At 41.6% G+C, this 70,718-nt stretch overlaps 1 protein-coding gene across 2 annotated transcripts; it reads right to left on the minus strand.

The window, feature by feature from the left end:
* Window positions 1-23,963: 23,963 nt before the first annotated feature.
* Window positions 23,964-31,715, minus strand: LOC119775316 (gastrula zinc finger protein XlCGF26.1-like). 2 transcript variants are annotated; one of them, XM_038273251.1, is made up of 3 exons: window positions 31,562-31,715; window positions 30,931-30,996; window positions 23,964-25,894 (listed from the first exon to the last, which is right to left on the minus strand). In XM_038273251.1, the coding sequence occupies exons 1-3, from the start codon at window positions 31,632-31,634 to the stop codon at window positions 24,402-24,404; spliced, it is 1,632 nt and encodes a 543-aa protein (XP_038129179.1). In that variant the 5' UTR covers window positions 31,635-31,715; the 3' UTR covers window positions 23,964-24,401. The 2 variants fall into 2 exon arrangements, with proteins under 2 accessions (XP_038129179.1, XP_038129180.1); XM_038273252.1 differs by lacking the exon at window positions 30,931-30,996 and having other exon boundaries at window positions 31,619-31,675.
* Between the last annotated feature and the right edge of the window lie 39,003 nt (window positions 31,716-70,718).

Genomic DNA, 70,718 nt, shown 5'->3' on the forward strand with positions numbered 1-70,718 from the left:
TAAATTACATTGATTCCCCCCTACAAAACAAACAGTAAACGAACTAAACTATAATCTTTTAAAGGTTAATAATGTTTTACCTGAGAATATAAATGAATTAAAATCCTCTCCGTTTTATCTCTCCTCTGTTCCTCTGATCTCTATTTATTCACTGGATGCTAATAGGCCGTTGGTAAGACACCAGCCGCCATATTGGTACTCCCTAGTCAGACCGGTCAGAATGTAAATATTGGTTTTATTTATTTATTTAATTTTTTTTATTGAAGATTATTAACAATTGTTCAATATCAAATGGCATGTACATACACAATGAAATCAAGCCTTATCCTGCGTTCACACCGGGGGCAGCAAAAGCAGCAAAATCGCGTCTGCTGCTTCATTTTTGCTGCTTGTACCAGTGAATTCTGACGCGCGTCTGAAGCAGCTTTGCTGCTCTCGCTGCGCGGTCCAAAAGTGTGTCTGACGCGCGTTGGTCGGAGCTTCACTATCCTTTCTCTGCCTTGCAGCTATATTTGCTGTGATCAGTGGGAATAAAGTAGTTTTAATATGTTTTTAAGTGAGAAAATACACCTGAAAACTTCATCTGTGCAGTCAGTTCATCCAGATTACAATCCTGCCTCCCATTGTTATTTCTGTCGGAGCCGCTCAGACCCCCACATACCGGCGGTGCGCCGACAGAAGGAATCCATTCATCGGCAGCCTCTGGCCGGGTCGCCTCCTCGCGGTTTACCGCGGTGGCTGGTAGGTGTTTTTCATCTAAATAATCCGATCTGCAGGCACCAGAATAATAAAAGCCAACATATTCTGCCGGCAGATGTATATATTTTAAGTTAATTATGCTTTAATAAACTGTTTAAGAGAAGTGATCAGAGCGGTCTGTTTCATCAGCGCTGTGTCTCTCTCCCAGCCAGCTCCCAGATCAGCTTCTCTGATTGGTTGATGCGGCGCGTCGAGCAGCAAAAATTCAATTTTTCCATCTCGAGCAGCAGCGCGTTTGCGGCGCGTCACGCACGTCAGATGCCAAAGTGCGCCCGACGCGCTGCTTCAGCTGCTCAGACGCGCTGCGCTTGCTGCTCGAAACGCGCCGCGGGACCTTTTGCTGCGCCTTGACGCGCGTCAACCATTGACTTTGCATGTAAACTCGCTGCTTCTGTCGCGCCAGCTGCCCCCGGTGTGAACCCAGCATTAGAGTCTTAAAGCTACAGTGTGTAACTTTTAGCGACATCTGACGTCCAGACTGCAGCAACATGAACATCTCCCCCCCACCACTTCTCCCCCCCAACAGTACGGCGAGCGTTACGGGACAAAATGTCTTCCACGACGTCCGCATCACCTACCTTCTCAAGTGATGAGGTTTGTTTACATAGATAATTTTACAGATAGTATTTCATTAGTCTGTGTAGGGTATAGATTTCATGTAGACTTAAGATAATAAATATACCCGTTATTTTTTCTACATTGTTGTGACGTTTTGGCAATCTCGCAATCGCTAGTTTGTTGGCTCTGCGCTGCCGTAGCGCAAAGATGTCTGCCTCCATGGCTGCGAGACCCGCTCCTATGTAATTATAAATAACGAATTCTAAGGCAACGCAAATATTAAGGTTAAGAGGCTGAGCTCGTAGATGATGATAAAATAACATAGTTATGTATAATATATAACATTTCTGACTGTATATCCCTGTAATTATTACACACTGTAGCTTTAAAGCTGAAGTCTGTAAGTTTTTAAAAATCACTTTTTTGTCATATTGGCTAAAACTGTCCCTATGCCCAGACAGCAGTGCATGTGATAAGTAACCTGTGAAAAAAACTGCTTCAATTGGTCCCGCCTACTGCCTGTATTGCAATCTGGAAAGAATATTTCGGGACGAGTCAAAACAACCAATCACAGCCAGAGGAGCGTCTGATGGAGTGTCAATCACAGCTCACACACGCTGAATCCCGCCCCCTCCCTCTCACCGCTGAACCTGCCGCTGCCGCCCAGCATCTTATATCTAGCTACTTGGAGGTGAGTGTTATCGTTCTTACCGGTTCACACTCCATGCCGCGTACGCTGCTTGCTTCTGGTCGCATGCGGTAGCAGCGCAGATGCTGTGAGAAGGGTGGAGCTTGGAGGTGGGGCATGAGTGAAGCAGAGAGGGTAGGGGAGTGGCGTGAAACCTGTTTTTCTTCAAATTTTCAGTCGAAGTCTGCTTTCTTCTCAATGTAACAGACTGCAGCTTTAAGGAACACATATAATTATAAGAAAGCAATTAAAAAAGTTAAATAAAAATATTTAAAAAAATGGTCAGACATCAAACAGAGGGATAGCAGAACTACAAAAACAAACAGAAAAAGATAAAGGAGCATAGGTTCTGAAAATATTTCAGATCGTTAAAAGCATCTAAGACAGGGGTCTGCAACCTTTCATATCCAAAGAGCCGTTTTGCCCAGAGTACGACCAAATAAAAGTTGTTTAGAGCCGCAAATAATACCATGACTTTTTCTAGAAAACCTTTTTTTTAAAAGCTTGTATAGGAAATTAGTTGTTAGCATCTCAAACAATAAAATCATATATTTTTAATGTTAAAACATATAATTCTCCAGCTAATTCATAGAGAAATGTCTCTGAAAATATATTTCTGGTTCTTTTAAACTCATTCTCTTCCATCTTATAAAAAACGCTAAAGCTATTGATACCGGTATATATTATAGTAAATTATTTAGCTCTTTCTATACATTTTAGCCAGTATTAAGAGCCGGTGGAGAGGGTCCAAAGAGCCATATGTGGCTCCGGAGCCGCAGGTTGCAGACCCCTGATCTAAGAGCTGTAATCCCTGCTGCTCCTTTATCTTTTTCTGTTTGTTTTTGTAGTTCTGCTATCCCTCTGTTTGATATCAGACCATTTTTTTTTTATATTTGCTCCGCATATCCATCTGGAAACCTTCTGTTGAAGTAATTTTGGTGAAGGGGCGAAAATACCGGTTAGCTGACTGGCCTATGTTGGTGATAGACGGGCCAAATAAACCAATCAGATCAACGAAGCATATGACGTAACAGAGCGGACGACGAAGAAGAGCCAATTGATAGATCAAACTCTTGCCGAAATCAGCCGGGAGAAGAGCAAAAAGGAAAAATCTTTTCCTCTGAGAAAAGCCTCCAGAGCAGTGTTTTGCTCTTCTTTCAGTGAAGAAATACTCTGCAATTCCGATAAAACTTGCTCGATAGCCACACTAACGCTAGTTTCATCGGCTGAAGCCGCCATGTTCTTTAGACTGAACTGTCGAGCTTCTCGTTGCATCACACCTCAACCCGCCTCAAAGCCAACGCTGATTGGACGTTCGTTTGGTCAACGTGTTACACATCTCAACTGGGTTGAAACAATTACAACAAATTATCTTTTGTTGACGTCTTCACTTCTCCTTGTCTCAGAGTGCAAAGCCTGTGAACATAGATAGCTTCAGTGAATGAAGGAACGACCGCTGTGTTCTTCCCTGTTAAATGAGGAGGATTTGTCCCCTTTGGTTCTGACAAAGGCTGTAGCGCCCCGGGGGCCTCCTCACCGGTTCTTTTCCTGGGAGCAAGTTATTTACTACTCTTAGCTCAAACTGGGTAAAACCATATAAAAAGGACTATAAAACAGGAGTAAAGAAGGAACAGAGTTTATTCCAGATCAGGTCGTTACAGGACAGAGAAAAATGCTTAGAGCTATGCACAGCTGTGGTCTCAAAAATCACGTCTGCAAGCGTCCGGCAAAGTTTGAGCCTCGAACGTCGTCATGTCCTGCTTCTTATACCTTCTGAGTCGATGTTGCATCATGTGGATGCTTAGCTGTCCGTATCAGAAACTGACAAGCCATCCATGTCTTGAACTTCATGCAGCTTGCTTCTATGCTTCAGGGTTACAGATAGCTCTCCTCTATCAGACCGGCTCCAAGATGTGCCCATATCCTGTGTATTCTTAAAGACACGAAGGCTGTCTCCATTAGATGACCTCCGTACACACCGTGACAGCCACAATGTGAAGGAAGGCCTTCTACTCTGTCTAATCTGACTAACAAAATAACAATGCACATGATGTATAAAAGAATAATCCTAACATCCCCAAGCTCTGTATGTTTTATTACAAATTCACGAAATCATGAAATTTTACAATGACATTCTTTTATCTTTTCTTCTACAATCATGTCCAAGTGTTTTTTTTTTTTTCATTGCTCTAAGACAACCAAATACCATTGACTTCCAAAAACAACATCCGCTCCCACCAACTGTGGTTTCATAAGCGAGTCAAATGAAAACAGTTCAATCATAAATCCAAACCTCACAGATTCAGATAAAAACACCAATTCGAACGTAATCATGTTATTAGTTATAAGTTCTAATATAGTCATCTTTAAATTACCCAATCCACTGTAAGCTCTCATAAGCGCTGAATTGCTACATGACTGTATAGTAGAATTACACAGGAGGGGAAAAAAACACAATGTTCACCATGAATATTCTAAACTCTATTGATAACAAACTTCTACTAACTAGGAAATAAACCTTAGCACTTTATCTCAAACACTTCTTTCTTACAGATTGTTGGGAGCTGGAGAAAATCCCATCTTTCTCCAGCAGAGTCCGCCGTGGATCCTCTGAGGGAGCCTTCTGCACAGCTGCAACTCATCAAGATCATCAGAGGATCCACTATATAAGCTGTCTTCAGACCTTGCCTCAACGCCGCAGTGTTGTTCCAGTTGGTCAGCGCTAAAGCCTTGATCTCAGTGATTTTCTATGACTCTAATTCCTAGTTGGATTCTAACCTCTGTTTCTGTGCCTCTAGGAAACTCGTGCTTCCTCCGTGAAAGCTCTGGAAGAGCTAACCTGCCGAGCCGACCCTCAGAGCCAAACCCTGAAGATTCTCAGACAACCTCCAAGCAGCTCTGGGCTAGAGCTGGGAAACCAAGGCCAAGGTCTGCTCAAGCTAGACGTGAGACGCTGAAGCAGCTAACGGACTCTGCTACTAAATCCTTCTCCAGAACCAACAGTGACTCTCCCAAAGAGAACCTCAAGAACCCTCAAGGTACTATCTGTGCACCATTGGAAACCAAACTCCGTCAACAGTCCTTAACGTTGCTGTCTCTCACGCAGACTCCGGTGAAACCAGAATCCAGGCCCGAACCAGCCATCTGCATACTCAGTGTGATTGTGCAAATAAACTTGTTAAACTTTTCATCCTGTGTCCGTCAGTGGTGTTCTGCATCTTTGGGTCTCCATTAGAGAACCGATCATGACAGAACACTGCGGCCAAACTCAAGGCCCAGCAGATCACCTCACCCGTCGTTTGGACGAGCAGGAAGCTCTTCTCCAAGGACAAACCCAAACACTTCGTGAGTTATATCATCTTGTAGGATCTCATAATCAAATGCTACAGAGTTGCTCTAATTTTCTGAATGGAGCTAATGCTACATCCGCACAGCAACCATTTCCGGGTCCAGTTCCTCCCCCGAGGTCACAACCTGTGACGTCATCAGAGTTCCGTCCTAGTCTCCCAGAAAAATTCTCTGGTAACATGAAAGACTGTAAGGGATTTCTATTCCAGTGCCGGCTGATTTTTCAGAACTCTCCTGGTTGTTTTTCCACAGATCACAAGAAGATAACGTTCATTCTATCTCAGTTAACAGGAAGAGCCTTGGAATGGGCTCAGGCAAGATTTGCCATTTACGACAGTTTAAATTGCCGTTTTTCTGACTTCATTGCTGAATATTCCCAGGTCTTTAACCAGGAGACAGACCAAACGATTGATTCCAGAGCTCTCTTCAACCTTAAACAAGGTAATTCTTCGGTGGCAGAATTCTCAATTAACTTCCGGGTTAAAGCGGCAGCTTCCGGATGGAACCAGAGCGCTTTGAAAGGAGCATTTTTCATGGCTTTAAATGATCAAATCAAAGATGAACTTGCTACCCTCGATGAACCAGCCTCCCTCGAAGATTTAATTCGTCTCTCCATCAGATTAGATAACAGAATTCGAGCCAGAAACAGCTCAAAGACGCAAAGTAATTCTTCTTCTGCCTCTCATAACGTGACTGTTCTCCCTTCCTCTACAGAGCAGATGCCCACACAGAGATCTAAGCCTCAGTCTCTATCTTTGCCTGTTCAGGCCTCTCATTCAGGCGAAAGGGATTATGAGCCTATGCAGGTGGGACACACTAGGCTCTCTCCTGAGGAGAGACAGAGGCGTTTCTTAGGAAAACTTTGTATCTACTGTGGTGAGAGTGGTCACTTTATCGCCTCCTGCCCGGCAAAATCAAAAGCCGGGGCCCGCCAGAGGATATGAGGAGTCTGGCGGGCCATATAAATTCAATTAAATCTCCTCGACTGTTGCTGCCAGCCACCCTTTTCTGTAATAACCAGAGTCTTTCTTTCTCCGCTTTCATCGACTCAGGCTGTGAGCGTAATCTTATCGACTCAGACCTCGTCCAGCAGCTCCAGATTAAAACTGTTCCCCTCTCTCAGGCTCTCAGTGTGTCCGCCATTGACGGAAAAAGACTCCATCGTGTTACCCACCAAACCCAGCCCCTCGAGCTACTTTTGTCAGGTAACCACCGAGAAACTATAACCTTCTTTGTGTTTCCCTCTGCATGTTCCCCCCTGGTCCTGGGATTCGAGTGGTTGGAGAAGCATAACCCTCACATTAATTGGACCAAACGTCTCCTGGAATCATGGTCTACTACGTGCCACGAAACATGCCTTCGTTCTGCTGTCCCTATGGTGGGGCCTCCTAGAGGTGGGGGGGAGATGGACTCTCCTGACCTTTCTTCAGTTCCCTCTGAGTACCACGACTTAGCTCCCGTCTTCAGTAAGGTCAGTGCGACGTCCCTACCTCCACATAGACCATACGATTGTGCCATAGAACTGTTACCTGGTGCTCCTCTTCCAAGCAGCAGATTGTATAACATTTCCAAACCAGAAAGGGAGACTATGGAGAAATACATCAACGAATCATTGGCTGCTGGAATAATCCGTCCTTCATCCTCTCCCCTGGGCGCCGGTTTCTTCTTCGTGGGCAAGAAGGATGGTTCCCTGAGGCCATGCATTGATTATCGAGGTTTGAACCAGATTACAATTAAAAACAAATACCCACTGCCTCTTCTCGCCTCAGCCTTTGAACCAGTGCAGGGTGCAACTGTGTTTACCAAGCTGGATTTAAGAAACGCTTATCACCTCCTTAGAATACGAGAGGGTGATGAATGGAAGACTGCCTTTAAGACACCCTTGGGCCAATTTGAATACCTGGTGATGCCTTTTGGTCTGACTAACGCTCCAGCCTGTTTCCAAGCCCTTGTTAATGATGTTCTCAGAGATTTCCTCAACGTGTTTGTGTTTGTTTACATTGATGACATTCTCATTTATTCCAAGGATCTCCATGAACACAAGAAACATGTCCGTCTTGTCCTTCAGAGACTACTGGAGAATAAGCTGTTCGTGAAAGCCGAGAAATGCGAATTTCATCAGTCTTCAGTCACCTTTCTGGGGTTTGTGCTCGAGGGCGGCCAGGTAAAACCTTCTGAGGACAAGATCAAGGCAGTCCTAGACTGGCCAGTTCCAGAAATCGAAAGCAACTACAGAGGTTTTAAGGTTTCGCTAACTTCTATCGTCGGTTCATAAGGAACTATAGCCAAACCGCCCTTCCATTAACCTCACTAACTTCCTCTAAACGAACTTTTCAGTGGACCCCCGAGGCCCAAGCTGCATTCGAGAAACTAAAATCCATGTTTTCCAGAGCACCGGTGCTTATTCAACCTGATCCTACAAAACAATTTATCCTTGAGGTGGACGCTTCTGATTCCGGTGTTGGAGCTGTTCTCTCCCAGAAACTTGATTCAGATCAAAGAATACACCCTTGTGCCTTTTTCTCCCGTAGGCTCTCCTCAGCAGAACAGAACTACGATGTGGGTGACCGTGAGCTCCTGGCAATCAAACTGGCGTTGGAAGAATGGAGGCATTGGCTGGAGGGTGCTGAGCATCCGGTCCTTGTGTGGACTGACCACAAAAATCTGGCTTATATCCAGTCTACCAAACAGGCTAACCCTCGCCAATCCAGGTGGTCAATCTTTTTCTCTCGTTTCAATCTTATCATCACCTACAGACCCGGATCCAAGAACGTGAAGCCCGATTCTCTCTCTCGTCTCTACTCCGTCGATCATCCAGAGACACCTGAACCTGTTCTCCCAGCCTCATGCACCGTAGGAGTGGTCAACTGGGAAATAACGGACCTAATCAACTCAGCCCTAGCCACCGAACCAGATCCAGGTACCGGTCCGTCTAATCGCTCATATGTCCCTTCTTCTGTCAGGTCCCGCCTGATCCAGTGGATGCATGCCGCCAAATTCTCCGCTCATCCAGGAGTAAGTAGGACAGTCGCTCTCATCTCCAGGCGCTTCTGGTGGCCCTCACTCCACAGGGACGTAAAGGAGTATGTGTTGGCTTGTCCCACATGTGCTCGTAACAAAGCCTCACATCAACCTCCTTCTGGTCTTCTTCAACCACTTCCTGTTCCTTCGCGTCCATGGTCCCACATAGCCATTGATTTTGTCACCGGTCTCCCTGTCTCTCGAGGTATGTCCACCATACTAACCATTGTCGACTGTTTCTCAAAATCCTGCCATCTAGTTCCCCTGAGAAAACTTCCCACGGCCTTCCAGAAAGCCCAGCTTCTTATTAAACATGTTTTCCGACTCATGGCATCCCCCAGGAGATCCTCTCGGACAGAGGTCCCCAATTCATATCCCAGGTATGGAAGGCTTTTTGTTCTGCTCTCGGCTGTAAACCATCTCTCACCTCAGGTTACCACCCTCAATCGAATGGCCAGACCGAGCGCATGAACCAGCATCTGGAATCCACCCTCCGCTGTCTAACTTCTAATAACCCTGTGGATTGGAGCCAATACCTCCCGTGGATAGAATATGCCCACAACTCTCTCCGTTCCGCATCCACTGGACAGTCTCCATTTCAGGTCAGTCTCGGATATCAACTACCTCTTTTCCCCGCAGATGAGAGAGAGATATCGGTGCTGTCCGTGAACCAACACATCCGCCGCTGTCGGAGGATTTGGAGGGAGACCATCGCCACACTCAACCAGTCATCTGTGTCAGTCAAGCGTTTCGCTGACGCCAAGAGACGCCCCGCCCCTGAGTATTCTGTGGGCCAGGAGGTGTGGCTTTCCACTCGAGACATCCCCCTCAAGGGGATGTCTCGAGTGGAAAGTCTCGAAAACTTTCCCCGAGATTCATAGGCACTTACAAGATCTCTCGTGTAATCAACCCATCAGCTGTCCGTCTCCAACTTCCCCAGTCCCTCCGAATCCACCCGACCTTCCACGTCTCCCAGATCAAGCCTGTTTCCTCGAGCCCTCTGTGCCCACCGTCCAACTCCCCACCACCCGCCCTGGAAGTCGATGGCCATCCGGCTTTCACAGTGCGCCGCATAGTAGACTCCCGTCGACGAGGTCGCGGATGGCAGTACCTCGTCGACTGGGAGGGCTACGGACCGGAGGATCGTCAGTGGGTCCCTGGCTCGTACATCCTCGACCCTGCTCTCATCGAGGAGTACGAGCGTTCCTGCCCTTCCACTTCTTCCGGACCGCCAAGGGGCGGTCGTTGAGGGGGGGGTACTGTTGGGAGCTGGAGAAAATCCCATCTTTCTCCGGCAGAGTCCGCCGTGGATCCTCTGAGGGAGCCTTCTGCACAGCTGCAACTCATCAAGATCAACAGAGGATCCACTATATAAGCTGTCTTCAGACCTTGCCTCAACGCCGCAGTGTTGTTCCAGTTGGTCAGCGCTAAAGCCTTGATCTCAGTGATTTTCTATGACTCTAATTCCTAGTTGGATTCTAACCTCTGTTTCTGTGCCTCTAGGAAACTCGTGCTTCCTCCGTGAAAGCTCTGGAAGAGCTAACCTGCCGAGCCGACCCTCAGAGCCAAACCCTGAAGATTCTCAGACAACCTCCAAGCAGCTCTGGGCTAGAGCTGGGAAACCAAGGCCAAGGTCTGCTCAAGTTAGACGTGAGACGCTGAAGCAGCTAACGGACTCTGCTACTAAACCCTTCTCCAGAACCAACAGTGACTCTCCCAAAGAGAACCTCAAGAACCCTCAAGGTACTATCTGTGCACCATTGGAAACCAAACTCCGTCAACAGTCCTTAACGTTGCTGTCTCTCACGCAGACTCCGGTGAAACCAGAATCCAGGCCCGAACCAGCCATCTGCATACTCAGTGTGATTGTGCAAATAAACTTGTTAAACTTTTCATCCTGTGTCCGTCAGTGGTGTTCTGCATCTTTGGGTCTCCATTAGAGAACCGATCATGACACAGATAACAGCAGAAAACATGTCAGGATTCCATCATAACCTGAAAAAGGTTAGGTTGTGGGGTAGAACCAAGCTCCTACATCCATGTAGCTTCTAAAATGGCTGCCCTCTGACTGTTGTAGCTAAATCTTGTTAGCTGCAAATATGATCCAAATTCACTCCTTTTCCGTGAGAGTCTAAGCATTTTATTGCAACATCAGTACCAAATTAACTTGTTATTTTAATTTTTAAGGAAGACAGGTTTCACCAGCTTCACACTACTAACCTGTGAACATAGATAGCTTCAGGGAATGTATGGGGGGGGGGGGGGGGGGGGGGGGGGGGGGGGCAGTGGTGAAATGCTGTCTACATTTTGGTTCTTCTTTTTTCTTTGACAGTGTTTCGGTCAAATTTCAGTTTACATCACATTGCCATTCACGTAGTTTAAATGGTGTCTTATACTCTTAGGCTAAACAGATTTCCTCAACTCTTTATAAAAAAAAAAGAAAAGTGATGGTTAGAATTTCCCACTTTATGGTGTATCACAAACGGCTCCAAATGTTCTTCAACTGAGAGTCTCCAGACTGATTAGCGAGTTCTGAAGTGGTCTTCCATTAGAAGGTCTTTAAAAGCTGAAAAGTAGTGATGGTGAGATGAAGCCTCATAAGGCATTGAACCGTTTGCCCAAATTGCTTCAACGATCCCCACAGTTCATGAGGCTTCATGTGAACATGTCACCACCTACTGGTGTACAGCAGAACTACAGTTTGTAATAAAATCTGTGATTTTTTATTTTTTTTTGCAACTGTTTTTTTTTCCCCTTTTAGGTTCCTTTGAAATTGTTAATGGTTGGTGTGTATAATAAAATCTTTTGTAAGTTTTTTTTAAGTGTAAAATTTCTTAGAACAATCATTTAAGGTGTACAGCTTTTCTGCCATTTTACTAAAATAAACTCAAGCAGGCAGTGAAAGTGTTTGTGCAAATTGGGCAATGATGAGCAAAATGAAAGGTGTTAGTCATTTTTATTCAAACATGATAGTTTTTTCAAGTTTTTTGGTTTTAATCAGGTTGGAAGATGTGTTGAACAAAACTTTTGGCTAAACCGACCTAATTTACCCAATCTCAGTGGCGGGTGGTGAAAAATATTTTTGGTGGGGCTGATATAGCCTAGTGTATGTCTCCAACTAATTCGGAATAAAAATTCAAATAAACAATTGGAAATGAAATACAATTTAACAGTAATGATTTAATTTACTATATAATAACAGTAACAGTGATGATTTGGGTCACTGTGACGGGGTTCTTTGGCCTCCAAGAATCCAGGCTCAGTCGGGTTACCGGTGTTGGTGATTTATTGTGCTCAAAAACTCAAAACAGGGTGCAAAAGAAACTAAACATATACAAGATACTCTGGGCCTCAGCCTCCCTCCAGTTACCAGCAATGTAACAAAGAAACAGAAAACAAAAATGGCCGCTCTTCTTCCCACAGCACTCATTAAATAGTTTAAGCCCCTCACCTCAGGCTCTCTTATTTCTGATTTCTTCTCATTAATCAGTTTTGTCCATATATTACCTCCACAAACAATTGATGTACAAAAACAAATAATTTTTACAACTTAATTATTTTACACAGATTCATTGACTTATTCAATTACACCAAACTGGGTTTGAACCCAGCAAAGACGCAGCCAGACTGAAGATGACAAGTCCCCGTAGCATGAACACGTACACCCCCCCCCCCCCCCCCCCCCCCCCACACACACACACACACACACGGCTAACCCCACTGAAATATTAAGTGTGCACCCTCAATACGCCAGCAGGTAACCAGGAACAGCTTGTGTGTTTTAAGTTAATGGAATACTGGGCTCAGCGCGAGTTTATTGGTCCTCACAAACACAGTATAGCAGGAATGCGTGTGTGGCACGCAAAGTTTTAAGTGACGAGGTGGATTCGTCGCAGTCACAATAACCATGGCATGAAATTTTCCTACCCTACAACAGGGATGTTCTTCTGGTAAACGGGTAGATAAATAAGGATCTCACCGAATTTGGTGGAAGCTGCATCTCGTTCGTTACGTTCGCCATCGTCCCTCTAATTGTCTGCACCTGCGCTTGGGTTCAGAAGCCTGTTAAAGCGCAATATTTTCAGCGCCCCAAGACCATAAAGTTCTGAGACGCTGATTGGCCATTAAATTCATCTAGCAATAGTACATGATTGACAGATTCTCTGCAAATGTGGTGCAGTCTGATCAGAGCCCCCAGAACAGAGACGGTAGGAGTCTGTCTGTGGAAATCCACAAATTAATGACAGTAGATAGGGAAATGTAGTTTATATAATTTGTTTTGCTTATAGGTACACACTCTAGAGAGTAAAACTGACATTTATGATTTAATTTCTAAAAATATATTTTACGTTTCTCTCTTGTTATCAGGGAGGGCGGTGCCCCAGCGCCCCCTATGGGCCGGCCGCCACTGCCCAATCTATATTTTTACTCAGGCAAAACAATGCAACTTAGTCTCATCAGCCAAAATAATTAAGTTTAATCGCAACTTTCAAAAGTCAAAGACAGACCTTGATCCATTAACCTCTGGAGAGAGAGCCTGTCTCCTACAGCTGACGCCACCTATATAGATAACCGTATGAGGGAGGAAAATACTAATTAATAGTGACTTGTTAACACTGACATTTTCCAGTGGCTTCCTCAGATTTTAATCATTACATTGTTTATTCTGACCAAATTAGCTTTAACCAACTAGATTGGTTGGAAAAACAACCAATCTATTCGTAGAATCTATCCAAACTTTATCCAGCTGACAGCAGCTCTCCTCCAAACTCCCACATCTTGACTGAACACTGAGGCTGTTTAGATGCCTGTCAAAATTCTTGCGCTTCCCGAACCACTTCCCAAAGCAGACGCATCCGTTTGTTAGAATTACTTTGGTCCAAAAGGTTAACTCCATCCAGTTGAAGAGCGGGTAACTGAAGGTTAGCTGATTGTTTATATTTTGAACCAGATGTTTGACTGCAGTGGAGACAGAATTCATTACTGCTTTAAACTGATTGTGTGAGCAATCCAGATTATATAATAAGATAAATTCACCATAAGACAAGGGCGTAGGTTTGATTTCAACTTTGGTAGGGACACTTGGTCTTCAGTTTCATTGGCCTAATGTCATTGTTTCTACGCAAAAATATTCATGCTCTTTTTTTATGCTTAATCTGAGCAGCAGGGCACATTTTGTTTAAAGAGAACAGCAGCATTTCTGCTACATTAATACAGATCTTATAAGCACTAAACACACTAGATGCTGTTTATCAATGTTTAAAGCATCACTGGCTCTGACCAATGTAGAATTAGGACTTTTTTACACTTTGAAAAGGTTTGCATTTAAACTTACCAGCGACTAAGACAGAAGGTAAATATTTAACCAAATATAGTCTAAATATGTCTGTTATATGTGGATTTATCCTGTGTTTTCTTTTGGAGATAGAGAATTGTGCAGAGGTAAACAGAGGTAAAACACACTCTTTTTTAATTTAATCTGCTGTCCCCGTTTCATACAAAATAATACATTCAAGGGACGGTAAATAAAAGTATTGTATTTACATGTGCACTGGAACTATAAGAGGAACTGACACTGAGCATTTAAAATATTAACTTCACTATACAAGTTGTATATCTGGGATGTAGTTACTCTGTTTCGCCCATTTCATGTATTTTATCTAGGGCTGAACCAATTAATCATATTAATTGATTATTTAAATAATCCTTAACTAATTTAGTAATTGATTAATTATTAATTGGAGTATATGGCCACTAAAATATGCCTTTAGCTGACAGAGCGACCCACTTAGAGCAGGAATAATACCAAGATTGTAAAAATATGTAAACATTTTGCATTTAAGATGAAAACATGTTTTTGTCTGTCAATATTCTCCATCCAGAACTCCTCAAGAGGACATGTTTCTGTTTCAGCTGGTTAAATCTAGTAAAAAAATCTTCTTATAAAATATCTGATTAATAGAAAAAATAATCTACAGATTCATCAATTTGCAGATTGATTCAAGTATTATTTACCAGAAATTAATGTATGCACTAATTTACTTATGGACTGTGTGGAAATCTAGAAAAATAGAATCTATTTAAATAGAATTCCTCTGTTTGTCTTTATCCTATTTCTAGGATAAATAGAATAAATTAAATAGAACTATTTTTATGTGGAAAACAAAAAATAGCAGATCTTTAGCATCTTTCTTGTGTTATTAATGTTCTACAAAATAAATAAAACCTGTTATTTATACCTGAACTGCCTCAAAAATGAAAACAGTCAAAGCAAAAAAAATATTGGTGAAAGGGAATCAGAAATATTGATAGTTTACAGTCTTTGTTCATTTTAACAGCAGTTTTCAGAACTGCTGTTGCTGGCTCCGCATCTGTGCTGTTCTTCCTCAGGTGTTTCCAGTTGACTGGTGGGCGGGGCATGCACACCTGGGTTGGTTCAGCAGCACCTCGCCATGCTATACGTATGGCGTGCGGACAGCAGGAGGACGCTAGAGTGTTACCAGTAGTGGTATGGCTGCAGGCCACTGTCTCCTCCTTGAGAGTAGTTATCTCCGGCTAACCGTTTCTGTGTCTCCCAGGTTGTCTTCTGGGTGCTCACACTACCTTCTTGAAGGTTCTTACCAAGCAACCTCCAGACTGAGTCAACCCCTCGAGCTCTCCGTTCACCCCGAGTCTGTCTGGTTCCTCCCGCTGCCCTGGATCTCAGGATCGGCAGAGTTGCTGCCGATCCTGAGTTCCTTGCCTTCTCCGAGCGTCCCTGTTTAAATAAACTGTTGAATCTGATCCTTGCTGCCTAGTGTGTTTCTGCATGTGGGCCAAACATATTAAGCCAAACATCCATCCATCCATCTGTCGTGGGAAAAAAGTATTCAACTATTCAACCTAGTTTAATAAACGGAGATCGATGGATTTCACTCAGTCGATACATTTAATTATATCTTTGCAAAGAGAGAACAGTTCATCATACAGCCCTAATGGCACAGCATTCTGGTCTGCTCTGATCTGGGCAGCGTTCGTCCCCCTTACTTACAACAATGGAAAGCAGTCAGAGTCAAAACAAATTAGACAATTTGGTTAAACAGTAACATGTTATGAATAAACCTTGAGAAAGAATCTGATTTGTTATGGGAAGAAGCTATGTCTGGTCCACAAACACCACCCTGCAGAGAATGGTGTGGCCTTGAAAGTGAAACAGACTGAGTGAAAACTTTTATAGTGAGTAAATATGATAATTAATATATAATAGAAGATAAAAAATTTCCGACAACAGTCCACCCTTTCTATTATAAAAGGACATTATCCTTGTGTATCGATATTATAAAAAAAGAAAATTTATGAATATAAAAAACTAAGAAACTAAAATTGTGAATATATGTAAAGAAAGCTAAAAACTACAAAACTAAAATAAAAAATTTTAAAAATATATTAAAAAAAATCCACAACTACATTCAAGTCAGTGGACAATGTTAAATGATTAAAATAGATGGAAAAATTCTGGAAAGGATTATGATAGCTAAAATATGTTGCCAATAAATAGAGCCCTAGAATCACACCTTAGTTGGCAAAAATATTTACTGTTTTTCCCCATTATGATACTTTTATGGTAAAATATCTATTTTCTGAAAATTTTCATCTTTAGTTTTTATCATTATCAGTTACCCTTTTTGTTTCCCTGGAAAGAGAAAAGTTCAAATCAGTCAAAACAATAGACCCCTTCATGTCTACAAAGTGTAAGTCAAATTATTAATCTGAATTTAATTAAAAGTAAAAAAAAGATCAATCTCTATGCAAAATGTTCAAATCATAACACAAAGATGTTTCACGCAGATGACGAGTTCAGCTGTTCAGAATCAGGGTCAGTCAAAGCACACATTGAAAAGTTGGAGGATTTAATCTCAGCGCTCCTCTTTTCCAATGGTAGCTGAGATGACCCGATCATCAGAGTTCATTCTCTAATCCAGAAATCTCTGCCAATACTTTCCATCAGCCATCAGGTGCTCATCTAACACTTGGACTTTATTTTTATTATCAAGAAAAGTAATATCAAACACTTAGACACTAAAAATGTTAATCTTTGATTAAAATACAACACATCACAACACATTTCCCTTCTCATTCATATCGTATAATTAAAAAATCAAAAAGCCAAAGCTGATGTCAGACATCTTCAGGTGGGCGTCTTCATCTTTCTGTTGATGTTGGTCCCTTATACAGGCGACATTTTGTACGTGGTTCAATGGGTGGTCTGCAGAGCAGCTGGTCCTCAACACATCAGGTGGACGACTGATGTGTTAATTAACCAATCAGAGGGGATTATTCTGCCCCTTTATTCTGATTTGTTTTGTTGAAGCTTTTCCTGGTTCCTTCCAGATGAGCTCTGATCACTTTTTTTATTGACTCTCAGCCACACCTCCTCCTGCTGAAGGATGGAAGGATGGCTGAGATGGTCCTCCATCAGGGTCTCCAGGCACCTTGGTCCCTCTGTAACGCCTTCTCTGACTAAGGGGAAAAAAAGGTCTTGTAGGTCATTTTAATGTGTCACCTGTCAGTCCCAGTCTGGCCAGAGGTCAGAGGTCAGGCCCGTTCTGTGGTCCAGAAAAGGGTCGACCCGTCATGAGCTCATGGGGAGGAAAACTGTGAGTCAAAGTTACCAACATGCTGAATTAAAGGAGCTGAGGGAAGGAAAGATCAGATGTTATCTTACCCTTTCACAAACAATAGGAGATCAAAATAAGTTCATGTAGCTTAAAGAACTTTAGATTAAAATTTGAACTCTGAACTTTGTCACAAATCATTGAATTATTCCATAATTTCAAACTTACCCAGTAAATGTACTTCCTTATATTCGGTACTCTTATCACTTCTGCACCTGCAGAAATCCAAACAAACTTCTCCTCAGCAGAGGAGGGAGGGGGACAGTGTGTGTGTCAGTGGGCTGCAGCAATGTAAACAAGCACAGCCTTCTCTGCTGCTTCAACCAGACATGATGTGTGTGGAAGAAAAAAATGGGCTTTCCATCCGATTTCAAGAACGATGTTTCCAAGGCGAAGCAAAATCAAAGAACCAGAAACAAGAGTTTCATGAGGTGAAGAAACACCAAACCAGGGGTGCAAGAAGCTGAACCATCAACAAACATCAACAAAGCTGGTTTTTCCCAAACGCACATCAATACCTCAATAGATCATTTTCCTTTATAAGGCCATTTGATTCCTCTATTTATTTACTTTACTGGTTTAGTCATAATTTAGTATTTTATTTAGGTTGTTTATTTATTCTGCTCTCAATTATCAACCCAAATTCCACATGGACTGTTCCAGATGGAAAAATAAACAGCATCTATATGGATCCTTATTAGCTTAGCTTTGCTGTTTTTCTCTTGGTTTATCTTCTTTACACCCTTTTCTTCATCAGAACAAATAAAATATGTTCTGTTGAAGAAAACCCATAAAGTTTCAGTCAATTTAACCTCCAGACATATCTGAGCTATGGATTTAAACAGCTGTACATTAAGTTTAACATCTTTATCTCCTGCTTTGTTTTGAAAACAGGTTAGGGGGAAGAATGAGCCATAGAAACTAGAAACTGTCCCTATTTTACAGTTTAACCTTAATTATTCCCTCATTTCTATTTTCCCAAGACAAAAATAACAAAATTATCATTTCACAAATGGACAACATACAATAGGTAGAGTGGATCCATAGACACTACAGACAAGATATAAGACAAACAAAACACAAACAAATGGCCATAATATAAATGATTGATTTTTTAAATTATTGCATGCATATGTTTTAATGATATACATGTGTATTAATATTTTTCGAGGAAAGGGAAACCAATTCTCTTAGTTTTTCATTTAGTGAAATCTAATTCAGATTAAAATCACACATAACTTTAGATTTTATCCTAATGGATTATATTATTCATCCCTTTTCCTCTATAAGGTGCTATTTTGTTTACTTTTCATAAGTCAGAGCAACCATCAGCTTTTCTCTGTCTTAGTCAGAACCTCAGACATTCATGGCACAGGGACAAAGCAACATACCACAAAATCATGAAGAGATGAAGCTAATCTCTCCGAGTGGCTGCTGTGGAAATAGAGAATTTGGTTTGTGACTAAAACCTGTGCGCATTTTACAACTACTGTGTCAGCCCATGTTTGGACCCTTTTCTCTCTCTGGATTTGCCTAAGTTTTCATCTCCAGGTCCGTCCATAACATTATGGAACATGGTGACAGCAGGAAATGAACAAAACGAGACCTGTCCTGTTTTTAAACAACCACAGGCCTGATAAGAAACGTTTTGTTTTCCAGTCCTGAAGCCGACATAGGAAAAGACAGTTGCTGCTGAGTTTTTCTCTTTTAAAAGATAATTTTTGGTTTAGATATTTAAGGTTGGTTCTAATTTGATCAGGAATGATTATACTGACTCTAAAACAATCATGGTTTAGTGAAAGCCAACCAGGCTGTACATCATCACCCTCATTAGACATTTCCCATAGATAAAGTCATGTCAAGAAAGTCAGTCAGTCAGAAAGCATTTTCTTCGTTGGAAGATGCAGAAAAGAATCTAATAAGAGAAAGTTATCAAGCTTTTCTTGCATAGTTGGAACTCTATAGAAATGGAAAATAAAATAAAATATATGGTTGATCACTTTACCCTTTACTGACTGCTGCCAACAGGCGGTTTCAGTCCTGGAGCTCCCCCACCTCAGTCCAAAAAGTTCAGCTACTTCTCAAAGAAAAACAAATAATTCAATAATTAAAAAATAACTTAGCACCGGAGAGAACACTCCTTCAGGTCTGAATTCCACAAGGAGCGGCTCCATTCAGGGAGTCCATGTTTAAAGGGCAGGGAGTAAAAAAAACAATGGTTAGTTTAAGGAAGAGTTTAAATTTTTCAAATTAATAATAATAGTAATAATAATAAAAAAATATAAAATAAAGTTTTTCATCTTTACCATATAAAAGAAGAAGCCTTTTTCAGGAAGGAAATGTTGTCTCGTCAGTCGCCCCAATTCATCCTTCAGTCACTTTAAGTCACCTTTCCCTCTCGTCACATACTTTTCTCATCTAATTTTCTTATATTTTCTTTTCTCGTCAACCTTACTTTTCTCTAATTAATGTTGTTGTTTTTTTTGTAATTTACTTTTAGGTTAATTCCTCCATTTTACAAGTTTTTTCGGTTTTTAAACTTTTAATTTCACCTTATTTTATGCCCTACTTACTTTTTTTTCAGTAATAATTTAATAGTTTTTTTTAGCTATGAGTTATTAATTTCCTGTAAAAAGTTTAGAGTTTTGTTTCTTTGAAAGCACCATTGAAATTAAAATTCATTATTATAACATAGTTTACTGTAAGTTTAATATATAACACAGTGTAAAGATGTTTAGTATCAGGTTGAAACACTGCCTTTTTGAATTCTTATTTTAACCCATTTCTCTCTGGAGCTGAGAGTTTCTTTGAACTCCCCTCTCATCCATCCATCATTTTCAATGTTATTTTTTTGCTTTTTTTTATGTTTTCAATTTTTTTTTTCAAAATCTGTAAATCTTATTACCTTACCTTCTTTTTAGCCTCTGACTTCTCATCATATTTGTTTATCTTATCTTCAACATTTTCTATTGCAGCATTAAATAAAAAATTTCTCCTTGGGCAGTTGACAATTCCCTGGAACCTTGCCTTTGTTCTACTGCCCTAGAACTGTAAAATCTGTCCCATTATCTACAGGTAATTTACCGGTTTCCAATATGCACACCAATCCTCTGGTGCCGACCTGGATAACTGGGGGGGATCCCACTCTAGATTACCGACGTCTCAGTAAAATTAAATGCCTTCTGGTGGCACCTACAACCTTCCTCTCAGTCTTAGAGAGAGCCTCACGTTCCTATGCGAGGTCTTTTGGTTCACAGGTGGAAAAAAAAACATATTGCCTTTCGTGTCCCCAAATGAAAATCTTTTATTTTATATGTATATTCTTTAGTATTATACTAATTTTAGTGCATTAAAATGATTAACCTATTAATCTTTAATTTAGTTAGTTTATTTATTTTAGCTAGATTACATTTATTTATTTGGTTATTTTAATGGAGAAGAAGAGGACTTTGAGCAAATTTTCTAGTATTTGATTTCTAGTAATCTTTAAATCTGTTAACAATCTGTTGTTTTGTAATTTGGTTTTTGAAATTCAATTTAAACTGTGCCGACAAAAAGATTCATCTCACCGTCTCAAGAAAGGAATGGTTGGTTTTGATCCTCCTGCTGACCTCCAGGGACCTCGATGTCAGAAGTCCTCACTCCCTTAACCTTCTAACGGGGTATTGAGGCTGGAAGACTGCTTCCTCCAGGTGGTACCTGACACTTCTGACAATCACTGTCCTCAGAAAAAAATCAGTCAAGGAGAATCCTGCCGACAATGCCAAATTGTTGTGGAAAAAAGGGTTCAACTATTCATCCTGGTTAAATAAACGGAGGTCAATGGATTTCACTCAGTCGGCACATTTATGTGTGTATGACATCATCCACGACGGACTGGAGTTGTGACAGGCAGCCTGGGCCACAGGCGGCTACGATCTACCCCTTCTATTTATTCAGCTAGCTAATCTGAATCGTTCAATTCCATTTCCAGAGAGAGATCATCTGTGGTAGTAGCACTAGACATCTTCCAGGTATGTGAGTAAAACTAGCAGCAGTTCAGAGGACAGGATGAAGGAATGGTAGCCAGCGCACACGGATGACGTCATACACGCGCCACTTTGTTTGTCTAATTTGAATAAAGTGGGGGGGCTGACCTTTGATGACCTCTAGAAACATCTCTGTATATCATTAAGATGATAGCGGCACAAACGAAAATTTTTGCTTCACAAACGTAGCACAAACCTTTGACTCTAATTTTGTCTTATTTGAAGAAGGTGGGGGGGCTGGTTGACGTTTTGACCTTTACATTTTCATTAATATCTTCAAAGCCAAAGCAGCACAAACAACAATTTTTGCTGAACAAACCAACACAAACGGAGCTGAGTTAATTGACACCCATGTGTCTGATTTGAAGAAGGTGGGGGGGCTGGCTGACCTTTGACGACCTTTAGAAATATTTCTTTATATCTTTAAAATGATAGCAGCACAAACGACAATTTTTGCTGCACAAACCAACACAAACGGAGCTGAGTTAATTGACACCCATTTGTCTGATTTGAAGAAGGTGGGGGGGCTGGTTGACCTTTGACGACCTTTAGAAATATTTCTTTATATCATTAAAATGATAGCGGCACAAACTAAAATTTTTGCTGCACAAACTTGCACAAACGTTTGACACCAATTTTGTCTAATGTGGAGAAAGTGGGGCAGATGGTTGACCTTTGACGACCTTTAGAAATATTTCTTTATATCTTTAAAATGATAGCGGCACAAACGAAAATATTTGCTGCAAAAACCAGCACAAACGTTTGAAACTAATTTTGTGTGATTTGAAGAAGGTGGTGGTGGTGGGGGGGGCAACTTCACTCAGGTATTGCAACTTCATGTTAGAGCTGAGCTCTCAAAAGCCAAACAAGCCCTCAGAACAAACGATTGCTGAAGGCAAACCGTAAATAGTATCTAAAAAATTCCTTCAGTCTAAGCGACAGCTATCTCTTGTCTCCGATTGGGATAACTTTCATGTCCATAGCTCTTTTACAATCCCAATGGAAAGAAAAACAAAATGGTTTGTCCCACCTGCTCGTCTCATTGGATTTTATGCAGCTCCTCAGCTTCACTGAGCTTTCAGGTGCTGAAAAACCCTTCCGAACAAACGAGTGGTGAGCCAAAACCATATAAGGTATTCAAAAAATTCTTTCATTGTGGGCGTCAGCCATCCATCAGCTTCAACTGTGCCAGCTTTCATGTTTCTACTAAAAATCATTTGGCCACTGTGACTATGTAATATGTTTTTTTTGAGTCTGAGGATTTTTCTTAGAATCAATGTTTTCCTATGCCCTAACAAGTCAGCTAAACAGCTAAACCATAAATGATATCGAAAAAAGTCCTTCAATGTGAGCGCTAGAAGCATCTTGAGATGGTGTATACCAAGTTTCATGTTAGTACATCAAATTGTTAAGTAATGGGAGCGATACGAAAATATGTGTCGTTTTGGATTTTCGCCTGATATTTTTGGAAAGTCTCTCATCGGATTTCTATTGGGGAAGTGTGGACTTCTTCGTTGTCTGGGCCAAACTGTAGGAAAACTGTAAATCCCACACAAAAGAGGGTTACATTTCCTGAATCCTGACAAAAATACCTTTGTTTTGATATAAAATTTATTTCAATTGAGTGAAAAATTAGGGATTGAGAATCATTTGTTTGGAAAAACCAGAACAGCTCACAAACTAGAGCACGCACTGTGACAGTTGAAGAATTATAAAATTGAAAACCTGAAAATTTTTAATAAAATTTTAATCACAATTTTACAAAAAACTGTAATAGATATAAAAAAGCTGACTTAAACAGTAATTGTTGAGTGTTTTGAGAACATTTTAAAAGTTGAATGGTGTTTCTAGCTGAAAGTATGATGAAGTAGATAAAGGTCAAAGATGGTGAAGTTTTGGCTGAATTTTGCTGAAATCTGAGAATTCTACATGCATTTAAATGGGATAAAAAAAACGCAGAAAAAGCTGAATATCGCGAAAACTACATTAATTTCTTTACCAAAAGACAGAATTCTTCTGAACAAGCTGAACGTTTTGATACCAAAGTTGTTGAAATCGGTTGAAAACTGTGGGACTAGTTAAAGTCCGAAAAATAAAAAGAGCAAAACAATAAGTGCTTAAGTATTCCCACTTGATTAGCTTGTACCTGACTAACTCTGAGACTGACACACATTTATATATGTCCCAAATCTTCATCTGAGACTACTCTATAGATGATCTACTTCGTCCTAATATCTACTGACCATAGCTCTAACACTGTGCCAAAAACAGTTGGAGTTTTGGTGGGCCTGGTTTCAACAACACACGTAGCAGGGCTGATTGATGCATTGCTAATGAAAGCCAACAAGACACTGAATTAGAAAAACTCTGATCATTTGCAGCTGATCTCTTATAAAATCCTCCAAAAACATCAGCAAAACAGAGCAAATCACATTAAATCTGTCCTAGCTTTGCTTTTATTTTTATCCGAGGATATTTTCATCTGAATAAAAGACTGTTTTTGAATATATCTAACTAATAGCAATCATGCAGCTAAACTTTTCTTAGTCCTAAAAATAAAACTTGTGATTTTATTTACATTCATTCAGAAAAACTGTGAATTTAAACTTTTATACTTTTTTTTTTTGTATTAAGGTGACATTCTTTTTTTGGCCATTTAAATCTAATTTAATCAAGCCCAAAATTATTACCTTTCAGATTTTCACATCCACATATTCAACCAGGACCTGAATATTTACCAGGTTTACAATATACCATACCAACTTTATTTATGAAGCACTTTATGCACCGGACAGGACCAAAGTGCTGTACACAATCATAAAATACAATAAAATTATAAAATAGAGAAAAAACAAGTGTAAAATACATATTAGTATACAAAAAGAATAAAACAAAGTAAACCCTTAAAATTGTGCTAAAAGCCAAGGAAAAAAGATAAGTCTTAAGAAGGGACTTAAAAACAGCAAGAGAAGAGGCCTGTCTTATGCTCAGAGGCAGATCATTCCACAGCTTAGGAGCTGCCACAGAAAAAGCATATAACACCTTATCTGTTCTAGTTTCTATATAAACAGAGCTGTTAATTTATGGCTTTCACAAAAAAAACCATCAACCCGTGAGTGTCTCATGTAATGAGGTGAAGGAGGTTGTAGAGACATTTTATCAACAGTCAAACATGGAAAACGCCTCTACTGCTAATTCCTGTGGCGTCTAACTGCTGTAACTTATTTGAAACAAATGTTTTTTTTGTTTTTTTTAATTCAAAAATAAAAATCATTACAGATCATGCATGAATAAATGTCATCTGATAACCGAAATTACCTTATCATTTGAAACCTTTGTCACAAATCATTCAGGACAACGGCTTCTCCCCTTGTGTCTATCAATACTAAACTTAGAGGTGAAGCTTTTTTTACAAGAGAGACATTCAAAAAGCTTCTCACCAGTGTGAATTCTCATGTGACGAGTCAATTTACCTTTTTCGGTAAAGTTTTTATTACAAATTGTACAGGAGAAAGGCTTCTCACCTGTGTGAATTCTCATATGACGAGTCAATTTACCCTTTGCAGTAAACTTCTTGTTACAAATGGTACAGGAGAAAGGCCTCTCACCTGTGTGAATTCTCAGGTGAGAAGTCAAATTGTTCTTTTCAGTAAAGCTCTTGTTACAAATGGTACAAGAGAAAGGCCTCTCACCTGTGTGAATTCTCAGGTGAGAAGTCAAATTACTCTTTTCAGTAAAGCTCTTGTTACAAATGGTACAGGAGAAAAGTTTCTCACCTGTGTGAATTTTCATGTGACGAGCCAATCTACCCTTTGAAGTAAACTTCTTGTTACAAAACGTACAGGGGAAAGGCGTCTCACCTGTGTGAATTCTAATGTGTATAGCCAGTAAACTCCTTTTAGTAAACTTCTTGTTACAACTGGTACAGGGGAAAGGCGTCTCACCTGTGTGAATTCTAATGTGTATAGCCAGGAAACTCCTTTTAGTAAACTTCTTGTTACAACTGGTACAGGGGAAAGGCGTCTCACCTGTGTGAATTCTAATGTGTATAGCCAGGAAACTCCTTTTAGTAAACTTCTTGTTACAACTGGTACAGGGGAAAGGCGTCTCACCTGTGTGAATTCTAATGTGTATAGCCAGGAAACTCCTTTTAGTAAACTTCTTGTTACAACTGGTACAGGGGAAAGGCGTCTCACCTGTGTGAATTCTAATGTGTATAGCCAGGAAACTCCTTTTAGTAAACTTCTTGTTACAACTGGTACAGGGGAAAGGCGTCTCACCTGTGTGAATTCTAATGTGTATAGCCAGTAAACTCCTTTTAGTAAACTTCTTGTTACAACTGGTACAGGGGAAAGGCTTCTCACCTGTGTGAATTTTGATGTGAGAAGTGAGATAACTCCTTTTAGTAAACTTCTTGTTACAAATCATACAGGAGAAAGGTTTCTCACCTTGATGAATTCTGATGTATGTATCAAGATTAGATTTCTCATTGAACATTTTTACACAGGACAGAGATTCAAAAGGCTTCTCACCTGTGTGAATTATCATGTGATCCATTAAATTTTCTTTTTTTATGAAGTTTTTTCCCCATGTTAAGCATGGGAAAGGTTTATCTCCTGTATCTTCAGTCTCCTGCATTAGAACAAGCTGCTCTCCCTGCTTACTAATGGGGAGCTCCATGGTTTCCTCTTTAGTCCAGGGATGTTCTGGTTCTTTCTGCTCTTCTTTTATCTGCAGAGCTTCTGGTTCCTCTTGGTCCAAACTGGAATTCTTCTCCTGTTCACAGAGCTGCTGGTCAGAGAAATCCTCCTCTTTTCCAACATCATCCTGAAGGAAGTCTAGAAAGACAAACAGCAGAAAGAGTTTCTATTGTAGGTTAAAGACAGGACGCTTCATTTTAATCAACCTTGCATTGATCTAACTACATATAAACAGACTGGAATTACATAACCCAGACTGCACTTCAGCTCTGACACCACAACATAAGGTTATAACAGACTGATTGATTATCCATTATCTGGTGAGGTTTGGACCTCCACTTTTATCATCACAGCTTTAAAATCCGATTCCCTGCAGAATCCTAACCACTAAAGAAATGTTTAAACTATTTTTTTGATTATTTTTTTTTTGCTCAACTGTCGAGGATTATTATCTTTTTTTTTCCTTTTATTGATCTCATACTGGAGAACTACCTCTACATTTAACCCATCCCCTTGGGGAGCGGTCAGCTGTGCAATCGGCGGTTAAGGGTCTTACTCAGAGACCCAGAGTGGAGGCTGTGGGGATGGAACTGAATATTTGCAATATTTTCACAGCAGTGGAGTCACCAGCTCCACTGTGACCCTATGGATAAGCCCCTAACGAGGATATGCACACACATTTATCACAGAAGGCCAAAATAAAAGGGAGGTGCACTTCAAAAAGCCAAAGCTCCATTCGATTCTGGTCTGATCCAGCTTTTTATCTAGCATTCTGTCTTTGCTGACCGCAGTGCAGAGCTAGACTGCAAACAGACATAATGCACCTCTTCTTAAAGGGAAATGCAGTTGTTTTTTTGTTTTTTTTAATTGGGCCCTTGGTTTTACGTTATTACATCATGTTCTACTCACCCATATTAGTTTTGTGTCATTTGGAGCCGTTCTGAAGATATTCAGTTTTGTAATATCCAAGTGATTGGCCTACATGTTATGAATGCTGGCGTACCATAAAGAATAAATTATTAAAAGTTTAGTTTGTGCCTTCAACTCATTGCCCATAGGAAGACGTTACTTGGATATAACCTAACAGAATATCTTCAGAACGGCTCCAAATGACACAAAACTCATATGGGTGAGTAGAACATGATGTAATCACATAAAATCAAGGGCCCAATGTAAAAAACAAAAAACAAAAACGTGTTCCCCTTTAAGACACAATATTGCTAATGCAAAACATCTGAAGAAAAACAGGGTTAAGTTAACATAGATAACAATTTTTCCATTCTGTAGAAGAAATGTTGACTTCAATCACAAAACACAAGCTCAGTCTTTTCAGCTCCGCAGTTTATTTCTACTTTACTCTGAAGCTTACGTAGAGTAAAAACTAATCCACTCTACATTCCTGTGACAAACCTTTTGTTATTCTCATCAAAACAATTCTTGCATTTCAAGCTCCACCTATTAGATGACTCAGTCAATGTTTAAAAGACTGTGCATCACTGTGATAAACCTGAGATCTAAAGCATTAAAATAACATACAGGATGACAATAGAATAATGATGAAGTCAAATTTTCCTTTTGAACAATTTGAAATGCAGAGACGTGTATGACGACATCATCTCAACTAGAGGCAGAAGGCTGAAGCTAAACAAATTAGGGCTGCAACAACGAATCGATAAAATCGATAAAAATCGACTTTTAAAAGCGTTGGCAACGAATTTCATCATAGATTAGTTGTGTCGCGCGATTAATGCGTCATCCGCCGCCGTCATCATCACTGCTGCTTGACTGAAATGGGGGAAAAAATACGGCAGAGCGAGTCAGCGTCGCAGGTGCGCAGTGTTGCCAACTCCGCGACTTTGTCACTATATTTAGTGACTTTTCAGACCCCTCCAGTGACTATTTTTCAAAAAAGCGACAAGCGACAAATCTGGCGACTTTTTACGGTGTCACTGGCGGCTTTTGGAGACTCTTACGTAAAAGCATGTATCGTTCCTAAACTTGTCCTCCAGCGGCAGCTGCTGCCGTGGGGCGCCTCCCCCATCCCAACCCCGTTCTCCCTCTCCCACAGGAGTCCCTCTCAGCGCTGCAGTCAGAGCCGCAGGATGTTCACCCTCAGCGTCCAGACTGCAAATGAAGCGCGCATGCGCCGGGATTGACGGCGCAAATTGATCACAATAATTAAAATAGCCTGCGCTTTGTACAGTGAAAAAAGTCGTAACAACTTTTGTAAAAACAAATGAACATGGCACGGAAGCACCGCTGTTATGATGCAGCACCTGAAAAGAAAACACGTTGGAGCCTTCGATGGCAGTGAAGAGAGCTCATCAGCAGGATGAGCGACCATGTTTGTTTGGTTTTAAAGTGGGGAAACGTAACGTTAGTTTCTCAGGTAGCTCATCTGATGCTTTCCTTACCGTGTTAGTAGGTTACAGACAGTGATAAGGTTGGCTACTTATTTTACTTTTACTTTCATTTGAATTAGCTTAAGAACCGTTTATATTTTCTTTATAAATAAATTAACTTGCAAATTATGAGGGCAAGGCTTTTAAAGTTTAAATCTTCTGGCAAAGATAAAGTAAATTTATGCAGTTTATGGAAGTAAAGCAGAATAAAATCCAGCAAGATCTATGGTTCAGTATTTTCTCAAGCAGCAACTTTAACTGCTATACTTTCCTGTTTTAAAAGGCAGAACTCTTCTAGTCTAAAAAAAACTAATTTGTTGAAATGGGGGGACGTATTGTTTGAACCCCTTAGGGCAGGGATGTCAAACCGGTTCCACAAAGGGCCATGTGGCTGCAGGTTTTCTTTCCTACCAAGCAATAGCACACCAGACTCCAGTCATCTCATCAAGTCATCATGTTCAGATTGGACTCACTTGATGAGATGACTGGAGTCTGGTGTGCTATTGCTTGGTAGGAAAGAAAACCTGCAGCCACATGGCCCTTTGTGGAACCGGTTTGACACCCCTGCCTTAGGGGCTTTTAAAAACAAAAATCCCCGTCTTTTTTTGCGCTTTATGAAACAAAGTACCCTATATTTTGTGGATGTACAGCTACATTCCTCATGTAAGTTTGCGTAATTTTAACACAAACATTTATTTTTCATATTGCACCAGTACAGTTAATGAGCAACCTGTACTTGTGTGCTTGTTTGTTCTGTCTAAAATGTTTATTTTGGAATAAAGAGGTTAAAATAATTTTTTGTCCGATTCATCGATTTTTAAAATAATCGTTAGTTGCAGACCTAAAACAAATATGTCTGCTCCTGTATCAGCTGGAATAGCCTCTCTTTCTTTTAGAAAAACGAACAAAAGGACACGATTTATGCCTTTAAGGGTGAAAAAGATGTTTGTGTTTTCCTCTTGACAGGATTTGGTAAGAATTTGATTATCAGTTAACACCGTAAAACAAATCAAGAATCTGATTTGTCTCAGCTGCTACTGCTGCTGTGATTGGCTAGGACAGGGGTCTGCAACCTGCGGCTCCGGAGCCACATATGGCTCTTTGGACCCTCTCCACCGGCTCTTAATACTGGCTAAAATGTATAGAAAGAGCTAAATAATTTACTATAATATATACCGGTATCAATAGCTTTAGCGTTTTTTATAAGATGGAAGAGAATGAGTTTAAAAGAACCAGAAATATATTTTCAGAGACATTTCTCTATGAATTAGCTGGAGAATTATATGTTTTAACATTAAAAATATATGATTTTATTGTTTGAGATGCTAACAACTAATTTCCTATACAAGCTTTTAAAAAAAAGGTTTTCTAGAAAAAGTCATGGTATTATTTGCGGCTCTAAACAACTTTTATTTGGTCGTACTCTGGGCAAAACGGCTCTTTGGATATGAAAGGTTGCAGACCCCTGGGCTAGGAGCTCTACATGGGAGGTGGGTACCCAATCAGCTCGAAGAATTGTACTGAATGTCCCTTACCTTTACGGTGTAGGAGCTGAATTTAACAGCAAAAAAGATGCTAAATAAATATAGATAGCCCTTCCAGGGCTCTTTATTAAAGTTTCACAAGGGAGAAAGAGCTTTTACAAAACAAAAAAGGAGGTTTAAAAATTCTGTTTTTATCTTTGAATTAGGGCTGGGCGATATGGCTAAAAAATTAATTGTTGATTTTTTTTTGTCATCATAGTGGAGGATTACATTTTTAATCGATTCTAATTGAAGTATTAAAAACTACAAGCATGTATTTTTGAAATACGTTTAACTTATTCAAAAATATATCGTGCAAAGTTCACCCAGCAAAAATAAGTAGATTTTTTAGCGGTAAAATAAAAATGCACATCCATATATCCAGTAGAAATGCAAGAAAAAAAAAGAGATTAATTTGCTGAAATATATAATTTATCAAACAGTCAACTTGTATTGATCTTCTGACAAGTAGGTGGTTTGTTAAACAGCAGCTGCTGAGAGCCCAGTTCATGTCGATATAATTGGACCAAAAGTCTGTAGTAGTTGTAAAAAATAAACCAACTTTTCATACAGCTCCAAATCGGCCTTGTCAAAGCCAAACAACTTCCAAATAATCGATCAAACACGAGTCCTTTTTCTCTGTACCAAATCTTCCGATTGAGCAGCGGCCATGGCGTGAGTAAACTGTGCAGGAGGCTACCAGGCGGAAGGAGGAAATATGTAGAGAAGCAAAAGTGCAAGTAAAAAATGCAGAAGAAGAGGCTTCCTTGATTTTATGATTTAGCAAAATGTCAAATTGTGGACTTTTAAAAACATGAAATAATTTAATTTGATTTATCGCCCAGCCCTACTTGGAATAATATAAGCCAGGTTAGAAACGTCTGATTGCTATAATTCTTAAAGAAGAGCAGATTAACAACATTTAAGATTTTAAGAAAAGAGGTGGAATAGCCCTTTAACTTTTTGCTGAACCGGTATTACAAGAAGAAGAGCATAACTGCTGAGAATTGCCTCACCCGTTGCTCTCTAAGCTCTTGCACATTAATGGTCAAGTGTCATGACCCCTGTTTTAGTAAAAGAGGCCGTGGAGAGATTCTCTGTTTAATCAAATGAAATATAGAGAAAATAAAACCATGGATAATGCAGGAATGCTTTTCAGAGATTTGTTGGTGGCTTTAAATTCTGATGAGCCTATCACACTTCTTTATGAAAATTTTTCCACAGAATGGACATTCATAAATGTTCTTACCTGTGCGAGTTCTCATTTGATCCATTAAATGTTCTTTTTTAAGGAAGTTTTCTCTACATGTAAAACATTAGCCTGACGTAGTCCGACTCAATTCTAGTCAGAATCTGAGTCTGATACTGCTCCATAGAGCTGTGATTATGGGGCGTGTTTTGAACGAACCAGGGAAAAAAAAGCCTCTGCACTCAATTGGATAGACCTACAACCAATAAGAGCAACGGAGTGCGTGATGTATGTTAAGCGAGGCATAGTTGTTGTCCACAAAAATCAAAGCGTGCAGTTTCACGCCTAGAATAAGAAGATGAGCCCTGATCGCGTTTCTCTGTTCCTCTTTTAAAATTAATTTGCTGTCGATATCTTCTAGAACAGACCTAATAGCAGAATCTACTCACCCAAACTCTCCAGCGGCAGCCATTATTGTTGTCACCCAAGCGCGCATTGGTCACGTGGTTGATAACGTTACTCTTGATCATCTGTCCATCATCGTATAAAGCCCGCCCTGACAATTTGATTGGATCGCCTGACAGTGGGCTTTAATACTCGCGCTACTATGGAGCAGAGCCAGACCGAACTTCCCCGAACTCAAACCTTGTGGGCGGGACTAAGTTCGGACTGGCACCCAGGCTAGTAAAACATGGGAAAGGTTTCTCTTCCGTCTTCTGCTTCAGAACAAGCTGCTCTTCGTTCTCACCTATAGGGAGCTCCATGGTTTCCTCTTTAGTCCAGGGATGTTCTGGTTCTTTCTGCTCTTCTTTTATCTGCAGAGCTTCTGGTTCCTCTTGGCCCAAACTGGAATTCCTCTCCTGTCCAAAGAGCTGCTGGTCAGAGAAATCCTCCTCTTTTCCAACATAATCCTGCAGGCGGTCTGAAAGACAAACAGCAGAAAGACTTTCTATTGGTGCTTAAATAAAGGACACCTCACATAAAAGAACCAAACTCTGTCCTTGAGTTGAGCAGTGTATGGATCATGTTAAGCAGCCTGAAGATATGAAGTTCATTCTGGCTTAATTTTGTTTTCCTCACAAATAATTATGATAGAAAGTAAAACATTTACATCCAACACCACAGTGACTGTCTGGCAAATGAGGGAATAATGAGACACCCTACCCTCAGCAGAGCTTCCTGTACACCTCTGCCTGGAAGAGACAGACCCCAGCTCAATGTGTCAGAGGCTGAGCAGATCTTAAATAATTTTCTAATGGAATTTCCCTGTTCTATGGTATTACAAATAAACATTATGGTAAGAAAGAGAATGAACAGGGCTAAATGATAAAGCCTTCCTATTGTTTTGCTAAAAATTAAGCTATCAGCAGGGCAACAGGGCTACGATTTATTCCCTTTAAAACAGTTTGAACCAGAAAATGAAGTGAGTACAGTGATAAAAACATCCCAGTGACACAAGAATTCAGTTGTTAGATTGTATACAAAATGAAATTTCATTTAGTTCAGCTTTCCAAACAGTAAATTAACATTTCCATCCCATAAAGTGCAGCAGTGATCAAATGTAAACAGCGAGGGAGAAAAAACGTGATGTAAAAAAACATTGATATGGAAGTTCAGAGCATTAAGCTATATGGTGCAAATATGCAGTATTTTTGGTTTGTTTTTTTCAGTGAAGAAGCAGTTGAAGAATCTGATGGACCTGCATCGACTGTTTCAAAGCCTCCCAGAGGCCAGCAGATGATGATGTCTATGACTTCCTTAACTGTTGGTTTAGCCCTTGTTAGCTGGGGCCAGTTGTTGATAAGTCTAGACTGTACTGGATGCAGGAAGGACTGCAAGTTCTGGATGATGAGTTGATCACCTTCAGTCCCTTACATGGAAATGCAGAATCCCATTCTGGACACGTTAAAAGAGGCAAGTTTTTGTTAATCTGGGAACTCTTGTCTGGGTTCCCATCTCAGAAGAGCAAAGTAAGACAAAAGACAAAAAGACATTTGACCAAACCAAATAAAGATTCTCAGAAGACACAAAGAAATTTGACCAGACCGATTTAAGAAACTCAGACATCATAAAGGAGGGGTCAGATGGTTGAACCATATTATTTATTTTCTATTTGATATTTTACTTGAGACTTACCGCTATCTTTGCTGGGTCAGAGTTTGCTAATAAAAGATCATTAAACATTATAATATGTGTGGAAAGAAGATTTTTTGAGTCATCAATTTCCTGATGGTATCCTGTAGAGAGGAACAACAATGCATTTGGGTACTATATGGTAAATGGCCTGTACTTATATAGCGCCTTTATTCAAGTCAGGAGACTTGACCAAAGCGCTCTACACTACATTCATTCACCCATTCACACACACACTCACACACTGATAGTGGTAAGCTACATTGTAGCCACAGCTTTCCTGGGACTCACTGACAGAAGCGGGGCTGCCGTACACTGGTGCAACCGGCCCCTCTGACCACCATCAGAAGATAATGCAGGTGAAGTGTCTTGCCCAAGGAGACAACGACACTGAAAGTCGGAGTCGGGGCTTGAACCGTCAATCCTTCGATTTCAGGGCAAACTTCTACATCCAACGCCACTGTCGCCCTATAAAATATATTTACTATGAAATAAAATAGGAGGTTATTATGGTTTGTCTGAAGCTAAAACCTATCAATCACCCATGGGGCTAATAAGGCCACAAAAAACAGTGATGGCTATTTTTCCAAGATCCATTGGCATAAGGGTAGGATCCGTCGAGAATTGTCACAACTGATATTATCATGGCCTCAGATAATGGACGTGTATCTGCACTTGTCCTGTTAGATCTCACTGCTGCATTTGATCCAGCGATCAATATTTTCTTTTAGAAAGACTTGAATATTTTGTAGGAATTAAAGGACCAGCAGTAGAATGGTTTTAATCATATCTATCTGACCAATTTCAGTTTGCTTGTGTTAATGATAAATATTCCTCATGCTCCAGGGTTACCTGTGGAGTACCAGGATCAGTGCTAGGACCAATTCTCTTTACTTTATATATGCTCCCAATCGCTAGAATTATTAGACAGCATGGGATTAATTTTCACTGTTATGCTGATGATACTCAGCTATATCTGTCTATAAATCCAGATGAAGCTAACCCATTACATAGATTACAGGCATGTCTTGAAGACAAAAAAACCTGGATAACTTAACTTTCTGCTCCTGAATGCAGACAAAACAGAAGTTATAGTCTTTGGACCAGAGTCATTTAAAAAAGAGGCACATTAGTCAGTCCCTTCATTTGGATGGGATTCAAATGATTTTATATGATAAAGTAAAAGATCTTGCTAATATTTTTGACAGGGACCTGTCATTTAAATCCCTTATCAAGAAGTTTCTCAAATTTCCTTATTTTATATCAAAAACATTGCAAAAAATTAGAAATCTCTTGTCCAGGGGTGATGCTGAGAAACTAGTCCATGCATTTGTTACTTCAAGGCTGGACTATTGTAATTCTTTATTATCAGGAGGTTTACAAACTATAGTTAAAAGCCTTCAGCTGATCCAAAATGCTGCAGCCAGAGTTCTGATGAAAATTAAAAAGAGAGATCATATCTCTCCTATCCTGGCTTCTCTTCATTGGCTTCCTGTTAAATCCAGAATAGAATTTGTACTTGGCCATTTGAAGCTTATACTATGCGCTATTGGCAGCCGTGTTTCTGTTAACAGCTAGCTTGTTAGCCATCTGGACCAGAAACCTTTTCTGATAGTTTTAAAATATGCATTTCAGAACACAATCCACAGTTCATACAAGCCAGAAATCCATCACTATGCAGGAGAACTTTAAGCCCTGCAGCTCCAAACAACAGATGATTATTATTCCTTATTCCTTTTTTTAGAACAAACTTTTCACTTGTAGTTATAACCTTTCCCGCTTTGTGATGAGCTGTCGTTTGCCAAACTGCAACCTGAGAGTAACACCTCAGCTAATAAAATCTGGGGAGCCTAAAATGTACCGTTACATTAAAAAATAAAAAAAGATTACACTTCTTTACCCGCAACAAAAAATGTGCATTAATTCTTTGGATCGATTTTTTGCCCAGGCCCAGTAGAACCTCTTACTTTATGCTCTCTCTGCCTTTTCTCATCATAGTAGCTTCATCTGGTCTGTTCCTGTTTGGCTGTGACTCCATCCTAGATTGAAATATCAGCTGTGCTGCTGCCATCAACGCCTTTGTTTATAGATGTTGGAGCCTGTTTTTCACTGTTGTCCTGTTTCTCTTACTGTGACTAACTGTATATGCTCCATTTCATCCTCTGGCATGGGAGCTGGTTTAAAGCTTGCCTGTCTGTGTTTCTGGGATGAGGCCAACTTTTGTATCTCTGCTTCTTTCTGTATCTCTGAAGACAGATGGCCGCTCAGACTGAGCCTGGTTGTACTGGAGGTTTCCTCCTGTTAAAAGGGAGTTTTGGGGGATGCTAGTGCGCAGCTGTAAGATGTAGACGTGTTGGCTTGCGCTCACCACCACAACTTCAAATACATTTCTAAATACCAAGATAAATCCACCTTTGAGCTGGCATTGGTGATTCTGCACCTTTGGTTAGTCTAGGGCATTATGTCACCATCGAAGAAAGCCATAAATTCTGGGAAAAATGTTAGCAGTGGCACTACCGACGGAACTGTGAGCGAACCCAGAGACTGTGTTTCGGCTGACAAAACCCTGACGCTCGAGATGTGCAAGGAATTCTGTAAGAGTATGTCAGCCAATTCTTGAGAAGTTAGATGAGCGCTTTGATGCTCTCGAAGCTAAATTTCAACCTTTTAGCTGCACAGACTGAATTGCAGAATCGCATGGTCGGCCAAGAATAAGCAACCAGCGCACATGAGGAGCATCTAGGGGAACTTGAGATGAAATGTGGGGAGCTCACAAAGCTTACAGCCAAGCAGCAATTTAAGCTGCTGGATCTGGAGGCTCGTTCCCGAAGACATAACATTAAAATTGTTGGCATAAAAGAAAACTCAGAGGAAGGGAGACCAACTGAGTTTGTTTCTAAGCTCATTCCCGAACTACTGGGAAAACAACATTTCCCGCATCCCCTGAAGGTGGACCGCATGCACCGCTCTCTATGGCCCAAACCGGCGGTGTGTGAGAAACAGCGCACCATCATAGCCCGGATACATCACTTCCAGACGAAATAACTAATTTTATGCCTTGCCAGGACGCAGCCATTGGAATACAGGGGGAGCAAAGTTCTGATTTTCCCTGACTACACCAGCATAGTAATGAGCCAGCGCAGCGCCTTTCGGAACGTGACACAGGCCTTGAGAGGGGATGGAAGCAGGTTCCAGCTGTGCTACCCAGCCCGGCTGTGGTTGCAATGGCAGGACGGTGAGCCCCCTGAGGTATTTAAAGACCCGGGTCAAGCAGAGACGGCTCATCGGCAGAGGAAGGGAAACGCGACTGAATTCGGGTCTGCTCTTTCAGAAAATACATTTTAAGACTATCTGGTACAGTTGTTTAGTTCATTGGTCAGTTTATTTATTGTTGTGGTGGAGGTGCAGGGATTTGACTGTGAACGGTCTGACAGATGTCCGGCAGCTCCTGTCTCATTCAAAGGGGGGAAGATATGCGTTGTGTTCTGTAGACGTTGGGATGTGGGAGTACATCCCGGCGTCTACAGGATGTAGATGTGTGGGAGAGGGGAGTTCGAGGGGTGTGTCATTTGTCTGTTCGTTTTACATAGATGCATATATATTATTTGTTTGTATCATACAGCATCAAAACTGAGAGTTCTGACAATATATCTGTTTAATGACTGATGCTCATGGAGATGGGCAAACAGAGGGGAAAAATCTGCAACTGATCTCGTGGAATGTTAAAGGTCTTGGTAGTGCAGTAAAGGGGGAAGTTTTTAAACATCTGAAGTCATTGGATGTGGAAGGTATTTTTGTGCAAGAGACTCATATAAAGAAAAAACGCACAACATAGACTGAAGTGTAGCTGGCTGCCTCAAATATACCAGTTGCTATTCACCTCACATGCGCGTGGTATAGCCATATTATTAAGAAAGCATATCCTAATTCAGGATATTTAATCTTTTCTTGGTGACCCTTTGGGCAGGTACCTGATGGTGACTGGCAGCATAAATTCAAAACCATTAACTTTCCTTAATACATATGGCCCAAATTCAGATGATCCTAATTTTTTAGAAAAGTGTTTGACCCGCTTCCAGACGAAAATTACTCAAACATAATAATAGCAGGGGACCTGAACTGTTATCGTGACCTCTTACTTGATAGATCATCTAAATGTCCAGCATCAGAACTGGCATCCACCAGACTTCTAAATAATCTCCCCAATCAAGGAATATGGTGGATATTTGGAGGACTCAACATCCTACGGGTAGAGAGTACTCCTTTTACACACATGTGCATAAATCTTACAGCAGGATTAATTATTTCGTAATAAGTAACAATCTTATCTCCCAAATCGCTGATTCTAAATACCAAAACATACTGATTTCTGATGATTGTCCCCTAGCTATATCACTAAACCTGTCCTTTCCAAGGCAGGCTTACTCCTGGCGACGTAACGCAAACCTTCTTAATGACGATTACTTTGTTGCACACATAACCTCTAAATTAAAGGACTTTATAGAAATAAACGATAATGGTAAAGTATCTGATTCCATCTTGTGGGAAGCGTCAAAGACCATTCTGCGTAGCAAAATTATTTCCTACACCTCAGCCCTTAAAAAAGAAAGGCAGAAACGCTTATTTGAAATCAACTCTGGTCTCTCTAACTTGGAAAGAAAGTATCAAGCCTCCGAATTACCTGATGACTGTAGGGAAATACTTAAACTTAGATATGAATATAACGGAATCATGAGCAGCCAGATTATCAACTTGCTTTGGAGATTAAGACAAAAGAATTTTGAGCTTGGCGTGCTGGCCGTGCGCTGTTTGTGGGTTTCCCGTTCGGCGGGCTTGTTGTCTCCGGGGGGGGGGAGGCATGTTGATTTTTCTGGAGAGGAGCGGCTGGGTGGAGGGGTCCTCGCGCTGTGGCGGTGGGTGTTGGACACTGACTTGTTTTCGGCTGTTCTTCTTCACTGAGAGGGATTTTTTTTTTTTGTGGGGGGGTGTGAATGGAGGAATCAGAGCTTTTAATGGGGCTCAGGATTTGTGCTTTGCTGTGTTGTGTGGTTTTCCTTTTCTTCGGATTGGTGTTGCAGGAATAGTGTCTTATTTTATGGGCCTCACCACGGTCAGCTTCCTTCATCCCCTCTCACACCTAGACATTGAGGGTTCAGGGTTGTCGAATGGGGGGGTGCGCTGGCACCGCCTATCTCCCGGAGGGGGGGTGGACTATGCCAGACACCCCCTCTTGGTACTCAGCAGGGAGGATCGGGGTCTTCTCACACCCCTGTTCTCCGGCTGCCACCCGGAGTCTGGGGCCTGGAGGAAGAGTGAGGTCCGTGGTTTTGGCTGGGGCCGGGGCTGTCGCTTCTGCTCTCCCCAAAGAAGGTTGGAAGGAGGGGCATGAAGTGCCTGGTTGAAGTACTTTTTGGGTGGGTGGGGGGGTTCTGGTTGGGTGGCCTGCACAGGATGGGTGGGCCCCGGTCCCGGGGGGAGCTCTTGCTGGGGGTGGTCCAGTCCGTGTGCGGGGTGGGGGGCCGGGCTCGAAGCAGGAATGAGATGGGTTGATGTGGCGGTGTCGTCGCTCCCCTCACCCCATCAGGATTTTAGGTTCACTTATTGGGTCATCCGATAATCCCAGGACCAACCGCCGAGTCTTGGTCCTGGTATTATTGGATGTGGCCTAAAACTAGACCACAAATTTCAGGTAAATACTGTAAGAAAATTGTTGTTTTTGAAAGAAAAAAATAAAGATGCAAAATATAACTGGGAAAAACATTGCGTGCATGCTTTTTTAAATTGTATTTTCCATTCACCAGTTCAAGATAATGTTCATTCCATAGATATAATAGTAAGCTTTAAGCTATACCATCTCAGTGACGGAGATGAAAACACAAGGAGAAACAAGCAAGCATGCAAATTATTGCACTTATTTTAATTAATGGAGTGATTAGAATTTATTGTGCGATTAATTGATAATTGTGACAGGCCTTCTCAAGACTTGAGACTTGACTTTGACTTGAGCTCTCAAGACTTGACTTAGACTTGCAAAAAATGACTTGTGAACATGTCTGGTGTGCAATATACGTCAACTGTAATATTTCATGTTTCTATCTGTGCATCTGGGTTCTGTTTGTTTGTTCATCTGTATGTTCTAAACCTTTAAAACTGATTATAGAAAAAAAACATTTTTTTAAAGGAGTTTTTCTCTCTACTGTCACTGGTGTGAGGAATTGGCTTTGAGTCAATTAGTCGATGTAATCAGCTGGATTCTTTAGATAAAAAACTTTAAACCAATTTGACTGAATTGTCTCTATAAAGTGGCTTAAGATGACATGAGTTGTGAATTGGCGCTGTATAAATAAACTGAATTGAATGATAACAGAGGCTATGTTTACAAAGGGCTTAAATTCCCCTGGATGACCGGTTAAAAAATAGCAGTTAAAAGAAGCACAGATTGTCTGTCATGAACATTATTTTCAAGCACAAGGATGTCTATAAGTGCACATGGCACATGGACACCATAGTCAGGACAGGCGTGACAGCGTGTTTTCTAGTAGTTTTTTTCTGCTATCATTCTCCTGACACAATATAGGGATGTATGTTATGAACAGTTGGACAATTTAGGCTGAAACAATCGATATAGATTAGAAACATGGCTTTACAATTATAATGAACTGGAATATATGTTCATAGATTGTATGTTTTCTTTTTTGAAAATAATAATAACACATAACAATAAAAAAGTCTATTTATCAGCCAATTCAATAAAACAAATATACGGCTATTGAAAGCTTTAAAATGAAGTGGGGGATCTTAAAGTGGATCTGCTGCTTTATAGATCCAGTGAAGGTGTTTTAGGAGAACGCACTATCAACAGGAAGTTATCTTTAGCTTAGCATGTTGATTTCCTCTAAGCAGTTTTCCCATAGATATCCATAATAAAGGCTAGATGTCTTACGGCGGAGTCTCAAACATCATCACCGGCGGCCATCTTGCCTCAGGCAGGCTTTCTGTTGTGCTCTGTGGTACCTAATGTAAGCTGAGTGATCAGCACGAACACAAATACTCTTATCTCATTGAATTCTTGACGGATTTACAAACTGTTTGGTTTTTTACAAACATTATGAAAGTGGCTATAATTCTTGATGCTTGAACATGTCGAAATTGCAGATTTACTTGTCGAAAAATGACTTAATCGCGCAGCATAGTTGTGCATCACGGCTACTTGCGCAAGTTATCAAGGCTGAGATTATTAGTCAATTATATAGGTTTTACTGACACCTATAAGGCTCGGGCACAGCGCGTTGCATTCTGGGTACGCCGCCATATTGGTAGCTAGTTGGTAGCTAGTTGCTACGGTAAACAAAGACCTAAAACAGCATAGAGACAGAGCAGAAAGACGAGTAAACAGCGATGTTAAAAGCGAAGAAAGGATGCGGAATATACCGAGACACACTGCAGAGGGAAGCCAGGGACCGTTATCTGCAAAAGATGGGCTTCATAAACGGACTTGATCCCTACGAAGTAGAAAGCAAGGAGTGGTGCGTTGGGGAAGAATTTCTACCGCCGTTTGCGAGGGAGGACGTATTTTCGTATCTAGTGTGTGGCGTCAGTGCCTACACACATGAAGAGTTTCGCTGCTACAAGTCGCTAGAGGCTTACAAACAGCTGACAGATGGAAAAGTTCATGACATGGAAGTTATCAAGCCGAATGAGAACACAGTCATCAAAGCCAAGGTAAGCTACCGTCTCAACATGGTGTGGTGTCTGTTGTGGTGATAAGACTAGGTGCTGGCACTAACGTAAAACATCAAAAATGTATCTAAATAAATCTTGTGCTGACTGTACGTGTCCAGGGATAATGTAGTTACATTCTGATGATATAGGACTGTCCTAGCATGGTACTACCACGCAGGGGCGGAGATAGATGAATAAAAACAGTATGTTCTGTAACTTACCAGAATGAAAATGCCGGGAACACACTCTCATGGACGCAGGGATTGAGTTGAAAGTTATATTTGGCCGTCTTACAGCAGCGACCCATGCTAGCCGGCGACTCTTTGTTATGGAGGACATTTGTTTTCCATTGAGACGCCTCCAGGTTGGAAAACGGTAAAAAGACAATCCATTTGGGATTTTTTTCCCCGTCCAGTCACAGCTTGCGCTACTACACCCTACGACACAGCAACGGGTGACCATAACGACAGCAGAGGTAAAATGAAACGGCAAAAAACTAAGCAAACTACTAGCAGAAGAAAGCTAGTCCTTACAGGCGCGAAGTCAAAGTGTAAACAGTGGGCTGACCAGCTATCAATATGTCTGCCGCGCAACGTGTGACGTCATGTGCCCGAGCCTTATAACGATTGTATGACAATTAATCTTTGGTGTAAATTGCAATCTTTGTGGATGTGGTTGTAGTTATTAGTTGGCTAATAACAATAATCTGAATGTTGTTGTATTTTCATTATTAGCCTAACGTTAGCTGGCTAATAACAAGAAGCTGCGAAGTGAGACCTAACTTTAGTAAGTTAGCAGCTAACGTTACAGTTTAGCTAGCTGCTAACGTTACCAAGCAACTTTACATCATTGGAAGAGGCAGAATTTAACATGATTTCCAATCGATTTGGTTTGTCAACACATCTTACATTATGTTACAGGAATTTGCTGGGTTTATTAAAAGGAAGATGCCAGACTTTTGCTATGACATAATAGTATTACAAGACTGTTGTTGACTCAAAGCTTTTATAAGTTTGTATTAGTTTCATTTGGACAACTTTTTATAAGTAGTTTAGTGTGGTTGTGTCATTCTCAAGTGCATACATACATACATACAATTACCCCAAACAAATTTCATTTAGGTGTGTCTTTTTGTGCTTATCCTTAATTTTGAAAGAACGAAAAAGGGTTGGAAATGTTGACAATAATTTATACATCTGGGAACATTTCTCACGTTTTTAAGGTTTCCCAAAAACAGAGAGATGAGGAGGCTGTGGGAACTTGCCCTGAGAAGGGACAGTTTTGTTGCAAATGACAGGCGTCTTCACTGCACTTCAGGAGTGAGGATTTTGACTGAACAGGGCAGACTGTCCGACTTAAAGATGGTGTTTTGCCAAACATTTCAGCTCATCTTCAAAGGGCATGTGTATCATTGAAATTTAATCACATATTGATATACCAATCTGATACACTGTGAATTGTTGTTGGTCACTTTTGTTTTTGTTTCTGCAGGTTATATAATGTGTAAGCAGGAGGAGAAGATCTTCCATCCCCGTTTGCTGACATTCCTGCACTAGTACATGACCACAGCTACCTTCCTGTCCGCTTTGATGGCCTTGTGGACAACGGTCTCTTGTACATTATACAGAAGCTCAATAAAACCGTCCTTTTCAAAGGGCATTAGCCAAGCTATGTTTTTTGGGTCATTTTTTAAATCTCTGTCTTCCATGTGTATACCATCACAGTAGTGTAGGTGGGGATTTCAACATGCTACATCTATATATACTTGTGAAGGGGACTATTGCACCAATTTTAATAGCAAATAAATGTCACTTTTATAATGGTTTAAAAATAGGAACTTTTGTGTAATTACCCCTGATATATAATCCGAATAGTCTACATGAAACTTCAAAGTGTTACCTTTAATTTGAAACCTGGATTATGCTTCTACACCAAGAGGTTGCCACACAATAATGCTGCGTTCACACCGGGGGCAGCAAAAGCAGCAAAATCGCGTCTGCTGCTTCATTTTTGCTGCTTGTACCAGTGAATTCTGACGCGCGTCGGATGCAGCTTTGCTGCTCTCGCTGCGCGGTCAAAAAGTGGGTCTGACGCGCGTTGGGCGGAGCTTCACTATCCTTTCTTTGCCTGGAACAATGGCGGATGAAATTGAGAGAGTCGCCTGGCTTATTTTAATAAATAAAGCTAGAGAACGCCGTTTTCGGGCGCGTCGTCGTCATATCTGGATTCACGAAACAATTCAGAGGCGTTCAGTTTGTGGAGAGTTTCACCATCTACTCCAGGAACTCCGAGCCGACGAGGGTCGCTTCCAGCGCTACCATCGTCTCACCCCAGCCCAGTTTGATGACCTGCTGTCCCGCATTGGTGCCCGCATCACCTACCAGGACACAAACTACAGACGGTCAATTTCAGCTGAAGAGCGCCTGTCCATCTGTCTCAGGTTAGTGAGAAAGAAGGCTCGTATCGGTGCTGAAAAAAATAATTATTTCATTGCTGTGATAACAATTAAGGAGGGCTTATTTTAGTTAAAGTATAACATGCTGAAGGTATTTTTTAAACACTTTGATGAATTTGTAGCTCATATATATATATATATATATCTATATATATATATATATATATATATATATATATATATATATTGCTCTCTCTCTCTCTCTATATATATATATATATATATATATATATATTGCTCTCTCTCTCTCTCTCTCTCTCTATATATATATATATATATATATATATATATATATATATATTGCTCTCTCTCTCTCTCTATATATATATATATATATAGAGAGATGTCGATATAGATTTCTATATATATATATGTATATGTGTGTGTATCTATATCTATATATATGTCTATATATATATATACTGTATGTGTGTGTGTAATTATCTGCATTTTCTTAAAATAAATGAGATAGATAATGTGTTTTTTTTCTGTTTATTTAATTCAGGTTTCTTGCAACTGGTGACTCATACAGGTCAATTGCCAGCAGCTTTGTTGTTACAGCCATCTGGGACTGCCTTGTGGGAGAGTTTATGGCTGTGCCTGGAGAAGATGAGTGGAGGTCCATTGCTGAGGATTTTTGGAGGCGGTGGAACTTCCCTCTCTGCTGTGGTGCTCTGGATGGCAAACATGTAAAGCTAAAAGCACCTCCCAACTCAGGTTCTCTCTTTTTTAATTACAAGGGAGAACACTCATTGGTCCTTTTAGCCCTTGTTGATGCCCATTACAGGTTCCGGGTGATAGATGTTGGGGGTTATGGGAGAACAAGCGATGGTGGGATCTTGGCCCATTCCACGTTTGGCCAGGCTCTGCGAGAGGGCACGCTGAATTTTCCACCTGACCAGCACCTCCCCAGAGCTGACCACAGAGGACCCCAGCCCCATGTGATTGTGGCAGATGAGGCGTTCCCACTACGGCGAAATTTGATGCGGCCCTTTCCTGGACGCGGCGGCCTCACCAAAGAGCAGCGCATCTTCAATTATCGTCTGTCACGGGCTCGTCTGGTGGTGGAAGATGCGTTCGGGATTTGGTCTGGCCAGTGGAGGATGTTTCGCCGTCAGCTGGAGATCTACCCAGAGGTTGTGGAGAAATGTGTGAAGGCCACTTGTGTTCTTCACAATTTCATAAGGGCAAATGGGCATGTACCTGCACTGAGTGGAGCTGGAACAAAGGAAGATCCCCTTCCAGATGTGGGGCGCATGGGAGCAAACCATGCAGCAAGAGAGGCAACTGATGCCAGAGAGGCATTCATGGCCTACTTCTGTGAGGAGGGAGCAGTTCCATGGCAGCCAACTGAGTAGTCATGTCCTCCACAGGACTGACGCACAACGGCTCTTTTAAGAGCCACCCACCAAAACTTCAAGAGCCTAGTTTCTATATAACTTAATCATTTTCCTTACTTGTTAACATGATTGTGTTGAAAACATTTATATGTTATGCTGTTTGTCTCCCTCCTGTTTGCAGAAAGTAGCTGCCTGGAACTGTTTCTGACTCCTGCTCCTGGTTAATCACGGCATAACCACAAGCAAAACCAAGACCGTTGTTACAGTTCACTTAAAAGTTTTTGGGAAAATTAATTAAAGACGATGTTAGTGATTTGTGGCTCCTGAATCTATCATTTTATCAAAATGTTTCATCTTTAAATGAATAATACTGTAAAATATAAATATTTTAATTCACTTCAACTATTTAAAAGAACTGACAAATGAAAGATCAAAGTGATAGTTTAAATAATTAAACCAAATGTAAATTCATAAAATATTTATTAAAACAGATTTTGAACAAACATTAATTCAACACAGACATACAACGTGAACAAAAAGGAAAAAAAAGACATGAAAATGTCTGTTTCCTCTCCTGCAAAAAGTGCCACCTATTTTATGTAAAAAAAAATTACTCTGTGGTCTCTGATGGTTCCAGATTAAGCGTGACAGTGCTGCTTTCATACAATAGCTTATGAATTTGAAATTTTACAAAGTCCTTTGACTCTGGTGGAACCTTTTTCAGGAGAGGAAGCAGAGAACGCAGAAAATAATCGTCCTCACAGCAGGGGTCAGATGTGGATTTTGATTTTAGGACCTCCAACATCTCCCTCTCAAAATCTGTGGGCTCAATGTGCTGCCTTTTCCGGACCCTCTTCTTCGATGGACCTTAAAAGCAGACAGTATAATTAGAGCAGAATATAGGATTTTGGGGATCACAAAATAAGGTCTCCTTTTATCTGGTGTTTCATTGAACAACAACAAACAGAAGAGGAGACAGTACCTTACTGATTCCATACACACCTGATGATGATGGAGCAGAGGATGGTCCAGGAGCAGAGGATGGTCGAGGAGCAGAGGATGGTCCAGGAGCAGAGGATGGTCGAGGAGCAGAGGATGGTCCAGGAGCAGAGGATGGTCGAGGAGCAGAGGATGGTCGAGGAGCAGAGGATGGTCCAGGAGCAGAGGATGGTCGAGGAGCAGAGGATGGTCCAGGAGCAGAGGATGGTCGAGGAGCAGAGGATGGTCCAGGAGCAGAGGATGGTCCAGGAGCAGAGGATGGTCGAGGAGCAGAGGATGGTCCAGGAGCAGAGGATGGTCGAGGAGCAGAGGATGGTCGAGGAGCAGAGGATGGTCCAGGAGCAGAGGATGGTCGAGGAGCAGAGGATGGTCCAGGAGCAGAGGATGGTCCAGGAGCAGAGGATGGTCGAGGAGCAGAGGATGGTCCAGGAGCAGAGGATGGTCGAGGAGCAGAGGATGGTCCAGGAGCAGAGGATGGTCCAGGAGCAGAGGATGGTCCAGGAGCAGAGGATGGTCCAGGAGCAGAGGATGGTCGAGGAGCAGAGGATGGTCCAGGAGCAGAGGATGGTCGAGGAGCAGAGGATGGTCCAGGAGCAGAGGATGGTCGAGGAGCAGAGGATGGTCCAGGAGCAGAGGATGGTCGAGGAGCAGAGGATGGTCCAGGAGCAGAGGATGGTCCAGCCAGCTCAGAGGAAGAGGCAGACAGCTCAGCAAGCTGGTTCTGAGACACTGTTGTTTCTGTTTCTGTCAATATATTTATTAAAACAATTTAATAATATGAACCACTATAAATTAAACAGAGGAGATGAAACCTGATCATTTTTAACTGTCTCACTAAACAAACCTCTGGCATCAGATAGCCCTGAATAATCCTCTGGCTCCTCTGGGTGGCTGTACTCAGCGGCCTGCTCCTCCTCGACCCTTCCCTGCATGTTGCTAGTGGTCTCTCGTGGAGTGACGAAGGGTTCAAGGAAGGACAGGACCGCTAGGTATTTCCACCTCTGTGCTGTCCCTGCTGCTGCACCACTTCTCTTTCTCTCTTTTTCCTTCTTAACCTCCCTCACATACGTGTCCCTCAAAGTTTTCCACCTCTTCCTGCATACATCCTCTGAATAAACATTTATTGAGCAGCATGAAATTAGCAATATATTGAAAGTGTATGTTTAACATTGTAAAAGCCTGGATAACTTACCAGAGAGTCCGATTTCCTCACTTATCCTTTTCCAGGCCTTGTCCTTTCTGCTCTTGTCTCTATATTCATGACTTGATTGATCATAAATCACAGGATGAGAGCAAACAGCAATGATCAATTTCTCTTCCATCTTCGTAAATTCCCGGGTTTTCTCCGTCTTTCCCTCCAGTCTGAAAACACAGCTACGTCATTTGGCGGAGCTTCTCTCTGATTGGTTGACGCGGCGCGTCGAGCAGCAAAAATTCAATTTTTCCATTTCGAGCGGCAGCGCGTTTGCGGCGCGTCGCGCGCGTCTGATGCCAAAACGCGCCCGACGCGCTGCTTCAGCTGCTCAGACGCGCTGCGCTTGCTGCTCGAAACGCGCCGCGGGACTTTTTGCAGCATAATGCTGGGTTCACACCGGGGGCAGCTGGCGCGACAGAAGCAGCGAGTTTACATGCAAAGTCAATGGTTGACGCGCGTCAAGGCGCAGCAAAAGGTCCTGCGGCGCGTTTCGAGCAGCAAGCGCAGCGCGTCTGAGCAGCTGAAGCAGCGCGTCGGGCGCACTTTGGCATCTGACGCGTGTGACGCGCCGCAAACGCGTTGCTGCTCGAGATGGAAAAATTGAATTTTTGCTGCTCGACGCGCCGCGTCAACCAATCAGAGAAGCTGATCTGGGAGCTGGCTGGGAGAGAGACACAGCGCTGATGACACAGACCGCTCTGATTACTCCTCTTAAACAGTTTATTAACGCATAATTAACTTAAAATATATACATCTGCCGGCAGAATATGTTCGCTTTTATTATTCTGGTGCCTGCAGATCGGATTATTTAGATGAAAAACACCTACCAGCCGCCGCGGTAAACCGCGAGGAGGCGACCCGCCAGAGGCTGCTGATGAATGGATTCCTTCTGTCGGCGCACCACCGGTATGTGGGGGTCTGAGCGGCTCCGACAGAAATAATATTGGGAGGCAGGATTGTAATCTGGATGAACTGACTGCACAGATGAAGTTTTCAGGTGTATTTTCTCACTTAAAAACATATTAAAACTACTTTATTCCCACTGATCACAGCAAATATAGCTGCAAGGCAGAGAAAGGATAGTGAAGCTCCGCCCAACGCGCGTCAGAGCCACTTTTGGACCGCGCAGGCAGAGCAGCAAAGCTGCTTCAGCCGCGCGTCAGAACTCACTGGTACAAGCAGTAAAAATGAAGCAGCAGACGTGATTTTGCTGCTTTTGCTGCCCCCGGTGTGAACGCAGCATAAGCCTTTTTTGTCAGTATTTCATATTTTATTATAACAATAATATTCATATTATAAAAGTATGTATGTAAATATAAATAAATTAGGACTGTGAAATAATTAATCACACCCAAATAAAAGTGTTATATATATCTATATATATATATATATATATATATATATATATATATATCTATATAGATATCTATACATAGATATTTAGATCTATATAGATATCTATATCTAGATATATATATATCTAGATATCTATATCTAGATATATATATATCTAGATATAGATATATAGATATATATATAGATGATATATATATATATATATATATATGTTGCCATTCAGTACACTGAGTTTTAATAGCATATATTGATTTAACATAAATACCTTGTGCATGTGTATATTTATTGCACCTGTATGTTCTATTCAATGTTCTTTTCATATGAAATTCCATGGTTATAATTATTCATAAGTGTGCAGTATCATAACTACATGTCTGACTTTTGTTTAGCAAACCAAACAGTTTAAGAATCGTTAGACAATTGAGGAAGTTATAGTTATTTCAGTACATGCGCCTTTAAAACACATTGGCTCTGTACGAAAACCTAGGACGCATCCTTAGAAGACCGGATTCGAAGGACGATTACGTCATAGGGCGGCGCCGAGGTCTGGTCGGATTCCAAGAGTCCTCGTTATGCGGCCTTAAAATGCATCCTTCTTTTTGCCCGATTTGAAGGACGGGTCCGATGTATCCTCGCTATCCTTGGTTTACCCAGGATTCATTGCGAGACCAAGCAAGCCGGGATCAGAGGAAAGGTTACTTGGCGCCGAACAGTGGTGAAAATTGGAAGTTCGGTTTAATATAATCCAAGTCGGTGAATAACTTTCCGTCTGAAATGAATGAAAATAGTTGTTTTAATGGTTACTGAGTCAGATATGTGGCGGTAATGTTTGGTTTATCTAAAGGTTTTAATCTGTTACTGTGTAAATGGGTTTGGCTGGAATTTAAGGACAGATTCTATATATTTGCAGGGTGGGGACTATAAATCTGATAGGATTTTTATCTTTTATTGCTATTTTGCACAATATGCTTAACTTCGTATTTTTTGTTGTTGAATATTAAAGATTTTGCAGATATATTTTTTATAAATATATTGTTTAGATTTACTTATATCTTTCTACCCCTTTTATAGAATAGAAAATCCCTTCCCACAATGGACAGATTTACAGCAGCAGAAAGATTATTGAAAATGATCACACAAATGAGGACCTTAGAAAAATGTATAAGAATAACATAATAGGGAAGAGTTAAAATATAAACAATATAATTCTGTAAAGTGTTTTAACAATATAAAACTGGAGAATAAATAACCAATATGCAGCTATGGACATTTTTACAGTAATGGATATTTGAAAATAGCAGCAACATCAGAGATGTGCAGAATGACAGCAGCATGTTATTTAACTGACTAAGGTTTCTATCATTACATTTGATTTGATTTGTTCCTTCTCCCGGTGGTTGGAACCTTTATTCCATTCTGGATTCTTGTGAGTGTAGTCTTTGTTCACTTCACAATAAAAAAGAAATAAATAAACAGTTTTAAAAACTTCTGTATTCATTCTTTTCCTGCTTTATGTGTCAACGTTCACGGTTGCTAAGCAACAGAGCATACGGCGGTAAAACCCGCCAAAGGGTGGACCTGGTCGAATTTACAGCCAAAACTCTTCCGGTCTCCTTATTTTCAAGGACTTCGAAGGATCCAGTCTAGGTAGACCGCGTCCTTGGAGGACACGTCCTAGGCTTAAGAACAGAGCCATTGCTGCGAATGAGCGAGCTGCCTGTGGCAAGATGGCCGCCACGTGCGGACGTCGACCCCCATTGGCCAGCAGCGCGGACGAGACATCTAACCTTTATTATGGATATCTATGAGTTTTCCAATCAGGTGAGGCTAAAATCCACAGTGTGCATCATCAGTGAATCGTTTCTATCAGGTGTTTCCTACCTATCCGGTGTAAGATGATCTGGGGGATCCTGGTGAAATCCAGCAGTAGATGTTGATCGTCCATCTTTTCCTCCGAATTGACCAAACTCCCTTTAAACTCCGTGAATGTTTCTTCAGCAGGAGTTAACTGCTCGGTGATAAACTCTCCTTGAAGCTGGACTGAAAACATTCTCACTGCAAACACTCCCAGATTATCAGCCTCTCTACAATGACTCCACACACAAGCTAAGCTAATGCTGCTAATGCTACCCGATCCCTACTAGCAGCTCTTTGCGCATGCGCGCCTACATCTACTTCCGGGTCACTCTCTATGTGAAATTACGTCACTTCCCCCTACAAAACAAAAACAAACCAGTAAACGAATTAAACTTCTTACAGGTTAATAATGAATTTCCCGAGAAAATAACTCTTCCCTGTTATGTTATTCTTATACATTTTTCTAAGGTCCTCATCAGTGTGACCATTTTCAATAATCTTTCTGCTGCTATAAATTTGCCCATTGTGGGACAATAAAGGGATTTTCTATAAGGCTCGGGCACAGCGCGTTGCATTCTGGGTACGCCGCCATATTGGTAGCTAGTTGCTACGGTAAACAAAGACCTAAAACAGCATAGAGACAGAGCAGAAAGACCAGTAAACAGCGATGTTAAAAGCGAAGAAAGGATGCGGAATATACCGAGACACACTGCAGAGGGAAGCCAGGGACCGTTATCTGCAAAAGATGGGCTTCATAAACGGACTTGATCCCTACGAAGTAGAAAGCAAGGAGTGGTGCGTTGGGGAAGAATTTCTACCGCCGTTTGCGAGGGAGGACGTATTTTCGTATCTAGTGTGTGGCGTCAGTGCCTACACACATGAAGAGTTTCGCTGCTACAAGTCGCTAGAGGCTTACAAACAGCTGACAGATGGAAAAGTTCATGACATGGAAGTAATCAAACCGAATGAGAACACAGTCATCAGAGCCAAGGTAAGCTACCGTCTCAACATGGTGTGGTGTTTGTTGTGGTGATAAGACTAGGTGCTGGCACTAACGTAAAACATCAAAAATGTATCTAAATAAATCTTGTGCTGACTGTACGTGTCCAGGGATAATGTAGTTACATTTTGATGATATATGACTGTCCTAGCATGGTACTACCACGCAGGGGCGGAGATAGATGGGGGGCCAGGGGTGGCCATGGCCACCCTTCATGCTCTTTTCAGGAGTAGATTTTTAGTTATATGGGGTAAAGGGTGAATAATGTGTCTCTGCAAGCCATCTAGGAGTCTTTAGTGAAATCCTAGATAAAAAATATTTCAATAAAAACATATTAAATAATCAATAATGTAGATAATAGTACATGTAAATATAAGTTTTATGCCGAAAGATTATTGATAAAACTTAAAGTATTTTATCCACTATACCTTCTATCAAAAAAGCATGGATGTCTAAATATATATGTCTATTTGTTAGCTAAGGCTGTAGGAAAATATAGTTAGTGTTTATTTATAAAAAAATGGATGTTGAACTTGTTAATTGTCCTGTTGGAACAGTGTAGATTGTAATCATTGTTACAATGTTGTCATATTTTCCTGTGCCTGTTTATCACTTAAAGGCAACTTACCCTGTGTCCATCTTTTTTGTCCTCAGGTCATGCACTCTATGCGCCAAAATGAGCCTCCACTGAAGCCTTGGGTTATCCTAACCTGTGAGGGCTATGTACTCTGCGCTCACTGTACCTGCATGGCTGGGATCGCAGAATCCTGCACCCTTGTTGGGGCTCTGCTCTTCGCCATAGAGGCTACTGTCCGTTTACGTGGAACGAAGACTGTCACCGATGTTCCTTCATACTGGGCAGTTCCATCCGCCATCAGGAAAGTCAAGGGAGAGGTTGCCCACAAGATGGACTTCACAACAGCGAAGGCCAAGCGCATTGCTCTGGATAGAGCAATAAATGATGGCACTCCCACGCCTGGCCCACGCTCACGGCCAAGAGCAGTATACACACATCAGAGCACACTGAGTGACTTGGGGCCACTCCTCAAAGATCTGCATGAGGAACGAGCAGCATGCATGGCGGCAACCGAGGAATATTACAAATTCTATGCAGATCCTGTCAAGCCAGCAAAGATGCCAACACCACTGCAAGTCCGGCTGCATGATCCTGAGTTCAGAAATGCGTCACTGAACGAGATCCTCCAGCACTGTGAGACGGTAACCAACGTCGCTGCTGTATCACATGAAGACGCCAAAACCATCCGCACACGTACAATGAAGCAACACAAGGCCCCTGCCTGGTTTGGGGTGCGGGCAGGGAGAGTGACTGCCTCCACCATGCATGCAGTTCTGGTCTCTAACATCGACAAGCCGTCTGTGTCCACAGTCAAGAATGTGTGCTACCCAAAGGCACACTTCGCAACAGCAGACACACAGTGGTGACTGACACATGAAGACACAGCACGCACTGAATACCTTCAACAACAAGCACCACACCACGATAACTTGACAATCGAGCAGTCTGGCTTCTGCATAAACCCGGCGTTCCCACAGGTAGGCGCCTCACCTGATGGCCTAGTTAGCTGTGACTGCTGTGGACAAGGCTGCCTGGAAGTGAAATGCCCTGCTAAGCCCAAACACAGCACTGTCCAGGAGGCTTGTGACACAGACAAAGACTTTTGTCTCCACAGAGTTGATGGCATTGTTCAGCTCAAACAAGGTCATAGGTACTACACACAAGTGCAGACACAGATCTTCGTGACAGGTGCAACCTACTGTGACTTTGTGGTGTGGACACTGAAAGACGTTGCCGTGCTCCGTATCCTGCCAGATGTCAGCTTCTGGGAGTCCTGTCTGAGGAAGGCACAGGAATTTTTTCATAAAGTTTGCCTCCCCGAGCTCATCTGTGGGTATTACACCAGAGACACCTCCACACCGGAGGCCACCAGAGTTCTGGCTGTGAACACTGAACCAGCACCTGCACCAAAACGGCCAAAAAAGGCAAAAAAGAACACCAAGAAAAACAAAGAGAATGTGTGGTGTGTGTGCGGAGGGCCTGAAATTGACACTATGGTTCTCTGTGACAACAGCAGCTGTGCAATACAGTGGTTCCACCTCACCTGTGTTGGTCTTGACGCAGACTCAGCAAAAGAAAATTCCTGGTTTTGTGACGCTTGTCTGTAGGCACCTTATTTTTTTAGCTTGTTTGCACTACTGTTAATACCTAATATTTTTATGTAAAATACTGTTACACACTGTACTATTTTCTACCATACTGTTACACACTGTTCTGTGTTCCCAGATTGCACTACTGTTATTTTGCCTCACATCATTTCAGTACACTGTTTCAACACACTTTTCTGTGTTCTGAGGTGCTTATATTGCACTACTGTTAAAACATCATTTTTCTGTACCACTTGTTTTGCACTACTTACTGTTAAGACTTTATTTATATTTTGTACCATTTTTTGCCTTGTATTTGTATTTCCAATGCACAGTTATTTATTCGCAGGAATGCACTACTGTTAATACCTCATTTTTTTGTAACACTTTTTTTGCACCACTGTTAAGACTTTATATATGTGCTCTACTATTTTTTGCCTTGAAGTATTTCCTTTGCACAGTTCTTTATTCTCAGGAATGCACTACTGTTAATACCTCATTTTTTTTGTAACACTTTTTTTGCACCACTGTTAAGACTTTATATATGTGCTCTACCATTTTTTGCCTTGAAGTATTTCCTATGCACAGTTCTTTATTCTCAGGAATGCACTAGTTTGACTTAACTGCAATTACAAATTCTGATGTCAAAGTAAACTGACCTTTTATTACACTACTTGAAAATAAATAAGAAAGATACTCAAATTTGGCTGTGTGTCATGGCATTTTATTGTGGACACATTCAACGTTTAACAACACTCTTGCTCATGTTTGTAAGACTACAACATACAGAAACAATCTTGTCCAAAAATGTTACGTCTTCGCCATCACATGGCAACACAATGTTGATCGGTACTTTTGCTGACAACAGTGTGTACTTGTTCCGAACAACCCCAATCACCCTTTCCACATGAATTCTGAGATGGGCGAGTTTTCTTGTGCTCTCCACATCTCTAGCTTCCAGCTGACAGTGTCCTCTTGTGAAGGCAGGTATCTTTACCTCTGCACACATAAGTCCCACACTTTCAGAAATATCAAAGCCTCGATCAGCCAACACTACATCTCTGGGTAGTAATCTATCAAGAATACCACAGTTCTCTGTGACATGCTTATCACTGATGCGCCCCCCCCAACCCTTGGAAATGAAAGAAATGGTCCCGTATGGTGTAATTCCAATAAGGTACTTCATAGTTGTGTTGTGCTTGTAGTTTGAATAAGCCTGAGCTTGAGCAGTAAGATTTGATGGTCTCTCTGTGAATATTTCAAAGCAGTCCACAATAACAGCAACACGATTTCCAAAGGCTTCCACAAACTGATGGGGCATAGTGGAGTACAGGGCCTCTCGACTTGGCCAGACGATCAGAGGTGTGATGGTGCAGTACAAAAGTTCTACCATGCTATTGAAGGTTCTGGAGATGGTGGTCCTGTCAACACTGAAGACGTAGGCTAGATGTTGCATCGGCAAGTTCAGTCTGAGGCGCATGAGTGTGAGGAGGAGCATTTGAAATGGTGACAGTACTCTACTGCTTCGTGTCATGAGTGGCAGTAGAGTGGCTAAGAGAGACATGAAAATCTTTGCACTTGGTAGTCCAGTGTAATACCTCAGCCTCACATTATCGCCCTTCAGGGAATCTTCATCCATTTTTTTCTGACCAAGCTCTAATTTCAGGGCCCTGTTCTCCTCCAGCAGACGGTTGATTTCATCGCGCCCTTTCTGGCAGAGGTCACATTCTGTCCCCGGTCCTGGTTCAGCTTCATGTTGTGAATCTTCAGCTGTGGATGACAGACAGTTTTTGTTTAGCTCAGTGTGTCATGCAAATACAACAACAGCAAATAGACTGTAATAAATATAAGCCTTATGACCCTCTACTCCAAAGTCAAATTATTCATGTTATTTCACAACCATTTACATTGCATGGGAATGAAATAGTAATACTCCTTAATGACACTCCTGCTGGAGAGAAGACTTCAGAGCCCTTACAAGGTTTTTTTTTTTTTTTGCATGTTTTGCCACCAACAACAACAACCAAATAGACATTGAAGAGTACACCGATACAGTCACCTCCTACATCACAAAATGCATAGATGATGTCACGGACACAAAAACAATAATCACCCGGGCTAACCAGAAGCCATGGTTGACAGGGGATGTCCACAGGCTGCTGAGGGCTAGAGACAAAGCCTTCAAAGCTGGGGACGAAGCGAGCCTGAAAACAGCAAGGGCCAACCTGTCACGTGGCATCAAAAAGGCAAAAAAGGAATACACACAGGAAATAACCTCCCACTTCAGTGATAGCAAAGATGCACGGAGCTTGTGGAAAGGCATCCAAGCTATCACTGACTACAAACCATCACCTCGGAGCTGCGACAACAACACATCCCTGTTGAATGACCTCAACAGCTTTTTCGCACGCTTTGAGGAAAACAACAAGACCCACCCACAGAAAACACCTCCCCCGCTACACGACTTAGCACTCTGTCTACCTGTCAATAGCGTGAAGAGGGCTCTCACCAGGATCAACCCACGCAAAGCAACAGGCCCAGACAACATCCCCGGACGGGTGCTGAAGGACTGTGCCGAGGAATTAAAGCATGTTTTCACCGACATCTTCAACACCTCACTACAACAAGCCGTCGTCCCCTCCTGCTTCAAAGCCGCCACCATTATACCGGTGCCAAAGAAGCCATCTCCATCCTGCTTCAACGATTACCGTCCCGTAGCACTGACACCCATCATCATGAAGTGCTTCGAACGGCTGGTCATGACACATATCAAATCCATCCTCCCCCCCACCCTGGACCCCTTTCAATTCGCATACAGACCCCGGCGCTCCACAGAGGACGCCATCAACTCAGCTCTGCACCCAGCCATCACTCACCTGGAGAAAAAAAACTCTTATGTGAGAATGCTGTTCATCGATTTCAGCTCAGCATTCAATACAATTATACCCCAACAGCTGATACGCAAACTGGACAAACTGGGCCTCAGCACCTCCCTCTGTAACTGGCTGCTGGACTTCCTGTGCCAGAGACCGCAAGTTGTGCGCGTCGGTAACAACACCTCGGACACTATCACGCTGAGCACAGGAGCTCCACAAGGGTGCGTGCTAAGCCCCCTGCTCTTCACCCTACTCACACACGACTGCAAAACAACCCACAGCACTAACCACCTGGTGAAGTTTGCAGACGACACAACCCTGGTGGGACTCATCTCCAACGGTGACGAGACACACTACAGGACAGAGGTGGACCACCTAGCCAAGTGGTGCAGTGACAACAACCTCCTACTGAATGTCAGCAAGACAAAGGAGATTGTTGTCAACTTCCAGAAAGGTCCCCGCCGACTCCTGCCACTGACCATCGATGGCGCTGCTGTGGAGAGGGTGAGCAGCACTAAATTCCTAGGAGTGCACATCAGCGACGACCTCTCCTGGACCACCAACACTGCATCACTGGTCAAGAAAGCCCAACAACGCCTCTACTTCCTGCGGAAGCTGAATCATGCCAGTGCCCCACCAGCCATCATGACCTCCTTCTACAGAGGAACCATTGAAAGCATCATCACCAGCTGTATCACTGTATGGGGCGGGAGCTGCACTGACTACAACAGGAAAGCCCTGCAACGTATAGTGAACACAGCTGGGAGGATCATCAAGGCACCTCTCCCCTCCCTGCAAGACATCTACTCCAGCCGCCTCACCCGCAAAGCCCTCACAATTTTGAAGGATGACACCCACCCAGCACACAACCTGATCCGTCTCCTGCCCTCCGGAAAGAGGTACAGAAGCCTACGGTCCAGAACCACCCGGCTGGCGAACACCTTCATCCACCAGGCCATCAGAATGCTGAACTCCCTCCACCCCCTCCCCACACGGTCTGCTCCAGCCACCAGGCAGACAGGAAGCTAAGACTGCCCCTCTCTCTCTCTCTGTCTCTCTCTCTCTCTCTCTCACACACACACACTGTACCAGAGACTGCACCTTACCTGCACTACCTCAGCCTGGAACAAACTATTGCTGCTGTTTTTATTGCTTTTTATTGTAATGTTTATATTTCATACTTATATTTATCTTACCACTCTTACCTGTCATGTCCCGCACTTTATGTCAGTTTTAAATGTTAGTCTTGTATATTTCTTGTATATTTGTATATTGCAGAGAGTAAACGTAATTTCATTTCCCTTGTATGTCTTGTACATATGTAGAAAATGACAATAAAAGCTGACTTGACTTGACTTGACTTGTAGGCCTTACCTGGTGTGCCAGGGGTTGTCTCAGGCATCACTGTGTCATCCACTGCTGATGTGGTCTCAGTCCTTCGGCGTTTCCTTACTTGCTGTCTCTCAAAGCGTGCCGTTTCTGTGGCCTTTGTTTCAGTGTGTCCCAGGTGCAGTGATGGTGCCCAATCCGGATGGGAGGTGTACATTGCATCTACTGGCTTTCCTGGTGAAACAACCAAAACTATTAACCCTATTATAAACTATTAATGAGAAAATAAACAGAGTAGGACAACTGTTTTGTGTTTCAGTGGACCTGGCTAACCCTCTGGAACACAACCCTACTTCAGCTCATGCTACACGCTACAGATCAGCCAACAACGGTTAACTTGAAATGATACATGAATAAAAACAGTATGTTCTGTAACTTACCAGAATGAAAATGCCGGGAACACACTCTCATGGACGCAGGGATTGAGTTGAAAGTTATATTTGGCCGTCTTACAGCAGCGACCCATGCTAGCCGGCGACTCTTTGTTATGGAGGACATTTGTTTTCCATTGAGACGCCTCCAGGTTGGAAAACGGTAAAAAGACAATCCATTTGGGATTTTTTTCCTCGTCCAGTCACAGCTTGCGCTACTACACCCTTCGACACAGCAACGGGCGACCATAACGACAGCAGAGGTAAAATGAAACGGCAAAAAACTAAGCAAACTACTAGCAGAAGAAAGCTAGTCCTTACAGGCGCGAAGTCAAAGTGTAAACAGTGGGCTGACCAGCTATCAATATGGCTGCCGCGCAACGTGTGACGTCATGTGCCCGAGCCTTATTCTATAAAAGGGTTAGAAATATATAAGTAAATCTAAACAATGTATGTATAAAAATATATCTGCAAATCTCTAATATTTAACAACAAAAAATACTTAGTTAAGCATATTGTGCAAAACAGCAATAAAAAATTTAACTCCTATCAGATTTATAGTCCCCACCCTGCAGATATATTAGAATCTGTCCTTAAATTACAGCCAAACCCATTTACACAGTAATAGATAAAAACCTTTAGATAAACCAAACATTACCGCCACATATCTGACTCAATAACCAGTAAAACAAGTATTTTCATTCATTTCAGACGGAACTATTCACAGACTTGGATTATATTAAACTGAACTTCCAATTTTCACCATTGTTCGGCGCCAAGTAACCTTTCCTCTGATCACAGAGCAGCCAGTTTGCTTGGTCTCGCAATGAATTCTGGGTAAACCAAGGATACCGAGGACACATCGGACCCGTCCTTTAAATCGGGCAAAAAGAAGGACGCATTTTAAGGCCGCATAACGAGGACTCTTGGAATCCAACCAGCAGTGATGGGACTAACGGCGTTGAAAGTAATGGCGTGACTAACACAGTTACCTTGTTTTAGTAACAAGTAATCTAAGTAATTACTTTGACTGTAACTATAACGCAGTTACCATTGCAGACACCCCGTTACTGCAAGTTACAGATACGGTTTCCCCTGTATCTCTGCACAGCGCGGCGGCACGATTCACCGCGCAAGCGACAGGAAACGCGCATGCTCGCTAAAGGCGCGCAACAGTCACCCTGTGCTCACGCCACAGGAGAACTATGGAGAGCGTGAACGCTCAAATGACAGCCTTTATGGAGAAAGGGAGAAATCTGGATGGATGGATGGATGGATGGGTGGATGGGTGGATGGGTGGATGGATGGATGGATGGATGGATGGATGGATGGATGGATGGATGGATGGATGGATGGATGGATGGATGGATGGATGGATGGATGGAGTATCTATAACAACCCAAACACAGGATTTCAGAATCAGACATCCCCACTTATTAATTTCATTCACTCACCAGATCTGAATGCCCTGTTAAAAAACTTCACATGGCGTTCCCCCCTGATGTCATTTACGTTGAGTTGCAATAAATGCTAAACTAAATGCGGTGGTGGTGGTGGTGTTGGGTGACGTAGCCAGCATGTAGATGTATGTTTTGTTTTCCTCTGCTGTGTGAGATAATCCTGGTTTTTGCAGCTGTTAGAGGTAAGGCAGTTGGTGAGAATAAGTTCGGCTCCACATCCATAAAAGTACTGCTGTTTGTAAGGAAGAAAAGTGCTGAATAAAGCCTGTCCATGGATTCTACTACTCCGCCTCTGCTCCTCTGTGTGTGCGTGCAATAAACCCGGACAGCTAGTTACCAGCCGCAACGAGCCAAGCTAAGTTCGGACGGGTCTTAGCTTTATTAACCAGCGGTTCCGAACCACGGAGAGGGGCCATAGAGCTGGGAAGGTAACACAGCAATTAAAAAAGTAAACCAAAAATATAAATAAAAATTGTCAGACATCAAACAGAGGGATAGCAGAACTACAAAAACAACAGAAAAAGATAAACGGGCAAAATAACTCAGATCATTAAAGGCGTCTCAGAGCTGTAATCCATGCTGGTTTTGATCTGTTTTAAGGTTCTGAAGTGGTTTTCATTAGAAGGTCTTTAAAGGCTGAAAAGTCAGGTTTTCTATCAGCCCATTTACAGGAATGGATGAAGAATTTCCCAGAGATCAGCAGGTTGGTAAGAATGAGGTCGGTTCTTCTATCTCTGCGGATGGTTCCAAATATTATATCCTCTCTTTCTTTTTTTTTTATATAATTTTTATTTTTAAACGTTTTCACATTATCAAACATACATAAACACAAACGTATACATATATGGGAAGCATGCCATTATTCACAAGACAAGGTTTTAAGTACAGAAACGTATCGCTCATACAAAATCTGACCGTAAGGGTTTTATGTACTCAGTCCATTTAGTCCAGATTTTATAAAACATATCCTTCTGCATCCTGAGGGAGAAAGACAACTTTTCCATGACATATATATCGTGTATTATAGTGATCCAATCTTCAATAGTTGGAGGTTCCACTCTCAGCCACCTTCTTGTGATGGCCTTTTTACTTGCAATAAGTAACATACCAAGTAATCTTTTATCAGTGTTATTCCAATTTGTCACAGGAACATCACCCAAATACAGTGTTTCACATTTAATTTTAGTACCAAATACATTATTAACATGTTCTCCTATCTGTGTCCAATAATTAGTTAAAACGTGACATTCCCAAAAGATGTGGAAGTGGTTGGCACCAGTGACCCCACATAGTCTCCAGCATGCATCCCCACCACCTTGATGACGTTTCTGAATAGGCGTAAGAAAGTACCTGATCATGTTCTTCCAACTGAACTCTCGCCATGTATTCGACCCTGTTATTGTCCACTGAAGCTGACATATATTGGCCCAACTGTCGGGTGGGATAACCATATTTCCCTCCTTTTCCCACCTCTTCTTTATACCTTCTGTGCTGACCTGTGTACATTGCTGAATGCCCTTATATAATCTAGAAATAATATTATTCTGAGAATGAGACCTGGTTAAAGTTAAGAATATCTGTAAGAAACCTAAATCTTTGTTTTCATATATTGTTTTTAAATTTTGGTGGAAATAATGTCTAACCTGCAAATACCTGTAGAAATCATCTTTACCTAAACCAGGGGTCGGCAACCTTTTCTACTCAAAGAGCCATTTGGGACCACCTCCCAATAAAAAGAAAGCACTTGGAGCCACAACCCATTTTGACGTCATATATATAAAACCTATATGTTATGTACAAAAATCGATACTATGTTGCGTTTATGAAATCAACGAACTGCTGCAGAGAACACAAAATTTTATTTCTGCATGTAACAAAACGCATTTTACACTTTGCTCAATTGCAAACAAAATACCCTATTTGGGTCTTTGTATTTAAGAAATAAAAACCGAAACTTACCCAACCCGCACTGAAGGAAAAATAGAAACAGAATGCAGTCACCTGTCCTCCTCTTATTCAGGAGATAAAAAATCAAAACTTATTCAAATATTATCCACCGGCACTGAACGAACCATGCAAACCGAAAAATGTGCAGTCTGCTTCTGTGTCCCATCGCGTGTGTGCGGTCACCTGTCCTCCTGAATTAAAAAAAAAAAAAAGACTATTTCACTTAACAATATATAGGTATGTATTTATATTTGACTGTTATATTCCAGACAACCACGCACACACATGTAAAACAATAGCTAATTAAAATATTTATTTTACCTGGTTAATGTGATTTTTGCTCCTGAACCTCGCCGCACAGCGTCTTCATGTCAGGGCTGTAAGATGTCACCTTCATCATCAAACAGGAGCGTAAGCTGACGTCTGTGAGGCGTGAGCGGTGCTTGTTTTTAATAAAGTTCATGTTGGAGAAGACCTGCTCACAGATGTATGTGGATCCGAAGATTGCAAGGACTCCAAATGCATACCTCTTCATGTTGATGTAGCTGTCGGGGATGGCATTCCATGTTTTGAATACAAGTTTGTCCTGTTTGGGAAGGTTGGCAACTTCGCTCCATTTGTGATTCTGAGCGAGAACGGCCTTCTGATGGCACACATTTTCAAGATCAGCTGTCAAACTCTTGAACTTTGACACCCAGATGTCTTTGTCGGCGATGTCGGCCAGTTCCATCTCTAGATCAGGTTGACTTACACCTGGAAATGCAGTCATATTCAACAGGGATGGATCGATGCTTAGAGGAGTGACAGGGAAAGATAGAGTGTTTTTTTCCTCTCTGAACTCACAGAATCGTTTCCCAAATGACGCTTGCATTGCAGTGATTGCAGATTGCAAATACTGCGTATTTATCACATTCCCACCTTGTTGGTATTCTCTCAAAGAGGGGAAGTGATGCAGTGCGAGTCGCTCTAAATCCTTGGCCAACACTGTTAGCTTGCGCTCGAATCCCAGCACCTCTTCCAGCAGGTGCAGAGCTGTGCCTCCTTTCCCCTGAAGAGATGTGTTCAATGTGTTCAGGTGCGCTGTCATATCGACCATAAAGTGTAGCTTTTCCAGCCACTCTGGCTGTTCCAGCTCAGGAAAGGTGAGCCCTTTGCTGCTGAGGAAAGTTTTCACCTCTTCCAGACACGCTGCAAAGCGTTTCAGCACTTCGCCTCTGGACAGCCACCGGACTTTGTTATGCAGCAGGAGATCAGAGTACTTGGTGTCCATCTCATCTAGTAATGAGCGAAACTGACGGTGATTTAAACCTTTTGCCATTATTTTGTTGACAATCTGAATGACAACATCCATTACTTCTGTGCATTCCGGAGGAAATGTTTGCGCACACAGTGCTTCCTGATGCAAGATACAATGGAAAGTCAGCAATTTTCTATCCAATGACTTCTGGAGTAAAGTTACAAAGCCCTTCTGCGCTCCTGTCATGCACGGTGCCCCATCAGTAGCTACTGACACCAGGTGGGTGGTCTTTATTTCTTTATTTCTCAAACAGTCCAATACAGCCTCACATATACCCTCCCCCCGTGTTTGGCCTTTTAGCGGTATTAAATCAATCATTTCTTCCTGTGGCCCAGTAGCGCTCACGTATCGGCAGAACAACGCTATTTGTTCAATGTCATTTTTGTCTTTTGACGCATCACAGGCGATTGCGTAGGCCAAAGCTGAATTGATATCTTCAATCTGCTGTCTGGTGACGTTTTCTGCCATCTTCACAGTTCTGTCTTGGACAGTTTTGGCAGAGAGAGGCATGTCTTTTATTTTCTGCAAAATTTCATCTTTGTTTCTGAAGTCCGAGAAAAGATGTTCTGAAATCTTAACAAATGTTTCTTTGAGATAATCTCCATCTGTAAATGGTTTACCATGCTTGATTATTTCCTGAGTAGCCACGAAACTGGCACATGTAGTGGAATTTGCGGTCTTAATCCACTTCTTGAAGTGACTCCTGCTCGCTTCAGCCTTCCGCATCAGCTCCGAAACAGCCTTTTTTCTCTCCTCTCCCTCGGGATATCTTTTAGCAAAGACAGAGTGTTTGTTCTCGAAATGTCTTTCAACATTTGACTTCTTGTTGTTTGCCAGTCTTTCGCCACATATTAAGCAGACTGGTGAACCAGTTTCATCAGCGGTGAAAGCAAAATGATCTGTCCACGTAGCATTAAATGTTCTGCCATCTTCAGGATGTTTCCTTTTCTTAGATTTATTCATAATGTTTCTTCCAGGCGAGGGTCAAAAAGTCAATAAATCAGTGAGCTAAAAAATGTGGTCTGTCAGACATGTGGGGTATGCTAGGAATGCCTGTCGCACATCGGCGGACATGACGTATATTTTGGGTGCTAAAAATGTTCAAAACTTTTTGTTTTAATGTTACAAGTTTACCATAATCTTCAGATTTAGACATTTATTTTAAAATTATTTTAATTTATAATTTTTTAATTATTTAATTTTAATAAAATATTCTATTTCCCAAAGTCACTGGGAGCCACAACAGAAGGATGAAAGAGCCACACGTGGCTCCGGAGCCATTGGTTGCCGACCCCTGACCTAAACCATATTTAGTCTGTAGGGTCTCAAAACTCGAGAATGCCCCCTTGTGGATGAAGGAATAATAGGTTGTTAACCCCTTAGATAGCCATCTCTTAAACCGATCATCATATCTATTTGGCACAAACTCAGAGTCGTAAGCGCACCACCTCAAAATATTTGACAGTTTGCCCAGTTTACACCTTTTAATGATTTCATTCCAGGAATTTAGCAAAGAATCATACATAAAGTCAGAAGAATACAGTGTGGTCTTCTGTAATTTAGTATCTGCCAATAGCGCCATGATAGGCACATCTTTTATAATATCAACTTCTATATCCTTCCATCCTGCGGAATAGGTTGGCGAATTCAAACAGATTAAGGGTCTAAGCTGGGCAGCATAGTAATACTCCTTAAGACAAGGAAGGCCCAATCCCCCCTTCTCCTTAGCCAATTGAAGTGTTTTGTATTTAACCCTGGCTCTTTTATGTTGCCATATGTATTTTGCCAACATCCTGTCCCAATCGTCAAAATATTTCTGAGGTATTTTAATTGGTAAACACTGAAAAAGGTAAAGCATACGAGGGAGAATATTCATTCTAATTGATTCCACTCGTGAGTATAAGTTTAAGAAGGGAACAGTGTTCCACCTCTGTAAATCAGATTTTACCTTCGAAGTTATGGGTCCGTAGTTAGCATCGACGAATTTAGATAAATCCTTTGTCAGAACTACTCCCAAATATTTGATGTACTCTGAGTCCCAATTCCATTTGTACATCTTCTTAATTCTAGTGGATGGATTAAAATTTAAATGTAATATCTGGGTTTTGTTAACATTAATTTTGTATCCTGAGAGTGATCCGTATTCCTCAAGTACTGTCATTAGTCTAGGGAGTGTCTGATTTGGTTGTGTTAAGAATATCAACACGTCATCGGCGAATAGGGCCAGTTTTTGTTCCCCTGCTGTCATTGTAACCCCACTAATATCAGATCTTTGTCGTATCCACTGACCCAGGGGCAATAATAAGGCAAAGAGGAGTGGAGAGGCGCCACAGCCCTGTCGGGACCCTCTCTGTAGAGTAAAACTGTTAGTCAAATCCCCATTTACTTTGATCTTGGCCGTAGGCTTGCCGTACAGTGCGGCAAAAGTATCAACTATGTTTGAATGGAAGCCAAATTTTGATAAAACTTTATATAAAAAGGCCCACCGTACCGAGTCAAAGGCTTTTTCAGCGTCTAGGCTTAAGATCAAAGTTTCCAATTTATGCTGACTAACATGCTTCATAATATGCAGGGTTTTTCGAATATTGTCTTGGGTTTGCCTTTGTCTAATAAACCCTGTCTGGTCTTTGTTAATGAGGTCTGGCAGTATTAGTTCCAATCTTTTAGATAAAATGGAGGTGAACAATTTATAATCGATATTTAAAACACTGATTGGCCGATAATTACTACACTCTAATTTATCTCTATTCTCCTTTGGAATTATAGAAATGATGGCCTCACTCCATGAAGAGGGAATCACCTTTTTCTCCATTACCCAGTTAAATGCTCTCAGTAATGTCGGCACCAGTTCCTCCTGCATACTTTTATACCATTCTGAATTGTAACCGTCTGCGCCGGGGGATTTACCTGTTTTTAGTCTTTTTATAGCTGATAAAACCTCCTCTTCAGTAATTTTGGATTTCAATCTTTCATTTTGAGCATCCGTGACACTTGGTAGATTTAGTGAAGACAGAAAAGTATCAATTTGGTTAATCTCACTTAATTGCGGCTGGGAATACAATTTCTCATAGTACTCCTCAAAGCACTGTTTTATTTTCTCCGGGTCGGTTTCTACTTGATTTGTCAATGGATTTCTAATTTTGTGTATTGTCCTCTCTGCTTGCTGTTTTCTTAACCTGTAGGAGAGTAGCTTCAATGCTTTCCCCCCTGTATCATAGTACTGGTGCTTTGTAAAAAGCAGTTTCTTTTGGATTTCTTGTGTATTTATTTCATTAATTTCATTCCTTACTTCTGCTATTTTTGTTTTGATTGTATCATGTAGTGATTTGAAATGCTCTTTCTGTAGCCGCCTAAGTTTTTCTTTTAGATCCTTCAGTTTCTGATTTTTAAGTTTCTTTACCGTGGCAGAAATAGCTATTATTTTACCTCGGATTACTGCTTTTAAAGCATCCCACAGCACAGTCGGTGAAACCTCTTCATTGTCATTAAACTCTAGGTACGATCTAATTTCAAGTTTTAGTTTTTCCTTAATTACACTGTCTTTTAAAATATTTTCGTTTAACCTCCAAAGAGTAGATCTTGTCTTATTAACCAACTGAAGTGATAAATAGACGGGATTGTGGTCTGAGAGTGTACTAGTGCCGACATCACAGTTAATAGCTCTAAAAATATTGTTTTTAAACATGAAGAAATAGTCAATGCGTGAATATACATTATGGGCAGTGGAGTAATGTGTATAGTCTCGGCTTGTTGGATTAATTTCCCTCCATACGTCAACAATTCCCAATTCTTTCATTAAGATATTTATTCTTTTACTAATATTTTTAGCATCAGATTTCCCATTGGATGAATCAATTTTTGGATGTAGCCTAATATTGAAGTCTCCCCCACATATTACAATACCTTGACATTTTGTAGTCATAATGTCAAAGACATGTTTGTAAAATGACCAGTCACTGCCTGGAGGTACATAAACATTGAAAAGACTTACTAGAACACCATGGATTTTCCCAATTATCATAACATATCTCCCTTCGCTATCCTTGTATTCAGATATATATTCAAAATCTACCGCACTGGACAACAAAATCGCCACCCCCCTTCGCCTTCCAGAGCTATGGGAAGAGAAATAGACTGTTTTAAATCCCATTTTATTTAGTTTAGCATGTTCAATATTATCAAGATGTGATTCCTGGATGAATGCTATCTGGACTTTATCCCTTTTTAACTGAGACAACATTTTCCAACGTTTGATTGGGTTGAGTACACCATTTATATTAAGTGAGACAAATCTTATCGGCCTGTCTTGCATGTAAATATATAACTAAGTGGACAACTTAATAAACAATGTGTCAAGCTTCCCCATCTCTGCACACAACAGCAGAGGATGAACAAAGAAATGGGTAGAACACCCAAACAAAACATAACCTTAACAAACAAATAACAACAGAACACCAAAATATGACTCCCTGTGCAGGGGTCTGATCTATAGACCCTAATTACCCTGATGGGCGCTAAAGCACAAGCCCTCCTCCTGTATCGGTGAAGGTGGTGCTTGGTGGCTACAACCGTATATTGAAGTTAACCCTCAAAACCCCTATAAGAAAGTTCACAGCTTACTCACCCACTCTCCTTTTATCATTACCCATATTTAAAACGATGGTTAATTGCAATAAAGAAAATTAAAATAAACCAAAGCCCAAGTCCTCACTCCACAGAAGAACCTGGTGAAGGCCGCCTGAATGCGCGAAGCTTCTCCTTGTAACTTGCGTCTTTGACGGGATCAGGCGCGCTCCTGGTTGTGGACCGGTCCGCTCTCGTCCAAGTCAACTGCTTTATCCGCTCCATGAGAGACTCCGGTGCTTTCGTAGTTTTAACAGCGTACCCTCTCCTCCTCAGGTCATCCACCGCATCTGCCGCAGAGTCATACACTTTGATCTCGTCTGTGTATTTTACCCGCAGCCTGGCAGGAAATAGGGTCTGAAACTGGACTTAATTCTCTTTCAAAACCCTGCGGACCCCAGCGTATTCTCTTCGTTTATTAATAATGCGCAATGGGTAGTCGTGGTCCAGGTTTACTTGTTTGTCCATCCATTTAAACCCCTTCATCTGCCAAGCTTTGCGGAGCAGAGAGTCTTTGGACTTAAAACTCCCGAACTTCACTATGATGGAGCGTGGCGGTGCCCCCGCCGGCCGCGGTCCGAGGGAGCGGTGGGCCCTTTCAATATGAAGATCCGGCACCTCCTCCTCAGATAACTGTAGACCCTCACGTAGTAGCTTTTCTACGAATGATGCCATCGTTGAGTCCTTTTCCGCGCCCTCGCACACGCCGTATATCCTTATATTGTCTCGTCTGGAGCGGCTCTCCAAGTCTGTTAGCTTATCTTCTAGCTTCATATGTAGCTTTAGCATCTCCGTCACTACGTCTTCTGTAGTTTGGATCCGCTCCTCGGCTTGTTCTATTCGGTTCTCTGCTTCGTCCAGTCTTGTGTTTATTTTGGAAATCTCGTCTTTAATAGTCTCTAGTTTTTCGTTGTTTTCCTGCCGAAATCCTCGGAGTTCCTGGAGGATTACATCTAGATCAGCCATGGCTTTAATCTCGGCGAGCAAGATGCTAACGAGGTGCTAGTTAGCTTTAGCTGCGGCTACCGGGCTTAAACAGTATATTTATCTTTCAACCTCCAAATAAGTTGCATAGGGCGAGGTGTGACCCCTTTGTATTAACAATCTTGAAATAATACTTCTTCTGAAATGGGGCTTTAGGTGAATTCGCTGGGGTTTTGACGGGAGCCCTCCTAACGTGCTGCCATCTTGGCGATGTTCCGGCCGGAAGTCATATCCTCTCTTTCTAAGGGAAGATGGAGGGAAAGTTTGGTTGAGATCCAGTCCTGAAAGTTTCTCCAAAATGTACCAGTGAGCAAACAATAGAAGAAGAGATGATCTGTTGTTTCAATGTCGTCGTCACTAAAGGTTCAGCTGTTAGTGTCAAAGTTGAATCTTTGTCTTAATATTTCCCTGGATGGAAAAATGTTATTGAGAATTTTAAATGAACTTCTTTAGCTTTAGGACTGAGAGGATATTTAAGGTAAGCAGTTCTCCACTTATTGACCTCTGAATCAGAAAAAAGATGGAGTTTTTATTTGGTCAGAGAGGAAATATGAGTCAGATACTGATGCATCCGTTTGTTAGAATTACTTTGGTCCAAAAGGTTAACTCCAACCAGTTGAAGAGCCGGTAACTGAAGGTTAGCTGATTGATTATACTTTGAATAGTGTTGCGCCGATGCCATTTTTTGGCCCCGATACCGATACCCGATACCTGGCTGTGCAGTATCGGCCGATACAGATATCATAATAATGTTAAATAATTGCCATCATGGCTTTGTCAAGATGCTGCCTACCTTTGTGAAGCAGGAAAAAATCTAATACAAAGTGAATCCAGTAGAACTTTTTAATAAAAAGTTCTACTGGATAATAAAAATAAAAAGTTTTTATTGCCTACCAGGAGTGGGTGACAATAGTTGAATAAACTTATGGCTCTCAAAATGGTATCTGTGCCCTATAAGGCAGCATTTAAACAATCAAAGTCAATAGCTTGTAAACTACCATCTCTAAAGTCTTTAACTATAATTGTTTTCTATAAGTAGTGGACTCAATTTTTCCAGATGAAATTAAAGTTCAGCTGATTTATAGCTTTAATGTATTTTTTAGGTATGGCCATAGAATAAGCTTGTAATGATCTCAGAATATTGGACCCAGAATTCAAGGCGAGACAGGCAGTGGGAAAGTTCAAAGCGTTTAATACAAACAGGTGCGCAGGTCTGCTCGTCTGCTGCGGGGTGGATCTCTGCAGAGATGGGAAAATACAGGTCAGTGACTGGATGTGGAGCTTAACACGACTTGGAGCAAAGTCACTGACCTGATTCAAAGTTTGACCGCAGATGGGCGGGCAGAGCCCCCAGAGTTCCTAGAGAGTGAGCGGAGCGGGCACCAGCCAACGCCGAGCAGCAACAGAGTCCAGAAGGGAAATCCAAGGCCAAAGTCAGGAGACAGTTCCGGGTTCAGAAGCCGGTAGAATCCAGGACCAGATACGACAAATAGAGCAGACAGGGGCAAGACAAAACACGAGATCCTGAGGGCAGAAACTGGTCAAAATCGGGAAAACAGACAGACTTTAGTCTGTCTCACAAAAACACACAAATAACCTGGCGCTGATGGGAGGCAAACACACAACCTAAATAGTAGAGGAACCAGGTGGAAATGATCGGCGATAATCAGCCGCAGAACCAATTAGACAGCTGAGCAAGGAGCAAAGGAAAAAACCAAACCATCAGTGCCTAGATCATGACAAAGCTGGGTATATGCACCGGGACAGTCACTCCATTTCTGTTAAATAGGTTCTCCCAAACAGGGTCAGATCTCTTTGGAGCAGTCTATTTAACTGAGATCTGCTATTCTTAGGTATATATGAGTTTTTTTTTAATGAAAATACTCCACCCCTCAACAGCCAAGATGCAGAGAAAGGGGGAAATATTGGAGCCCTGTTTTACTCCCCTATTAATGGTGAAACATGGAGACGTACCGTGTGGCAGTGCACCTGAACTCGTGGTGCCGTCATTAAAGCTTTTTATTATTCTACAAAAGTTTGGCCCAAAGTGTAAAACTTTGAAAAGGAACTGATGCTCCAACCTATCAAAGGCTTTGTGAAAGAAGGAAATGACTGGTGTTGTGAATTGGCTCTATATAAATATAATGAAATGAATTTCTGGGATTATCTCAGAGAATTTATATACCAGGTTTTTAAAGAGATCTTATGCAATAATTCAGGTCCACACACCATGAAGGAGGGCGTTATCACCCTTATACCCAAACCAGGAAGAGGCAACAAGGTTCTAGACAACTACCAACCAATCACCTTCTGAACTGTGATTATAAACTATTGACATATATCTATAGAAATAGATTAAAGACTGGTCTTAATGATGTTATTTCTGAAACACAGACAGGTTTTATGTCCAAAGATCTATACATGATAACATCAGACTGGTTCAGGATTTACTAGAATACAGTGAATTGATTGAGGATAAAGGCTTGATCCTAGGTCACCAGATCATCCAGTAAAATTGATTAAAAAAAATGTCTATGTAAGGAAAACCAGCTGATTTCAATGACTCATTGACTCGAAGGCATTGCCTCACACTCAGCATGCTTGTAGCGACAGTGGAGAGGAAAAACTCCCTTTTAACAGGAAGAAACCTCCAGCAGAACCAGGCTCAGTGTGAGCGGCCA

Source organism: Cyprinodon tularosa, unplaced genomic scaffold (genome assembly GCF_016077235.1).
Source record: "Cyprinodon tularosa strain WSP-4 unplaced genomic scaffold, ASM1607723v1 ctg867, whole genome shotgun sequence".
In the NCBI taxonomy this organism is placed as follows: domain Eukaryota; kingdom Metazoa; phylum Chordata; class Actinopteri; order Cyprinodontiformes; family Cyprinodontidae; genus Cyprinodon; species Cyprinodon tularosa.

Excerpts from the sequence above, each read along its gene's own strand:
- LOC119775316 (XM_038273251.1), bottom strand. The coding sequence starts at position 31,634 with ATGGAGCTCCCTATAGGTGAGAACGAAGAGCAGCTTGTTCTGAAGCAG. Across the intron at positions 30,997-31,561 it reads GGAAGAGAAACCTTTCCCAT|GTTTTACATGTAGAGAAAAC; the intron begins GTTTTACTAGCC and ends CGTCAGGCTAAT. Across the intron at positions 25,895-30,930 it reads TCAAATGAGAACTCGCACAG|ACTTCCTTCAGGATGATGTT; the intron begins GTAAGAACATTT and ends TTGTCTTTCTAG.